Here is a 59,616-nt window from a genome sequence, read left to right as displayed (position 1 = left end):
ACTGGGGTGCAAAGGAGCAAAAGAAAGAATAATATGGGGATGAGGTAGTTGGGTGGGCTATTAACAGATTGGCTGTGTACAGGTGCAATGATCGGTAAGCTGCTCTGACAGCTGATGCTTAAAGTTAGTGAGGGAGATAAAAGACTCAAGCTTCAGTGATTTTTGCAATTCGTTCCAGTCATTGGCAGCAGAGAACTGTAAGGAAAGGCGGCCAAACGAGGAGTTGGCTTTGGGGATGACCAGTGAAATATACCTGCTGGAGGGCGTGCTACGGGTGGGTGCTGCTATGGTTACCAGTGAGCTGAGAAAAGGCGGGGCTTTATCTAGCAAAGACTTATAGATGACCTGGAGCCAGTGGGTTTGGCGATGAATATGAAGCGAGGGCCAGCCAACGAGAGTATACAGGTCGCATTGGTGGGTGGTATATGGGGCTTTGGTGACAAAACGGATGGCACCGTGATAGACTACATCCAATTTGCTGAGTAGAGTGCTGGAAGCTATTTTGTAAATGACATCGCCGAAGTTAAGGATCGGTAGGATAGTCAGTTTTATGAGGGTATGTTTGGCAACGTGAGTGAAAGAGGCTTTGTTGAGAAATACAAAGCTGATTCTAGATTTCATTTTGGATAGGAGATGCTTAATGTGAGTCTGGAAGGAGAGTTTACAGACTGGAAGGAGAGTCTAACCAGACACCTAGGTATTTGTAGTTGTCCACATATTCTAAGTCAGAACCATCCAGAATAGTGATGCTAGATGGGCGGACGGGGTCGGGCAGCGATCGGTTGAAGAACATGCATTTAGTTTTACTTGCATTTAAAAGCAGTTGGAGGCCACGGAAGGAGTGTTGTATGGCATTGAAGCTCGTCTGGAGGTTTGTTAACACAGTGTCCAAAGAAGGGCCAGAAGTATACAGAATGGTGTCGTCTGCGTAGAGGTGTATCAGAGAATCACCAGAAGCAAGAGTGACATCATTGATGTCTACAGAGAAAAGATATTGAGCTCAGGTGCATCCTTATTCCATTGATCATCCTTGAGATGTTTCTACAACTTGATTGGAGTCCACCTGTGGTAAATCCAATTGATTGGACATGATTTAGAAAGGCCTATCTACATAAGGTCCTAGAGTTGACCGTGCATGTCTGAGCAAAATCCAAGCCATGAGGTCAAACAAATTGTCCGTAGAGCTCAGAGACAGGATTGCGTCGAGGCACAGATCTGGGGAAGGGTACCAAAAATGTCTGCAGCATTGAAGGTCCCCAAGAACAGAGTGGCCTCCATCATTCCTAAGTGGAAGAAGTTTGGAACCACCAAGACTCTTCCTAGAGCTGGCTGCCCAGCCAAACTGAGCAATCGGGGGAGAAGAGCCTTAGTCAGGGAGGTGACCAGGAACCCGATGGTCACTCTGACAGTCTCAATGTCCTTGAGTGGCCCAGCCCAAACCCCGACTTGAACCCAATCGAACATCTTTGGAGAGACCCATCCAACCTGACAGAGCTTGATCTGCAGAGAAGAATGGGAGAAACTCCCCAAATACAGGTGTGCTAAACTTGTAGCATCACACCCAATAAGATTCAAGGCTGTAATCGCTGTAACAAAGTACTGAGCAAAGGGTCTGAATACATACGTAAATGTGATATTGTAGTTTATTTTATTTTATACATTTGCAAAAATGTCTAAACCTGTTTTTGATATTGTCTTTATGGGGTATTGTGTGTAGATTGAGGGGGGGACTATTGAATACATTTTAGAATAAGGCTGTAACGTAACAAAATGTGGAAAAAGTAAAGAGTTCTGAATACTTTCCGAATGCACTGTATCTTACATTAGTTATCTTTTGTTGGTCTTTCGTGCCAGCCTTCAGCTACCCTCAATGCATCCCATCTATATCTGAAGACCATCCAGTCACATCTACAGTTGAAGTCGGAGGTTTACATACACTTAGGTTGGAGTCATTAAAACTCGTTTTTCAACCACTCCACAAATTTCTTGTTAACAAACTATAGTTTTGGCAAGTCGGTTAGGACATCTACTTTGTGCATGACACAAGTCATTTTCCCAACAATTCAGATGATTTCACTTATAATTCACTGTTTCACAATTCCAGTGGGTCAGAAGTTTACATACAGTAAGTTGACTGTGTCTTTAAACAGCTTGGAAAATTCCAAAAAATTATGTCAAGGCTTTAGAAGCTTCTGATAGGCTAATTGACATCATTTGAGTCAATTGGAGGTGTACCTGTGGATGTATTGCAATGCCTACATTCAAATTCAGTGCCTCTTTGCTTGACATCATGGGAAAATCAAAAGAAATCAGCCAAGACCTCAGAAAAAAATAATTGTAGACCTCCACAAGTCTGGTTCATCCTTGGGAGCAATTTCTAAACGCCTGAAGGTACCACGTTCATCTGTACAAACAATAGTACGCAACTATAAACACCATGGGTCCATGCGGCCGTCATACCAATCAGGAAGGAGGCGCGTTCTGTCTCCTAGAGATGAATGTACTTTGGTGCGAAAAGTGAAAATCAATCGCAGAACAGCAGCAAAGGACATTGTGAAGATGCTGGGGGAAACGGGTACAAAATTATGTATATCCACAGTAAAATGAGTCCTATATCGACATAACCTGAAAGGCCACTCAGCAAGGAAGAAGCCACTGCTCCAAAACCGCCATAAAAAAATCAAGATTACGGTTTGCAACTGCACATGGGGACAAAGATTGTACTTTTTGGAGAAATGTCCTCTGGTCTGATGAAACAAAAATAGAACTGTTTGGCCATAATGACCATTATTATGTTTGGAGGAAAAAAGGGGAGGCTTGCAACTCGAAGAACCCCATACCAACCGTGAAGCACGGGGGTGGCAGCATCATGTTGTGGGGGTGCTTTGCTGCAGGAGGGACTGGTGCACTTCACAAAATTGATGGCTTCATGAGAAAGGAAAATTATGTGGATATATTGAAGCAACATCTCAAGACATCAGTCAGGAAGTTAAAGCTTGGTTGCAAATGGGTCTTCCAAATGGACAATTACCCCAAGCACACTTCCAAAGTTGTGGCAAAATGGCTTAAGGCCAACAAAGTCAAGGTATTGGAGTGGCCATCACAAAGCCCTGACCTCAATCCAACAGCCCCAAAACATCACTGCTCTAGAGGAGATCTGCATGGAGGAATGGGCCAAAATACCAGCAACAGTGTGTGAAAACCTTGTGAAGACTTACAGAAAACGTTTGACCTCTGTCATTGCCAACAAAGGGTATATAACAAAGTATTGAGATAAACTTTTGTTATTGACCAAATACTTATTTTCCACCATAATTTGCAAATACATTCGTTAAATCCTACAATGTGATTTTCTGGAAAAAAAAAGCTCATTTTGTCTGTCATAGTTGAAGTGTACCTATGATGAAAATTACAAGCCTCTCTCATCTTTTTAAGTGGGAGAACTTGCACAATTGGTGGCTGACTAAATACTTTTTTGCCCCACTGTATATAACTCAGCAAAAAAAGAAACTTCTTCTCACTGTCAACTATGTTTATTTACAGCAAACTGAACATGTGTAAATATGTGTATGAACATAAGATTCAACAACAGACACAAACTGAACAAGTTCCACATGTGACTAACAGCAATTTAATAATATGTCACTGAACAAAGGGAGGGGGTCAAAATCAAAAGTAACAGTCTGTGGCCACCAGCTGCATTAAGTACTGCAGTGCATCTCCTCCTCATGGACTGCACCAGATTTGCCAGTTCTTGCTGTGAGATGTTACCCCACTCTCCTACCAAGGCACCTGCAAGTTCTGGGGGGGAATGGCCCTAGCCCTCACCCTCCGATCCAACAGGTCAAAGACGTGTTCAATGAGATTGAGATCCGGCCTCTGCGCTGGCCATGGCAGAACACAGACTGTCTTGCAGAAAATCAAGCACAGAATGATCAGTATGGTTGGTAGCATTGTCATGCTGGAGGGTAATGTCAGGATGAGCCTGCAGGAAGGGAGGAGGATGTCTTCCCCGTAACACACAACTTTTCTTAAATATATACAGTACCAGTCAAAAGTTTGGACACACCTACTCATTCAAGGGTTTTACTTTATTTCTACTATTTTCTACATTATTGAAAAATAGTGAAGAAATCAAAACTATGAAATAACACAAATGGAATAATGTAGTAAACAAAACTAAGTGTTTAAACAAATCAAAATATATTTTATATGTTACTTTTTTCAAAGTAGCCACCCTTTGCCTGAACGACAGTCCATCATTACTTTAAGCCATGAAGGTCAGTCAATACGGAACATTTCAAGAACTTTGAAAGTTTCTTTAAGCGCAGTCGCAAAAACCATCAAGCGCTATGATGAAACTGTCTCTCGTGAGGACCACCACAGGAAAGGAAGACGCAGAGTTACCTCTGCTGCAGAGGAAAAGTTCATTAGAGTTACCAACCTCAGAAATTGCAGGCCAAATAAATGCTTCACCGAGTTCACCGACACCGACACCAATAAAAAGAGACTTGCCAAGAAACACGAGCAACGGACATTAGACCGGTGGAAATCTGTCCAAATGTGAGATTTTTGGTTTCATCTGCTGTGCCTTTGTGAGATTTAGATTAGGTATACGGATGACCTCCGCATATGTAGTTCCCACCATGAAGCATGGAGGAGGAGGTGTGATGGTGCTTTGCTGGTGACACTGTCAGTGATTTATTTAGAATTCAAGGCACACAACCAGCATGTATACCACAGAACTCTGCAGCAAAATGCCATCCCATCTGGTTTGCACTGAGTAGAACAATAATTTATTTCTCAACAGTACAATGACCCAACACACCTTCAGGTTGTGTAAGGGTTATATGACCAAGGAGAGTGATGGAGTGCTGCATCAGATGACCTGTCCTCCACAATCATCTGACCTCAACCCAATTGAGATGGTTTGGGATGAGTTGGACCCCAGAATTAAGGAAAAGCAGCCAACAAGTGCTCAGGATATGTGAGGACTCCTTTAAGATTGTTGTTAAAGCATTCCAGGTGAAGCTGGTTGAGAGAATGCCAAGAGTGTGCAGAGCTGTCATAAAGGGTGACTACTTTGAAGAATCTAAAATATATTTTGATTTGTTTAACAATTACTACATGATTCCATATGTGCTATATAGTTTTGATGTCTTCGCTATTATTCTACAATGTAGAAAATAGTAAAAATAAAGAAAAACCCTGGAATGAGTGGGTGTGTCCAAACTTCTGACTGGTACTGTATATCTTGAAACTTCTCAGCTACACTGGTGTTTTAAAAACATTTTTTTTTTTTTACAATTGTGTAACACTTACAGAAACCAAGAGGTCTCATCTCAGCGTTCTGTGTGTACACCTGAGAGATGTAACCCATCCTCTTACACAGCATATCCACTGGGATCTCATAACCGTACTTGTACTTGCAGTTGGCTGCCTCGTAACGAGCCCTCTGGACTTGGGACTTGCTGTCAGCTGAACACAAATGAATCGGTCACGATTAGTCATTATTACATACATTAACTAATACCTTTCATAAGGTTCATATTTAGTGTGTAGTGGATATTTCAACATTAACACGTTTCTTACCCGTCATTCCAAAATGACACAGCCAATGTTTTCTGTGATTCTGAATAAGTGTGTGACTGTGGATGGCATCAACAAGCTTGTCCTATGGGAGAGATTGAAGAGTACATCTGATGACTGCATATAACATCACATAGGCATATTGATAACTGAGTACTGAAATAGTCATAAGGGTGTTCTTACTGGAATTCTGTGTGATGACAACTGCACAGTCTTGCCCTCTGATAGCTACTATGGTAAGGCCACCTTGGTTGATAGCCTTGAATGCATATTCTGGGAAAATAAACAGAACAGGGGAAAATGATGCATCACTCCAGACTTTTGTTAAGGTGAGAGATCAACAGCATGTCATGATGAAGGCTATTCACCACATTGACGGGCTCAGACCATGAACGCATCTGTGCCAAGACACTCAACAAATGACAACTCATTACTGGACAGCTAGTTGCTACTAAGTTAGCCTCCTATGGCCATGGTGTAACGGTCTACTTCTGTCAAATAACTTGACAGGAATTGCTAGTTGTAAAAGTTAGCTTACTATAGTAACTGTTTCAAACTCAGCATGAAGGCTGGCAGATTTGAATTTGATCAGCTTGCAAAGTTAGCTAGGTTAACTAGCCAACTTGGTTAATTGCTTAACTGCTGTAGTTAGCAAACATAATCAATAAACTAGCTGTTAGAAATCTGACAATATTAACATACTTTATCCATTCACTGACATTATAAAGCAGCTAGTTAGCTTTAATATTTTTTAACTGAGCTAACGTTAGCTATGGCCAGGTTAGATAACATTAACGTTAGCTACCTACTATAGTTGGCTACAATAATGACTGGGCAAGTTGGTATTTTAATTTCTTCATAACTATCCCATACTAACCGACTTTGTTAGTCTGCTCTCCGGAGAGAAGATGGTAATATATCGGTCAAATCCTGCACTCGACCCTTGGGACATTGTGTTGGCAAACAAGTACATTTGTATAAAAGTTGTAAACTGAAAAAATAACTGGCTGAGGAAAAAAAACCATGAAAGATAATGACCCCGGAATTGGTTAAGGAACAGTAGTTGATGTCCGGGTCAATCCAACAAACGTTGTTTTAAGACACCTCTTGGTTTACTGAATGCATTTTGAAAAAAAATATTCTAGGACTACAAGAAAAGTACAAAACTTTTTTTCAGTCCTTTATTCTTTTTCACATGCTATAGTTTCATTGACGAACACTGTATTGACAGGTTTGTGAAGATCAACCAGTTCTAAGTGGGTCCTTATTTTGCCTTGGTGAGACACAGCCACTTCTGTGGAACTTCATAAGTGCATCTCTCTGCCCCATTCTCATCATAGGGGATGTGCCAGGAGCCTCCATTTGTCTGGACAATGGTGTCATAACTTAATATCCTCTGGAAAAAAATGTACAGAACACAAGAATTGTAATAAACATACACAGGCCATATTTTTTTTAAATCAATGTGCCTATTAGGTCCTCATGTAGACAACAGATACTATGCATTGATGTGTAATAAATAAGAAAGCTCTATCTCCCTGTTACTCTCACCTGGAATCGTACTCTCTTTCCCGGGGTGTAGCTGCTCAGCACCAGCTGGTGGCCTCTCTGCCACTTGAAGAAGAGGCGTCGGGTGGCACCGTCTGGCAGGCAGGCCTTGTGGTCCCTCATCAGGTCCCGGCTAACAAAGTTGCAGTGGTTCCCAGAGTGCAGTGTGGCATAGAGCAGGAAAGGGTCATCCTCAGAACTGACAAACAACCAGAGGTGTCAACATCCAAACAAACCAAAAGAATACACATTGGTTACTTTACCCAATGTATTGCACAAAAACATATATTTTCTTTCAGCCTTTAGTATTCTCAATGAGATAAAGTCTCTTTTGCAAGAGTGACCTGTACTCTTATAATATGGATATGAATGATCTACCAGAAAGATATGGTTTGCAAGACACATACAGTGCCTTGCGAAAGTATTCGGCCCCCTTGAACTTTGCGACCTTTTGCCACATTTCAGGCTTCAAACATAAAGATATAAAACTGTATTTTTTTGTGAAGAATCAACAACAAGTGGGACACAATCATGAAGTGGAACGACATTTATTGGATATTTCAAACTTTTTTAACAAATCAAAAACTGAAAAATTGGGCGTGCAAAATTATTCAGCCCCTTTACTTTCAGTGCAGCAAACTCTCTCCAGAAGTTCAGTGAGGATCTCTGAATGATCCAATGTTGACCTAAATGACTAATGATGATAAATACAATCCACCTGTGTGTAATCAAGTCTCCGTATAAATGCACCTGCACTGTGATAGTCTCAGAGGTCCGTTAAAAGCGCAGAGAGCATCATGAAGAACAAGGAACACACCAGGCAGGTCCGAGATACTGTTGTGAAGAAGTTTAAAGCCGGATTTGGATACAAAAAGATTTCCCAAGCTTTAAACATCCCAAGGAGCACTGTGCAAGCGATAATATTGAAATGGAAGGATTATCAGATCACTGCAAATCTACCAAGACCTGGCCGTCCCTCTAAACTTTCAGCTCATACAAGGAGAAGACTGATCAGAGATGCAGCCAAGAGGCCCATGATCACTCTGGATGAACTGCAGAGATCTACAGCTGAGGTGGGAGACTCTGTCCATAGGACAACAATCAGTCGTATATTGCACAAATCTGGCCTTTATGGAAGAGTGGCAAGAAGAAAGCCATTTCTTAAAGATATCCATAAAAAGTGTTGGTTAAAGTTTGCCACAAGCCACCTGGGAGACACACCAAACATGTGGAAGAAGGTGCTCTGGTCAGATGAAACCAAATTTGAACTTTTTGGCAACAATGCAAAATGTTATGTTTGGCGTAAAAACAACACAGCTGAACACACCATCCACACTGTCAAACATGGTGGTGGCAGCATCATGGTTTGGGCCTGCTTTTCTTCAGCAGGGAAAGGGAAGATGGTTAAAATTGATGGGAAGATGGATGGAGCCAAATACAGGACCATTCTGGAAGAAAACCTGATGGAGTCTGCAAAAGACCTGAGACTGGGACGGAGATTTGTCTTCCAACAAGACAATGATCCAAAACATAAAGCAACATCTACAATGGAATGGTTCAAAAATAAACATATCCAGGTGTTAGAATGGCCAAGTCAAAGTCCAGACCTGAATCCAATCGAGAATCTGTGGAAAGAACTGAAAACTGCTGTTCACAAATGCTCTCCATCCAACCTCACTGAGCTCGAGCTGTTTTGCAAGGAGGAATGGGAAAAAATGTCAGTCTCTCGATGTGCAAAACTGATAGAGACATACCCCAAGCGACTTACAGCTGTAATCGCAGCAAAAGGTGGCGCTACAAAGTATTAACTTAAGGGGGCTGAATAATTTTGCACTCCCAATTTTTCAGTTTTTGATTTGTTAAAAAAGTTTGAAATATCCAATAAATGTCGTTCCACTTCATGATTGTGTCCCACTTGTTGTTGATTCTTCACAAAAAAATACAGTTTTATATCTTTATGTTTGAAGCCTGAAATGTGGCAAAAGGTCGCAAAGTTCAAGGGGGCCGAATACTTTCGCAAGGCACTGTAGGGCTGAACTCACATGTTGTCAGTGAAGAAGCAGTGGGCCTTCTGCTGGACCAAGCTCATGTCATGTCTGTCCCAGCTACGTGAGGGCCGCTGCATATGCTTCCTCCCCAGGACCAGGATGACCAGGCCCTGGCGCTCAAGCTCCGACACCACCTCCAGGAGCTGCATAGAAACACCAACACGATTAGTCATCATCACATACAGTGCATTCGGAAAGTATTCAGATGCCTTGACTTTATCCACATTTTGTTACGTTACAGCCTTTTTCTAAAATGAATTAAATAGATGTCTCCCCCTCATCAATCTACACACAATACTCCATAATGACAAATTCAAAACAGGTTTTTAGACATTTTTTGAAAATGTATTAAAACTAAAATATAGAAATACCGTACTTACATAAGTATTCAGACCCTTTGCGATTACACTTGAAAAATAGCTCAGGTGCATCCTGTCTCCATTGATCATCCTTGAGGATGTTTCTACACCTTAATTTGAGTCCAGAAAATCACATTGTATGATTTTTTATGAATTTATTTGCAAATTATGGTGGAAAATAAGTATTTGGTCAATAACAAAAGTTTCTCAATACTTTGTTATATACCCTTTGTTTGCAATGACAGAGGTCAAGCGTTTTCTGTAAGTCTTCACAAAGTTTTCACACACTGTTGCTGGTATTTTGGCCCATTCCTCCATGCAGATCTCCTCTAGAGCAGTGATGTTTTGGGGCTGTTGCTGGGCAACACGGATTTTCAACTCCCTCCATTTTCTATGGGGTTGAGATATGGAGACTGGCTAGGCCACTCCAGGACCTTGAAATGCTTCTTACGAAGCCACTCCTTCATTGCCCGGGCGGTGTGTTTGGGATCATTGTCATGCTGAAAGACCCAGCCACGTTTCATCTTCAATGCCCTTGCTGATGGAAGGAGGTTTTCACTCAAAATCTCATGATACATGGCCCCATTCATTCTTTCCTTTACACGGATCAGTCGTCCTGGTCCCTTTGCAGAAAAACAGCCCCAAAGCATGATGTTTCCACCCCCATGCTTCACAGTAGGTATGGTGTTCTTTGGATGCAACTCAGCATTTTTTGTCCTCCAAACATGATGAGTTGAGTTTTTACCAAAACGTTATATTTTGGTTTCACCTGACCATATGACATTCTCTCAATATACTTCTGGATCATCCAAATGCTCTCTAGCAAATTTCAGACGGGCCTGGACATATACTGGCTTAAGCAGGGGGACACGTCTGGCACTGCAGGATTTGAGTCCCTGGCGGCGTAGCGTGTTCCTGATGGTAGGCTTTGTTACTTTGGTCCCAGCTCTCTGCAGGTCATTCACTAGGTCCCCCCGTGTGGTTCTGGGATTTTTGCTCACCGTTCTTGTGATCATTTAGACCCCACGGGGTGAGATCTTGCGCGGAGCCCCAGATGGAGGGAGATTATCAGTGGTCTTCTATATCTCCTAATAATTGCTCCCACAGTTGATTTCTTCAAACCAAGCTGCTTACCTATTGCAGATTCAGTCTTCCCAGTCTGGTGCAGGTCTACAATTTTGTTTCTGGTGTCCTTTGACAGCTCTTTGTTCTTGGCCATAGTGGAGTTTGGAGTGTGACTGTTTGAGGTTGTGGACAGGTGTCTTTTATACTGATAACAAGTGCCAGTTGCCATTAATACAGGTAACGAGTGGAGGACAGAGGAGCCTCTTAAAGAACAGGTCTGTGAGACCCAGAAATCTTGCTTGTTTGTAGGTGACTAAATACTTATTTTCCACCATAATTTGCAAATAAATTCACTAAAAATCCTACAATGTGATTTTCTGGATTTTATTTCTCATTTTGTCTGTCATAGTTGAAGTGTACCTATGATGAAAATTACAGGCCTCTCTCATCATTTTAAGTGGGAGAACTTGCACAATTGGTGGCTGACTAAATACTTTTTTGCCCCAATGTATATATTATCTGCTGAAATTGTTGCAACCCCTATTACTAGCCTGTTCAACCTCTCTTTCGTATTGTCTGAGATTCCCAAAGATTGGAAAGTTGCCGCGGTCAACCCCCTCTTCAAAGGGGGTGACACTCTAGACCCAAACTGCTACAGACCTATATCTATCCTACCCTGTCTTTCTAAGGTCTTCGAAAGCCAAGTTAACAAACAGATTACTGACCATTTCGAATCCCACCATACCTTCTCTGCTATGCAATCTGGTTTCAGAGCTGGTCATGTGTGCACCTCAGCCACGCTCAAGGTTCTAAACGACATCATAACCACCATCGATAAGAGACATTACTGTGCAGCCGTATTCATCGACCTGGCCAAGGCTTTCGACTCTGTCAATCACAACATTCTTATTGGCAGACTCAACAGCCTTGGTTTCTCAAATGATTGCCTCGCCTGGTTTACCAACTACTTCTCTGATAGAGTTCAGTGTGTCAAATCGGAGGGCCTGTTGTCCGGACCTCTGACAGTCTATGGGTGTGCCACAGGGTTCAATTCTCGGGCCAACTCTCTTTTCTGTATACATAAATGATGTTGCTCTTGCTGCTGGTGATTCTCTGATCCACCTCTACGCAGACGACACCATTCTGTATACTTCTGTATACTTCTGGCCCCTCCTTGGACACTGTGTTAACTAACCTCCAGACGAGCTTCAATGCCATACACCTCTCCTTCCGTGGCCTCCAACAGCTCTTAAACGCAAGTAAAACTAAATGCATGCTATTCAATCGATCACTGCCCGCACCTGCTCTCCCGTCCAGCATCACTACTCTGGACGGCTCTGACTTAGAATACGTGGACAACTACAAATACCTGGGTGTCTGGTTAGACTGTAAACTCTCCTTCCAGACTCACATTAAGCATCTCCAGTCCAAAATGAAATCTAGAATCGGCTTCCTATATCACAAAAAAGCATCCTTCACTCATGCTGCCAAACATACCCTCTTAAAACTGACCATCCTACCGATCCTTAACTTCGGTAATGTCATCTATAAAATAGCCTCCAACACTCTACTCAGCAAACTGGATGCAGTCTATCACAGTGCCATCCGTTTTGTCACCAAAGCCCCATACACTACCCACCATTGCGACCTGTACTCTCTCGTTGGTTGGCCCTCGCTTCATACTCGTCGCCAAACCCACTGGCTACAGGTTATCTACAAGTCTCTGCTAGGTAAAGCCCCGCCTTATCTCAGCTCACTGGTCACCATAACAGCACCCACTCGTAGCACGCGCTCCAGCAGATATATCTCACTGGTCATCCCCAAAGCCAATTCTTCCTTTTGTCGTCTTTCCTTCCAGTTCTCTGCTGCCCATGACTGGAACGAATTGCAAAAATCTCTGAAGCTGGAGACACATCTCCCTCACTAGCTTTAAGCACCAGCTGTCAGAGCAGCTTACAGATCACTGCACCTGTACATAGCCCATCTGTAAACAGCCCATCTATCTACCTACCTTATCCCCATACTGGTATTTATTTATTTAGCTCCTTTGCACCCCAGTATCTACCTGCACATTCATCTTCTGCTGATCTACCATTCCAGTGTTTAATTGCTATATTGTAATTACTTTGCCACCATGGCCTATTTATTTTTTTAACTTACCTCATTTGCACTCACTGTATATAGACTTTTTGTTTTCTTTTGTTCTACTGTATTATTGACTGTATGTTTTGTTTATTTCATGTGTATTTGTATGTTTCGAATTGCTACGCTTTATCTTGGCCAGGTTGCAGTTGCAAATGAGAACTTGTCCTCAACTAGCCTACCTGGTTAAATAAAGGTGAAATAAATCACATATAAAATAAATGATGATGTGACACATAGCTTGTTTCTTATATCCCATACATAACTTTAGTGCAGAAATACAATTTGGCAGTTGCTATCATTGTTTCTATGTTGAGTGCATGCTCCATAGTTTACGTGGTTGTTACAACATTGTTACAACATTTAAGAGGCGCACAGCGATGCGGTAGAGAGCTCGATTTGGCCTCTGCGTGCCTTCCGAGGCTCCGCAATTGCGTCACACCATCCACACGGTCTCCGACCACATTTTTGGATCAAACATAAATAGGCTTTTACAGCCTCATGTCTCCAGCATGGGATGCTGCGGTGTTCTGGTAAAGGAGGCCCAAACAGAATCCCAGGCTTAAAATAGGGTTCAGGCGGGGCGTTGGGAAATGCCAACGGTCTGTTCACTCCGGGGACCCCCCCCCGAAGAGTTTAAAATAGTGAAGTACAGTTATACATTGATATCGTGTACTGTTATTGTTAAAATAATTATTGTATTTAAAAACATGATCTAAACGTTATATCATTCTTGTTATAATGTAAACTTGATGGTTTGCAGACTCCCCTTGGACCAGGGAATGGAACTGGCCACTCTCCTTATAGTCTGCCTTCAGGTAGTTGATTTTTGGTTTGTGTACGTTCTGTTCGTGTACGTTCTGTTCGTGTACGTTCTGTTCCTGCACGTTGGATCAAAGTTATTTTTTAAGTTAAGACTGTATAGGACAGTCCGTTTTTCATTTCAAATAACGTATCCCTTTGTATATTTTAAAGCACTTTGGTTTATTTCCTTGACATAATTTGTATTTTCTGTTTTGAGAAATAAAACCTTTGTCAGTGGTATGTATTAATGGATGCCAAGGGAAGCCAGGCTTCCCTAAAAAATGTGCCAATAAAAAAAACATACAATAATTTATCTTTCATCTCTATGTATTTCATAATTTTTCTTCAATTCGCAAGAGGCTTAATGTATCTCACCGGAGAAAGCATCCGAGCGAGCCAAACAGCGCCCCACTGTCTCTATGTGTAGGCCATCTATCTGATGCGGTCTGGTCCAAATTAGTATAACCTTGTTGCTCCCAGTAGCACTGAATGGGATGCAAGGGAAGCCAGCGAGCATTTGTCCTCCCTGGTTAAAAAAAGTATAAAAAATGATCCAATCAGCATTGAGCTAAACTGAGCGAGCTCAACTGTGAATGGTCCTGGCACACCAAAAAAAAGTGACAAGGGAAGCCAGCTTGGATTTTGGCATCACTCCTATCAAATCGCATTGAGAGCATACGTCTTTGAAATAAACAATTTGAATTGTTGCATCATGTTGTGTTGTTGTCCTCCGGTGACTAGCTAGCTAGCTAAAATTGGCCCTTTCCTAAATTAGCCATGGATGTTGATAGGGATTTGGACTTGTGATTTTACTTAATTCTCCAAACTGGCCAATGATTATAACGGCTATTCTGATCCAACCATTAATTCATACATTGTTGTGCCCCTGGCCTGAGAGGATGGAAGTTCAATATGTAGCTAGATGTAGAAGGCTAATGTTAACTAGCTAACATTGCTCATGAATGTAAGTTAGGCTAGCGAGCAAGCATTTTAGCCAGGTAGCCTAGGACAACAAAAATAAAAGCGTGTACCTAATGACCGTTTCGTCAACGTTAAAATACGCACACACATGTTCACACACAGAAATCAGAACCATGGGCAGCCACATCATATTTAGCTTACTTTGATTGGACTAAATTGTTTTTGGTACCTTTTAGTTATCACTGTATTAGATGAAGCAGAGGTGATTTGATGATGTTGAAATGTTGTACAACATTGTTACAACATTTAAGAGGCGCACAGCGATGCGGTAGAGAGCTCGATTTGGCCTCTGCGTGCCTTCCGAGGCTCCGCAATTGCGTCACACCATCCACACGGTCTCCGACCACATTTTTGGATCAAACATAAATAGGCTTTTACAGCCTCATGTCTCCAGCATGGGATGCTGCGGTGTTCTGGTAAAGGAGGCCCAAACAGAATCCCAGGCTTAAAATAGGGTTCAGGCGGGGCGTTGGGAAATGCCAACGGTCTGTTCACTCCGGGGACCCCCCCCCGAAGAGTTTAAAATAGTGAAGTACAGTTATACATTGATATCGTGTACTGTTATTGTTAAAATAATTATTGTATTTAAAAACATGATCTAAACGTTATATCATTCTTGTTATAATGTAAACTTGATGGTTTGCAGACTCCCCTTGGACCAGGGAATGGAACTGGCCACTCTCCTTATAGTCTGCCTTCAGGTAGTTGATTTTTGGTTTGTGTACGTTCTGTTCGTGTACGTTCTGTTCGTGTACGTTCTGTTCCTGCACGTTGGATCAAAGTTATTTTTTAAGTTAAGACTGTATAGGACAGTCCGTTTTTCATTTCAAATAACGTATCCCTTTGTATATTTTAAAGCACTTTGGTTTATTTCCTTGACATAATTTGTATTTTCTGTTTTGAGAAATAAAACCTTTGTCAGTGGTATGTATTAATGGATGCCAAGGGAAGCCAGGCTTCCCTAAAAAATGTGCCAATAAAAAAAACATACAATAATTTATCTTTCATCTCTATGTATTTCATAATTTTTCTTCAATTCGCAAGAGGCTTAATGTATCTCACCGGAGAAAGCATCCGAGCGAGCCAAACAGCGCCCCACTGTCTCTATGTGTAGGCCATCTATCTGATGCGGTCTGGTCCAAATTAGTATAACCTTGTTGCTCCCAGTAGCACTGAATGGGATGCAAGGGAAGCCAGCGAGCATTTGTCCTCCCTGGTTAAAAAAAGTATAAAAAATGATCCAATCAGCATTGAGCTAAACTGAGCGAGCTCAACTGTGAATGGTCCTGGCACACCAAAAAAAAGTGACAAGGGAAGCCAGCTTGGATTTTGGCATCACTCCTATCAAATCGCATTGAGAGCATACGTCTTTGAAATAAACAATTTGAATTGTTGCATCATGTTGTGTTGTTGTCCTCCGGTGACTAGCTAGCTAGCTAAAATTGGCCCTTTCCTAAATTAGCCATGGATGTTGATAGGGATTTGGACTTGTGATTTTACTTAATTCTCCAAACTGGCCAATGATTATAACGGCTATTCTGATCCAACCATTAATTCATACATTGTTGTGCCCCTGGCCTGAGAGGATGGAAGTTCAATATGTAGCTAGATGTAGAAGGCTAATGTTAACTAGCTAACATTGCTCATGAATGTAAGTTAGGCTAGCGAGCAAGCATTTTAGCCAGGTAGCCTAGGACAACAAAAATAAAAGCGTGTACCTAATGACCGTTTCGTCAACGTTAAAATACGCACACACATGTTCACACACAGAAATCAGAACCATGGGCAGCCACATCATATTTAGCTTACTTTGATTGGACTAAATTGTTTTTGGTACCTTTTAGTTATCACTGTATTAGATGAAGCAGAGGTGATTTGATGATGTTGAAATGTTGTACAACATTGTTACAACATTTAAGAGGCGCACAGCGATGCGGTAGAGAGCTCGATTTGGCCTCTGCGTGCCTTCCGAGGCTCCGCAATTGCGTCACACCATCCACACGGTCTCCGACCACATTTTTGGATCAAACATAAATAGGCTTTTACAGCCTCATGTCTCCAGCATGGGATGCTGCGGTGTTCTGGTAAAGGAGGCCCAAACAGAATCCCAGGCTTAAAATAGGGTTCAGGCGGGGCGTTGGGAAATGCCAACGGTCTGTTCACTCCGGGGACCCCCCCCCGAAGAGTTTAAAATAGTGAAGTACAGTTATACATTGATATCGTGTACTGTTATTGTTAAAATAATTATTGTATTTAAAAACATGATCTAAACGTTATATCATTCTTGTTATAATGTAAACTTGATGGTTTGCAGACTCCCCTTGGACCAGGGAATGGAACTGGCCACTCTCCTTATAGTCTGCCTTCAGGTAGTTGATTTTTGGTTTGTGTACGTTCTGTTCGTGTACGTTCTGTTCGTGTACGTTCTGTTCCTGCACGTTGGATCAAAGTTATTTTTTAAGTTAAGACTGTATAGGACAGTCCGTTTTTCATTTCAAATAACGTATCCCTTTGTATATTTTAAAGCACTTTGGTTTATTTCCTTGACATAATTTGTATTTTCTGTTTTGAGAAATAAAACCTTTGTCAGTGGTATGTATTAATGGATGCCAAGGGAAGCCAGGCTTCCCTAAAAAATGTGCCAATAAAAAAAACATACAATAATTTATCTTTCATCTCTATGTATTTCATAATTTTTCTTCAATTCGCAAGAGGCTTAATGTATCTCACCGGAGAAAGCATCCGAGCGAGCCAAACAGCGCCCCACTGTCTCTATGTGTAGGCCATCTATCTGATGCGGTCTGGTCCAAATTAGTATAACCTTGTTGCTCCCAGTAGCACTGAATGGGATGCAAGGGAAGCCAGCGAGCATTTGTCCTCCCTGGTTAAAAAAAGTATAAAAAATGATCCAATCAGCATTGAGCTAAACTGAGCGAGCTCAACTGTGAATGGTCCTGGCACACCAAAAAAAAGTGACAAGGGAAGCCAGCTTGGATTTTGGCATCACTCCTATCAAATCGCATTGAGAGCATACGTCTTTGAAATAAACAATTTGAATTGTTGCATCATGTTGTGTTGTTGTCCTCCGGTGACTAGCTAGCTAGCTAAAATTGGCCCTTTCCTAAATTAGCCATGGATGTTGATAGGGATTTGGACTTGTGATTTTACTTAATTCTCCAAACTGGCCAATGATTATAACGGCTATTCTGATCCAACCATTAATTCATACATTGTTGTGCCCCTGGCCTGAGAGGATGGAAGTTCAATATGTAGCTAGATGTAGAAGGCTAATGTTAACTAGCTAACATTGCTCATGAATGTAAGTTAGGCTAGCGAGCAAGCATTTTAGCCAGGTAGCCTAGGACAACAAAAATAAAAGCGTGTACCTAATGACCGTTTCGTCAACGTTAAAATACGCACACACATGTTCACACACAGAAATCAGAACCATGGGCAGCCACATCATATTTAGCTTACTTTGATTGGACTAAATTGTTTTTGGTACCTTTTAGTTATCACTGTATTAGATGAAGCAGAGGTGATTTGATGATGTTGAAATGTTGTACAACATTGTTACAACATTTAAGAGGCGCACAGCGATGCGGTAGAGAGCTCGATTTGGCCTCTGCGTGCCTTCCGAGGCTCCGCAATTGCGTCACACCATCCACACGGTCTCCGACCACATTTTTGGATCAAACATAAATAGGCTTTTACAGCCTCATGTCTCCAGCATGGGATGCTGCGGTGTTCTGGTAAAGGAGGCCCAAACAGAATCCCAGGCTTAAAATAGGGTTCAGGCGGGGCGTTGGGAAATGCCAACGGTCTGTTCACTCCGGGGACCCCCCCCCGAAGAGTTTAAAATAGTGAAGTACAGTTATACATTGATATCGTGTACTGTTATTGTTAAAATAATTATTGTATTTAAAAACATGATCTAAACGTTATATCATTCTTGTTATAATGTAAACTTGATGGTTTGCAGACTCCCCTTGGACCAGGGAATGGAACTGGCCACTCTCCTTATAGTCTGCCTTCAGGTAGTTGATTTTTGGTTTGTGTACGTTCTGTTCGTGTACGTTCTGTTCGTGTACGTTCTGTTCCTGCACGTTGGATCAAAGTTATTTTTTAAGTTAAGACTGTATAGGACAGTCCGTTTTTCATTTCAAATAACGTATCCCTTTGTATATTTTAAAGCACTTTGGTTTATTTCCTTGACATAATTTGTATTTTCTGTTTTGAGAAATAAAACCTTTGTCAGTGGTATGTATTAATGGATGCCAAGGGAAGCCAGGCTTCCCTAAAAAATGTGCCAATAAAAAAAACATACAATAATTTATCTTTCATCTCTATGTATTTCATAATTTTTCTTCAATTCGCAAGAGGCTTAATGTATCTCACCGGAGAAAGCATCCGAGCGAGCCAAACAGCGCCCCACTGTCTCTATGTGTAGGCCATCTATCTGATGCGGTCTGGTCCAAATTAGTATAACCTTGTTGCTCCCAGTAGCACTGAATGGGATGCAAGGGAAGCCAGCGAGCATTTGTCCTCCCTGGTTAAAAAAAGTATAAAAAATGATCCAATCAGCATTGAGCTAAACTGAGCGAGCTCAACTGTGAATGGTCCTGGCACACCAAAAAAAAGTGACAAGGGAAGCCAGCTTGGATTTTGGCATCACTCCTATCAAATCGCATTGAGAGCATACGTCTTTGAAATAAACAATTTGAATTGTTGCATCATGTTGTGTTGTTGTCCTCCGGTGACTAGCTAGCTAGCTAAAATTGGCCCTTTCCTAAATTAGCCATGGATGTTGATAGGGATTTGGACTTGTGATTTTACTTAATTCTCCAAACTGGCCAATGATTATAACGGCTATTCTGATCCAACCATTAATTCATACATTGTTGTGCCCCTGGCCTGAGAGGATGGAAGTTCAATATGTAGCTAGATGTAGAAGGCTAATGTTAACTAGCTAACATTGCTCATGAATGTAAGTTAGGCTAGCGAGCAAGCATTTTAGCCAGGTAGCCTAGGACAACAAAAATAAAAGCGTGTACCTAATGACCGTTTCGTCAACGTTAAAATACACACACACATGTTCACACACAGAAATCAGAACCATGGGCAGCCACATCATATTTAGCTTACTTTGATTGGACTAAATTGTTTTTGGTACCTTTTAGTTATCACTGTATTAGATGAAGCAGAGGTGATTTGATGATGTTGAAATGTTGTACAACATTGTTACAACATTTAAGAGGCGCACAGCGATGCGGTAGAGAGCTCGATTTGGCCTCTGCGTGCCTTCCGAGGCTCCGCAATTGCGTCACACCATCCACACGGTCTCCGACCACATTTTTGGATCAAACATAAATAGGCTTTTACAGCCTCATGTCTCCAGCATGGGATGCTGCGGTGTTCTGGTAAAGGAGGCCCAAACAGAATCCCAGGCTTAAAATAGGGTTCAGGCGGGGCGTTGGGAAATGCCAACGGTCTGTTCACTCCGGGGACCCCCCCCCGAAGAGTTTAAAATAGTGAAGTACAGTTATACATTGATATCGTGTACTGTTATTGTTAAAATAATTATTGTATTTAAAAACATGATCTAAACGTTATATCATTCTTGTTATAATGTAAACTTGATGGTTTGCAGACTCCCCTTGGACCAGGGAATGGAACTGGCCACTCTCCTTATAGTCTGCCTTCAGGTAGTTGATTTTTGGTTTGTGTACGTTCTGTTCGTGTACGTTCTGTTCCTGCACGTTGGATCAAAGTTATTTTTTAAGTTAAGACTGTATAGGACAGTCCGTTTTTCATTTCAAATAACGTATCCCTTTGTATATTTTAAAGCACTTTGGTTTATTTCCTTGACATAATTTGTATTTTCTGTTTTGAGAAATAAAACCTTTGTCAGTGGTATGTATTAATGGATGCCAAGGGAAGCCAGGCTTCCCTAAAAAATGTGCCAATAAAAAAAACATACAATAATTTATCTTTCATCTCTATGTATTTCATAATTTTTCTTCAATTCGCAAGAGGCTTAATGTATCTCACCGGAGAAAGCATCCGAGCGAGCCAAACAGCGCCCCACTGTCTCTATGTGTAGGCCATCTATCTGATGCGGTCTGGTCCAAATTAGTATAACCTTGTTGCTCCCAGTAGCACTGAATGGGATGCAAGGGAAGCCAGCGAGCATTTGTCCTCCCTGGTTAAAAAAAGTATAAAAAATGATCCAATCAGCATTGAGCTAAACTGAGCGAGCTCAACTGTGAATGGTCCTGGCACACCAAAAAAAAGTGACAAGGGAAGCCAGCTTGGATTTTGGCATCACTCCTATCAAATCGCATTGAGAGCATACGTCTTTGAAATAAACAATTTGAATTGTTGCATCATGTTGTGTTGTTGTCCTCCGGTGACTAGCTAGCTAGCTAAAATTGGCCCTTTCCTAAATTAGCCATGGATGTTGATAGGGATTTGGACTTGTGATTTTACTTAATTCTCCAAACTGGCCAATGATTATAACGGCTATTCTGATCCAACCATTAATTCATACATTGTTGTGCCCCTGGCCTGAGAGGATGGAAGTTCAATATGTAGCTAGATGTAGAAGGCTAATGTTAACTAGCTAACATTGCTCATGAATGTAAGTTAGGCTAGCGAGCAAGCATTTTAGCCAGGTAGCCTAGGACAACAAAAATAAAAGCGTGTACCTAATGACCGTTTCGTCAACGTTAAAATACGCACACACATGTTCACACACAGAAATCAGAACCATGGGCAGCCACATCATATTTAGCTTACTTTGATTGGACTAAATTGTTTTTGGTACCTTTTAGTTATCACTGTATTAGATGAAGCAGAGGTGATTTGATGATGTTGAAATGTTGTACAACATTGTTACAACATTTAAGAGGCGCACAGCGATGCGGTAGAGAGCTCGATTTGGCCTCTGCATGCCTTCCGAGGCTCCGCAATTGCGTCACACCATCCACACGGTCTCCGACCACATTTTTGGATCAAACATAAATAGGCTTTTACAGCCTCATGTCTCCAGCATGGGATGCTGCGGTGTTCTGGTAAAGGAGGCCCAAACAGAATCCCAGGCTTAAAATAGGGTTCAGGCGGGGCGTTGGGAAATGCCAACGGTCTGTTCACTCCGGGGACCCCCCCCCGAAGAGTTTAAAATAGTGAAGTACAGTTATACATTGATATCGTGTACTGTTATTGTTAAAATAATTATTGTATTTAAAAACATGATCTAAACGTTATATCATTCTTGTTATAATGTAAACTTGATGGTTTGCAGACTCCCCTTGGACCAGGGAATGGAACTGGCCACTCTCCTTATAGTCTGCCTTCAGGTAGTTGATTTTTGGTTTGTGTACGTTCTGTTCGTGTACGTTCTGTTCGTGTACGTTCTGTTCCTGCACGTTGGATCAAAGTTATTTTTTAAGTTAAGACTGTATAGGACAGTCCGTTTTTCATTTCAAATAACGTATCCCTTTGTATATTTTAAAGCACTTTGGTTTATTTCCTTGACATAATTTGTATTTTCTGTTTTGAGAAATAAAACCTTTGTCAGTGGTATGTATTAATGGATGCCAAGGGAAGCCAGGCTTCCCTAAAAAATGTGCCAATAAAAAAAACATACAATAATTTATCTTTCATCTCTATGTATTTCATAATTTTTCTTCAATTCGCAAGAGGCTTAATGTATCTCACCGGAGAAAGCATCCGAGCGAGCCAAACAGCGCCCCACTGTCTCTATGTGTAGGCCATCTATCTGATGCGGTCTGGTCCAAATTAGTATAACCTTGTTGCTCCCAGTAGCACTGAATGGGATGCAAGGGAAGCCAGCGAGCATTTGTCCTCCCTGGTTAAAAAAAGTATAAAAAATGATCCAATCAGCATTGAGCTAAACTGAGCGAGCTCAACTGTGAATGGTCCTGGCACACCAAAAAAAAGTGACAAGGGAAGCCAGCTTGGATTTTGGCATCACTCCTATCAAATCGCATTGAGAGCATACGTCTTTGAAATAAACAATTTGAATTGTTGCATCATGTTGTGTTGTTGTCCTCCGGTGACTAGCTAGCTAGCTAAAATTGGCCCTTTCCTAAATTAGCCATGGATGTTGATAGGGATTTGGACTTGTGATTTTACTTAATTCTCCAAACTGGCCAATGATTATAACGGCTATTCTGATCCAACCATTAATTCATACATTGTTGTGCCCCTGGCCTGAGAGGATGGAAGTTCAATATGTAGCTAGATGTAGAAGGCTAATGTTAACTAGCTAACATTGCTCATGAATGTAAGTTAGGCTAGCGAGCAAGCATTTTAGCCAGGTAGCCTAGGACAACAAAAATAAAAGCGTGTACCTAATGACCGTTTCGTCAACGTTAAAATACGCACACACATGTTCACACACAGAAATCAGAACCATGGGCAGCCACATCATATTTAGCTTACTTTGATTGGACTAAATTGTTTTTGGTACCTTTTAGTTATCACTGTATTAGATGAAGCAGAGGTGATTTGATGATGTTGAAATGTTGAAGTTGAAATGGTTCCGGAATAGTGGAAGCAGCTCCTGTTTTCTTTGAGACTTGAGGTAACTCCCTGTGGTTCTAAATCAATAGTTGTTTAGTGGTCCAAAAATGTCAGAAACATTAACTTGCTTGACCAAGCTGTAGGTCTGTTACATGCAATATGCTTTGAGGACTAAACCAGACAGAGGTTGCTATCCGGTTTTGTGACAAAATAAAAGGTATGGTTGAATTTATTCTGCCACTGTGTCTTCTTATTGTCTGCCTTTAGACATATTAATTAACAGGTTATAGAGCAAACAACGCAATTATCACAACACATATGTTATAATATGGCATTTTTTCTGGCTTCCCCAGTGAATTTACCCACACACCGCTACTGACCCTAATATTGTTTGCACCCTAATTAGTTGTCTCTCGTTGCCTGCTTGGTCATCCCAGACAGCCCTTTCCTTTTTTAAGGTATCTGTGGCCAATGATGCATATCTGTATTCGCAGTCATGTGAAATACTGATTTCCTTATACGACCTGTACCTCAGTAAAATCTTTGAAATTGTTGCATGTTGCATTTATATTTTTGTTCAGTATAATAATAGTTTCACACACATGCAAAAACTCTGACATGTCCGATTGTATGTCTGTCTGATGTGGTTGAGAATGCAGACGAGTGGGTTGGGGAGATGTGACCTTTAGCTGATAACTAGGACAGAAGTCAGCACCACAAATACACAAATACTGATTTTAGTCATATTAGAATGGAAGAGAAATCCCCTCAATAAGGCATCAGAGTCTGTAGGTGTGCTGAAACAAAGCTACATGTGCTGCATTTATAGAAATACAGAACTGCTGTATTTGAAAGCTGGAAGCAGGTTATTCATATCTACTCTATGCAGTAAGTGCCCTGAGGCCACAGTCCCCCCCCCTGCTCCTCACTAATGCTCAGCTCACCTGTCAGAGAAACAAGAAGCTAAACAGCTGTGGGGAGGTGGAGGGATTATTCACACTGTGTGTGTGTTTGTGTATGCATGGCAGACTGCTGGCCAGACTGTGGTGACTGAGGGTTCTGCTTACAGAGCACAGATATAATACTCTGTGGGTTTCTTCGGCTATGAGCCCATGGTTAAATAAATATACACAGCACTAAAAATATACCCATCTTTCCCACATGAAAAAGTGTTGTCATTTATTAACAGCCTCCCATAGCCCCATGCAGCCGTGACAATGCCATCTCCTCTGTGTCTCAAGTGGGGGAAGCACATGGGTAACTTATGTGGGCTGGCATTACAACTTATTCACTTCATTGGAATTCAAGATGGATATTTGTATTTGGCTCTTTTCGAGGGGTCTATACATGCTGGCGTGGCTGTGCTGTGCACTATATCATCCCCTAGTAGCAACCGGAGAGAGGGAGCAGACATACCGTACATCCTGTCCAGAATGACTTAATTGTACTGAGTTACAAATACAAGATAGGCACCCTTTATATTCCGTTACTAGGAATTCGTAATATTGACAGTGATTCCAGCCTTAGTCATCAGTGGGGGAAAAATTAATTTTCTCCCACTGATTCAACCCAAGTCTGAGACGTTCGAGAGTATTTGCTTTCATGATGATGACTGATGCTCGACCACTCAAGTAGTAAAAAAGTTCAGATTTAGGAAACATCCCCTGCATTGGAATATTGCTTTTGATTGACGCTGACTGTGGTTTGGTTAGTGTGGAAGACTGAGTAAGACTAACAGTGAGTCAGTATGAACCTAAACACACTGAAATGGAAGTGGTAACACCAGCTGTGCATGTGCACTATGTTCTAATAGTTACTGTTTATAGGTTGCAGTCTAATTGCACTGCAGAAGGCACATCACTAGTAGTGCTGGGAAATTGCCAGTGACCTCACGATATTATCACTTTACTTACATGCCGATACGATATGTATTGGGATTCTCACAATGCTATATAAACTCAGCAAAAAAAGAAACGTCCTCTCACTGTCAACTGCGTTAATTTTCAGCAAACTTAACATGTGTAAATATTTGTATGAACATAAGACTCAACAACTGAGACATAAACTGAACAAGTTCCACAGACATGTGACTGACATAAATTGAATAATGTGTCCCTGAACAAAGGGGGGGTCAAATTCAAAAGTAACAGTCAGTATCTGGTGTGGCCACCAGCTGCATTAAGTATTGCAGTGCATCTCCTCCTCATGGACTGCACCAGATTTGACAGTTCTTGCTGTGAGATGTTACCCCACTCTTCCACCAAGGCACCGGCAAGTTCCTGGGCATTTCTTGGGGGAATGGCCCTAGCCCTCACCCTCCGATCCAACAGGTCCCAGATGTGCACAATGGGATTGAGATCCGGGCTCTTTGCTGGCCATGGCAGAACATTGACATTCTTGTCTTGCAGGAAATCACACACAGAACGAGCAGTATGGCTGGTGGCATTGTCATGCTGGAGGGTCATGTCAAGAAGAGCCTGCAAGAAGGGTACCACATGAGGGAGGAGGATGTGTTCCCTGTAACACACAGCGTTGAGATTGCGTACAATGACAACAAGCTCAGTCCGATGATGCTGTGACACACCGCCCCAGACCATGACGGACCCTTCACCTCCAAATTGATCCCGCTCCAGAGTACAGGCCTCGATGTAACGCTCATTCCTTCGACGATAAAAGCAAATCCGACCATCATCCCTGGTGAGACAAAACCGCGACTCATCAGTGAAGAGAACTTTTTGCCAGTCCTGTCTGGTCCAGCGACAGTGGGTTTGTGCCCATAGGTGACGTTGTTGCCGGTGATGTCTGGTGAGGACCTGCCTTACAACAGGCCTACAAGCCCTCAGTCCAGCCTCTCTCAGCCTATTGCGGACAGTCTGAGCACTGATGGAGGGATTGTGTGTTCCTGGTGTAACTCGGGCAGTTGTTGTTGCCATCCAGTACCTGTCCTGTAGGTGTGATGTTCGGCTGTACCGATCCTGTGCAGGTGTTGTTACACGTGGTCTGCCACTGCAAGGACGATCAGCTGTTCGTCCTGTCTCCCTGTAGCGCTGTCTTAGGCATCTCAGAGTATGGACATTAAAATGTATTGCCCTGGCCATATCTGCAGTCCTCATGCCTCCTTGCAGCATGCCTAAGGCACGTTCACGCAGATGAGCAGGGACCCTGGGCATCTTTCTTTTGGTGTTTTTCAGAGTCAGTAGAAAGGCCTCTTTAGTGTCCTAAGTTTCCATAACTCTGACCTTAATTGCCTACCGTCTGTAAGCTGTAAGTGTCTTGACGACCGTTCCACAGGTGCATGTTCATTCATTGTTTATGGTTCACTGAACAAGCACGGGAAACTGTTTTTAAACCCTTCACAATGAAGATCTGTGAAGTTATTTGGATTTTTATGAATTATCTTTGAAAGACAGGGTCCTGAAAAAGGGACGTTTTTTTCTTCTTCTGATATATATATATATATATATATATACACTGTATATCACAAAAGTGAGTACAGTACACCCCTCACATTTTTGTAAATATTTAAGTATATCTTTTCATGTGACAACACTGAAGAAATGACACTTTGCTACAATGTAAAGTAGTGAGTGTATAGCTTGTATAACAGTGTAAATTTGCTGTCCCCTCAAAATAACTCAACACACAGACATTAATGTCTAATCCGCTGGCAACAAAAGTGAGTACACCCCTAAGTGAAAATGTCCAAATTGGGCCCAATTAGCCATTTTCCCTCCCCGGTGTCATGTGACTCATTAGTGTTACAAGGTCTCAGGTATGAATGGGGAGCAGGTGTGTTAAATTTGGTGTCATCGCTCTCACACTCCCTTATACTGACTGGTTACTGGAAGTTCAACATGGCACCTCATGGCAAAGAACTCTCTGAGGATCTGAAAAAAAGAATTGTTGCTCATGAGTGCTGCCAGCATTGCTGCAGAGGTTGAAGAGGTGGGGGGTCAGCCTGTCAGTGCTCAGACCATACGCCGTACACTGCATCAAATTGGTCTGCATGGCTGTCGTCCCAGAAGGAAGCCTCTTCTAAGGATAATGCACAAGAAAGCCCACAAACAGTTTGCTGAAGACAAGCAGACTAAGGACATGGATTACTGGAACCATGTCCTGTGGTCTGATGAGACCAAGATAAACTCATTTGGTTCAGATGGTGTCAAGCGTGTGTGGCGGCAACCAGGTGAGGAGTACAAAGACAAGTGTGTCTTGCCTACAGTCAAGCATGGTGGTGGGAGTGTCATGGTCTGGGGCTGCATGAGTGCTGCCGGCACTGGGGAGCTACAGTTCATTGAGGGAACCATGAATGCCAACATGTACTGTGACATACTGAAGCAGAGCATGATCCCCTCCCTTCGGAGACTGGGCCGCAGGGCAGTATTCCAACATGATAACGACCCCAAACACACCCCCAAGACGACCACTGTCTTGCTAAAGAAGCTGAGGGTAAAGGTGATGGACTGGCCAAGCATGTCTCCAGACCTAAACCCTATTGAGCATCTGTGGGGCATCCTCAAACGGAAGGTGGAGGAGTGCAAGGTCTCTAACATCCACCTGCTCCGTGATGTCGTCATGGAGGAGTGGAAGAGGACTCCAGTGGCAACCTGTGAAGCTCTGATGAACTCCATGCCCAAGAGGGTTAAGGCAGTGCTGGAAAATGATGGTGGCCACACAAAATATTGACACTTTGGGCCCAATTTGGACATTTTCACTTAGGGGTGTACTCACTTTTGTTGCTAGCGGTTTAGACATGAATGGCTGTGTGTTGAGTTATTTTGAGGGGACAGCAAATTTACACTGTTATACAAGCTGTACACTCACTACTTTACATTGTAGCCAAGTGTCATTTCTTCAGTGTTGTCACATGAAAAGATATACTTAAATATTTACAAAAATGTGAGGGGTGTACTCACTTTTGTGATATACTGTGATAGATAGATAGATAGATAGTGATTCGGGACAGTGATTTTATTGTGATTTGATGTTCAAAACATATTGCTCACCATATGTCTGCTGCAGAGGGACAATAGAGAGCCATGATAAACGGAATTTTGATCAGTCAATAAAATAAAAGTGCTGAAAACGAATTGGCTCCCTATTTAAAAAGAAGATGGAAAATAAGCTATGAAGGAAAAAAATACTGGCGTTTTGGTGCAGATACAGCCAACTTCCGCTAAAATTATATTGCGATATTGTCAGAACAGTACAATATATCGTCAAAAATAATATCCCCGTCGGCCTCCCGAGTGGCGCAGTGGTCTAAGGCACTGCATCGCAGTTGCTGGCTGTGCCACTAGAGATCCTGGTTTGAGTCCAGGCTCTGTCGCAGCAGGCCACGACCGGGAGACCCATGGGGTGGCACACAATTGGCCCAGCGTTGTCCGGGAGGGTTTGACTGGCAGAAATGTCCTTGTTCCACCGCGCTCTAGCGACTCCTGCGGCGAGCCAGGCGCATGCACGCTGACACGGTCGCCAGGTTTACGGTGTTTCCTCCGACACATTGGTGTGGCTGGCTTAAGCGGGCATTTTGTCAAGAAGCAGTGCGGCTGAGTTGGGTCGTGTTTCAGCAATCAGACAAGACTAACTACCAACTGGATACCACGAAATTGGGGGGAAAAAGGGGTAAAAATAAGTAAAATATTATCCCAAAATGTAACTATCGTCCCCCCCGTCCCATCACTAATCAATAGCACAACACCACATCCTTAAATGTCAGATCAATGGTGCCAACTCAGAACATTTCATACCCTGTGATTGTTGTTCTGGACTCACATTCGCAGAGAACTCACCGTCTGCGACTGGTTCCCTTTGATGCCAATGTTGGCCACATTGAGTCCATCTATGACCACGTCAAAGGCCGGCTTCCGCTTGACAAAGTTCTTGAAGCTCTCCAGCTCCTAGGAGAGGGAGAAACACTTGGTTACCAAAGCTTCCGGTTTACATATGTGGTTAAATGTTTTATGCTTCCATTTGAAATGTTTGTGCATGTCAAGTCCATATTATATTTAATATTTTTTAAATTAAATGTCTCACAGCTATCAGGTGATCTATGAGGGGGTGGGAAATTCACATACTTATTCACAAAAAAAATACTTGAAAGTCTTGAGCACCAGCTCATGATGCATGCTGGTCTGTACACAACAAGGATGAACTTCAGTAGCAGGGCAAGATAAATCAAACATGGCATGGTCAATATTTACTTAACTCGACAGCCAGGACTTCCTTCTCGCTCTTGTTTTTCTTTCATTGTTTCCGTTTCAATGGGAAACTGGACTGGGTCCAGATATAAATCTGGCAGTACACAGTACAGCGCAGAATTTCTGGATAGGCCACATGTCAACCCAGGCCACACCTCCACCTGTCTGTCTGTCTATCATGTACATTCTACACTGCAGGTATGCATGCATAGGTCTCTCATGTTGCTGTCACTGCTGCTTAGTACATAGGAAATAGAGATCCACTGACACATGAAATACTTTTTTTAGATTGCGACATACATGGTCAGTCTTGTTGCATTCTCAGGAAACATGGTGTATATATTAGCATCTATTTGTGATGAAAGAAATGGAAAAAAAAATTGATTGCGACATACATAAAAATATATTTTTAAATTCATTTCATCACATATAGATGCTAATATTTCACCATGTTTCCTGAGAATGCAACAAGACAGACCAACTACAGCCTACAAACCAACACATAATGTGGTATAAGTGTCCATTATACAATACTGTAGCCCATGGAACAGGCCAGTACTTTCACTTCTTTGTCTCTGCTAGCAAAGAGCCTGAAAAATCCCCTGACACACCCCCAATACAATCCTAAAGTCCACCAGAACAACAGTAAAGTACTGTATACCCCTGAGAAAAACTATACAAAAAAAACTATAGCAAATTTAGCAAAAGCTTTTGACTTTGTAAGCAACAGCATCGCAATGAGACATCTGTATGGGACGGAAAGAGGAATAATATTTGGGGAATCCCTGTGTTGCAGAAGGGAGAACGAGTTCTGCAACTAAAGGACATGAAGTATTGAAGAAACATTCAGGCCCTGTTTCAGGCCATAGACATTCTAATATATCATTAGGCCTCTGGGATAAAGGCAGGACGTTAACATCTCGTTAACCAATAGCCTGGGGAAGAGCTTACTTTCCCTTTACTTCACCTCTACCTTTTAAACACAGCTTGTTGTGTTGCTATCTGCTCCCCTGCAGCACTAGCAGTTGTCATGGCGAGTTGGGACTGGAAGAACTGGGAATTCCCAGAGGTTGTAGGGTCACGTGACTTGTGCTTAGATGTTGTTTTTGATGGAGTCAGAGACAATGGATCTCCACTCTAGTTCCATTGTGGAGGGAATGGGTTTAGCTGAGCATAGCATGGCAACCACCCAGTTACACTTGATAGGAGGCACCTTTGCATCTCTCCAGAGTTTCTCCCTGGTAGGGAGAGAATATTTCACATTTGATGGCTCTTCTTCATTGTTCTTGCATAACTGAGTTTTCCACATGGAAAAAGGAGACAATGCTGAGAAACAATTTTATCAACTACGTATCTGCAATACTGTCTGGAACCAATAAAATGTCTAAATCACCAAGGAACCTACACTCCCATTCAAAAGTTTGGGGTCACTTAGAAATGTCCTTGTTTTTGAAAGAAAGCAATTTTTTTGTATATTAAAACAACATCAAATTGATCAGAAATACAGTGTAGACATTGTTGATGTTGTAAATGACTATTGTAGCTGGAAACAGCTGATTTTTTATGGGGCTCCCGGTCACGGGATCCAACCCCAGGCTGTAGTGTCGCCTCAGTACTGACTTCACAGACATTTTCAATCTCTCACTGTCCTAGTCTGTAATCTCAACATGCTTCAAACTGATCACCATTGTCCCAGTTCCCAAGAATTCCAAGGTAACCTGCCTAAAATACTGTAATCATCCTGGCACTCACATCTGTAATTATGAAGTGCTTTGAAAGGCTGGTCATGACACACATCAACACCATCATCCCAGGCACCATGGACCCAGTCCAATTCGCATACCACCCCAAAAGATTGACAGATGACGCAAAATGTAAATTCACACTGCCCTCTCCCACCTGGACAAGAGGGGAAAAAACTATGTGAGAATGTTGTTCAGACGACAGCTCAGCATTTAACACCATAGTCCCCTCCAAACTCATCACCAAGTTGGGGACCTTGGGACTGAACACCTTCCTCGGCAACTGGGTCATGGACTGCCTAACGGGCCGGCCCAAGGTAGTGAGAGTAGGCAACAACACTTCTGCCATGCTGACTCTCAACATGGGGGGCCCTCAGGGGTGTGTGCTTAGTCCACTCCTGTACTCCCTGTTCACCCAAGACTGTGTGGCCACGCACAACTACAACATCATCAATTTTGCTGGCAACACAACGGTGGTCGGCCTGATCACCGACGGCGATGAGACATCCTACAGGGAGGTCAGAGACATAGCAGTGTGGTGCCAGGACACCAACCTCTCCCTCAACGCTAGTAAGACCAAGGAGCTGATCGAGGACTACAGGAGAAAGAGGGGAGAGCACGCCCCCATCCACATCGATCGGGCTGTAGCGGAGCAGGTCGTGAGCTTCACGTATCTTGGCTTCCACATCATTAAGGACATAACATGGCCCACTCACACCTGCACAGTAGGGTGACCACATGTCCCAGATTGTGCAGGACAGTCTTACATTTTCGTCCTTGGTCCCGTGTCCTGTGTCCCACAAGCAAACAATCCTCTCCCACATTTAATCAACAAATTCAAACACTACTAATTTAGAAAAAAAAGATTGAGGGGGGATCACACAGACATACTACATTGTCCAGCAAAATCATCCTGTTGTCCCGCATTTGGGTATTTTAAATGTGGTCAGCTTCTACCCCACGCCATAAGACTGCTAAATAGTTCATCAAATAGTTACCCGGACTATCTGCCCGGACCCTACTGTCTCTATGCAAACTCACAAGACTATATATATATACACACTACATACACACACTACACTGACACTTTCATACAAAACGCAAACACATACACTACATAAGCACACAAACCGACACAAAACAAACACACAAACATATACATACAAGAGTTCAATCTTGGTTTCATCAGACCAGAGAATCTTGTTTTTCATGGTCTGAGAGTCCTTTAGGTGCCTTTTGGCAAACTCCAAGCAGGCTGTCATGTTCCTTTTACTGAGGAGAGGCTTCAGGCTGGCCACTCTATCAAAAAGGCCTGATTGGTGGAGTGCTGCAGAGATGATTGTCCTTCTGGTAGATTCTTGGGGACCTTCAATGCTGCAGAAATGTTTAAGTACCCTTCCCCAGATCTGTTCCTCAACACAAACCTGTCTCGGAGCGCTAAGGACAATTCCTTTGATCTCATGGCTTGGTTTTTGCTCTGACATGCACTGTTTTAAAAACCTGTTTTCGTTTTGTCATTATGTGATATTGTGTGTAGATTGATGAGGAAAAACGGTATTTAATCCATTTTAGAATAAGGTTATAACGTAACAAAATGTGGAAAAGGGGAAGGGGTCTGAATACTTCCGAATGCACTGTATCTATCTGAAATACCTCATACAAGCAATAATTTCATGGTAAATTCTATACCCGTTGTATGTAGCACGTGGCCAATAACATTTGCATTGATATCTTAATAGCATTAGGCTATACAGTGACATTCCACATAACTGTATTCAATCCAACCACCCAAAACAACAATTGTAGATAAAAATACATGTGGCTGTTCCACCGGTCTGTCATCTCCCTCTAGTCTAAAGCGCGAGGAACAGGTTGTTATGTTGTGTTCTATGGCTGGTTCTACATTCTAAAACCCTGCAAGCCAGGGTGTTCCCTGTCAACCTGCGGCAAAATGTTGCCCTTTACATCCTGGTTAGTTACAGAACAACAATAATATCTTACTTCTCAGTGCAAGACTATGTTATGCTTATTCTAGGAATTCACCTCTGAAAGTATTAATTGGGACAGACAGAGAAATAGGCTAATATAAAGCAGTGCTGCACCGCAGACAAACCATAACAAGTGGGTTCTAATTTTAATCTGTGAATCATAGACAAAATGATTTAATTAAAAAATGGTACCGTTGCTTTTCAATTTATTCTAAATGCATTTTTCTTGCACTCTTTCATGTGATAGACTTTACAATGAAGTTGAACCTTGCAAAGAAAACACTAATGCTGCATAGGAGCTCCAGCCCCAGCACCAGGACTGAGGGCGTTAGTTTTCAGTGCCTCACACTGGTTTCACATCATAAACTACTCACTCATGTAACCATGGGGGGTTAGAGTCCGCGCAAGCACAGACAAACGCACATACACACACAGGGACTTTCCAGGGTCACTCATGTGAGATCCTGTTGAGGGTTGAAATGTGAAACTCTTTTGTGCAGCTTATATGACTGCAGCAGGCCCAAAAAATGTCCACGCTATGCCCAGATATAAACAAAACTAATGTTACCTAAAGCAACAAAGAGGGATTACAGCTCAGAACAGGGACTTAATGTATTACAGTTCATCCTGACATGCAATCGAGTAATCAAAAGAAAATTGAATTTCCCAAATAAACTGCCATGAAATAGCCTATCACTTTATTATACAATATACACTGAGTGTACAAAACATTAGGAACACCTGCCCTTTCCATGACGTAGACAGACTGACCAGGTGAATCCAGAGGAAAGCTATATGATCCCTTATTGATGTCACCTGTTAAATCCACTTCAATCAGTGTAGATGAAGGGGGGAGACAGATTAAAGAAGGATTTTTAAGCCTCGAGACATGGATTGTGTGTGTGTTCCATACAGACGGTGAATGGACAAGACAAAATATTTAAGTGTCTTTGAACGGGGTATGGTAGTAGGTGCCAGGTGCTGCTGGGTTTTTCACACTCAACAGTTTCCTGTCTGCATCAAGAATGGTCCACTATCCAAAGGGACATCCAGCCAACTTGACACAACTGTGGGAAGTATTAGAGTCAACATGGGCCAGCATCCCTGTGGAACACTTGACACCTTGTAGAGTCCATGCCCCGACAAAGTAAATCTGTTCTGAGGGCAAAAGGGGGTGCAACTCAATATTAGGAAGGTGTTCCTAATGCTTTGTACATCTGTACAAAAATTATATTTCCCATGAAACAGTATCTATAAAGGATAGTTCCCATTGCTCTAACACTAGTTAGCATTGGCTTGTGAAACTACCTCTAACTTCCTTCCTACTCGACAGAGACACAAAACATTAATCCATGAGTTTATTTGACTCTGGGAAAGTAGATACAGGGCCACATTGCCAAAATCCCAAAGTATCCCTTTAAGACAAAACAGATTTAACACAGTAGTTCTCAGTGGTGGAAAAAGTACCCAATTGTCATACTTGAGCAAAAGTAAAGATATCTCAATAGAAAATGACTCAAGTAGAAGTGAGTCACCCAGTAAAATACTACTTGAGGAAAAGTCTAAAAGTACTGCCCAACAACAACAACACTTTCTGTGGCAAACAGAAGCAGAAGGATCTCTGCACCCCATTTAATGAGAGTGCAACAGAGGTGGTTTGGTGATCCATGCATGTGATGAGCAACCTTGCCTGAGACCGGTATCAGCTTGACTGATGCGCTTTCTAACCCAGGTATCCTGTATCCTGACAATGCAACTTTTCAGGTCTCAGACAAGTTACTCATCACACAAACATGGTCACTGATCCGCCTGTGTTACACTTCAACCCCTTTTGACCTACTCTTTGAAGAGACCCATCCAAGCCACAGGACCAATGCCTAAGTCAGAAACATGTTAACCTTATAATGACTACCCTTGCCGGAGACTTAAAACGTACACATCTAACACAAGCTAACACATGTCAAACTAACACGTCTTCAGGTCACAGGCAAGGTTCTCATCACATAAGCATGGATCACCAAACCACGCTCTTTTGATGAGTAACCTTGCTGGATCTAGTGTAGCAGATAGGGATCTGTGAAACTCACTCCTCAGTCTGCACAATTAAAGAAGGCCTCTCCATATGAGCTGAATCAGGGGGAAGCAGTCAACGTGATGTCCTTTACAATGGTGCCACTGGACTTGGATCTACAGATGCGCTGGTTCAACAACTGGGGTCGCTGTGGAGTGAGTTTAGTGGGTGAATGTAGCAGATCGGGATCTGTGAAACACACTCATAAGCCTGAATTGTCGCACCTTGTGCAATTGAAGAAGGCCTTTTTAAATATCTTGGTGGGTTGGAACACTTCAGGAGGGCGGTCAAGTATGTTTGCAAGGCAGACGTCCTGTGTTCGAGTCTCAGTATAAGCTGAATCAGGGGGATGCGGTACTCGTTAGGCAAGCAATGTGTCATCCTTTACATTAAACTCCTGAACGGATGCCTATAGGGTTTAGCTAAGTGGGCTAACACATAGAGCAGGGTAATATGGGTATAAAACCATATTGTGATAAACTGCCTGAATTGATGCAATAACGATAAATTGAACAATATGTTCATAACAATGTGCAACTGTTTTGTTTGTTATTATCCTTTAAACTACTACTACTAGTTTGATGGTTGTGGTCATCAATTGTCCAGTTAAGAATCAACCATATCAGCAAACTTATTTAATTTCAAACTTTACATTTCTATGGTATAGGCTACTTACCGTAATGAACGGTATCAGCTAAATGCATGCAATAAGTGAAAGATATGGACGGTGTCCCAGCTCTACTAACAAAGTCTTGTGACATGCAAGAGCCCTGGTTCAAACCCAGTCAGTCACAAGAACAAGATTACATAGGGAGTGGAACAGCTATCCTTAGAAGGGCTATGACAGGGCTATTCAACTATATTCTACTGTGGGCCAAATTGTTGACACTCCTAACACGGCCTGTGATCATCATAGCAGGAAACAGAAGGCACGTCCACGTTCCAGAAAGTCTTAACTTTCAGGAATGGGGTCATAATAGCTTAGAGCCAAAACAGTTAAAATGCTAGAGCCAAATTCATAGAAAGAAAATGCATTAAACATGCCACGTTGGCTTTAGAAACCACCAGAAACTTCTGTTGACCACAGTGAGCGTTTGATTCTATCTGTTCTCCTCTACCTTTCCTGGCTGGCAAAGTACCAGGATGTTGTCTCTGTTTTTGAATCTGAAAACTGAATCTGAATGCATTTGAGAAGTCGAATATACAAACTTTGATCAACTTGAAATTATAGTTTGTAAACTTGATCCACAATGAATGCAATATCTACCATATTGAAAACAACAATATAAATATTGCATTTGAATATTCAATTAAATTGAATTATAATAACTGAATGCAATACTCACTCAATTGTGTTTCAAATCATGAAATACAAGTTCAATTTATGAATACAATGATTCAATTTGTGCATTACAAATAAAAAAAATGCTATATCCAAATACAAATGTAAAATGATGGAATTCAAATAGAATTTATGTTGGCACTGAAGTCGCTCCATAGATTTGGTTCAAAACATTCTCGAAGACGAAGACCTAAACCTCAACTGGAGTTGTGTAGAAAGGGTGTGACCATTGGGTATGACCATTGAGCAAGTTGAGGAAGCTCCTAGGTATAACATTGGATGGTCAATTACAATGGTCAAGTCATACTGAAAAAGTTGTGAAGATGTAGAGGGGTTTGTCTGTTATTAAAAGATGTTCTGCCTTTAAAAAAACATGTTTTTACATACAAATCAACTGCACAAGTTGTTCAGGCTCTGGTCTTGTCCCATCTAGATCATTGTCTGGTAATATGGTCAAGTGCAGCAAAGAAAGACCTAGCAGAGCAGCAGCTGGCTCAAAATAGAGCAGCATGTCTTGCCCTTAACTGCACATACAGAACTAACATCAACAACATGCATGCTGGCCTTTCCTGGTTGAGGGTTGATGAGAGATAAAATGCTTCTCTTCTAGTTTTTATGAGAAGTATTACCATAATGAAAATTCCTGATTGTCTGCATAATTAAATAACATTCAGCTCAAACACCCATACCCAATAAGACATGGCACCAGAGGTCTCTTCACAGCCCACAAGTCCAAAACAAATTCACAACAAAGCACAGTATTATACAGAGCCAAGATCGCATGAAACTCCCTTCCATCTACAATTACTCAAGCAAACACTTTTTGCTGGGACTGTGAGGGGACACACACTCACACACAAACAAATACATGCACACACACACGTTTTTGTTGTTGTTGTATTGTTGTGGTTGTATTGTTTGTATATAGCTGTATTTTACATTTATGTGACTGTCCTTTGTTACTTGTCATGTTTCCTGTTTTTTGTGGACCCCAGGAAGAATAGCTGCTGCCTCTGCAAAAGCTAGTGGGGATTCAAATAAACAAATACTTGTATGTTTCCTACCATGCATCTGAAGAGTTCTTATTGATGAAACATAAATGACCACATATAGGACAATGACAAATGGAGGTAAGCTAGTTACAGTACACTTATTTTGACCTGAGAAGAGCCTACAAGCAGCTATCATCAAATATCCTTACAATGTAAAGGGTCAAATGTATTTTGTCACTTACATATTGACCAGCCTTTACCAATGTTTGAAATGTGTGGCTGTGCTGACTGACTCTAAGAGCGGGCTCAGTGCAGATGCAAAGAGAGAGACAGGGAGATAGATACATGTTCTGCAACTGGAAATCCCCATCATCTCATCTAATTGTGGGACAGGCCTGATCCCTTGGAGGACGACTTTCTATTTTAAGCAGTAGACCCCCAAGCTCATACAACTGGCCCTCATGCAGCAAAATATCTTGTTTAATTCAGGAGATAAACCCCTAAACAACAGCAAACCCTAAGAGTAAAGCAAGATCAGCCCTGAACAACACTGAATCATGAAACACTGCATTTAATGGCTGAAAAGTTTGACCAATACTTAAAACATGTAGCCCCAAAACATCCAGAACCAAAGGAATAGTTAAATCCAAAATAAAACTTTGCCATAGGTTTTTCATATTTCTTGTGCAATTCTCAATGTGTGCATGTGGAGAAACCTGCAGTGCTTGTCGTTGAATTCACATGTGCAGATTTGGTTTGATTCGACACTAGCACTGTCTAGTGGCCATTGTACGCAACTATTTTCTGCTGTCGAACTACACAACTTCACAAATATAAACGCAACATGTAAAGTGTCGGTCCCATGTTTCATGAGCTGAAATAAAAGATCCCAGAAATGTTCCATAAGCACAAAAAGCTTATTTATCTCAAATTTTGTTCACAAATTTGTTAACATCCCTGTTATTGAGCCTCCAACATAATTTTAGAGAATTTGGCAGTATGTCCAACTGGCTTCACAACCGCAGACCGTGTGTATGGTATCGAGTGGGCAAGCGGTTTGCTGATGTCAAAGTTGTGTCAGCAGAGTGCCCATGGTGGTGGTGGGGTTATGGTATGGGCAGATATGAACTACGGACAACGAACACAATTGCATTTTATCGATGGCAATTTGAATTCAGAGATACCGTGACGAGATCCTGAGGCCCATTGTCATGCCATTCATTCGCAGCCATCACCTCATGTTTCAGCATGATAATGCACGGCTCAATAGTTTCGCACAGCCATTGAGGAGGAGTGGGACAACATTCCACAGGCCACAATCAACAGCCTGATCAACTCTATGTGAAGGAGATATATTGCACTGCATGAGGCAAATGGAGGTCACACCAGATACTGACTGGTTATCTGATCCACACCCTCACCTTTTTTTAAGGTAGCTGTGACCAACAGATGCATATCTTTATTCCCAGTCAAATCCATAGATTCGGGCCAAATTTATTTATTTCAATTGACTGATTTCCTTATATGAACTGTAACTCAGTAAAATCTTTGAAATTGCTGCATGTTGCGTATATATTACAACCAACTGTACTCAAAAGGATTGGCTGACCAATTACATAAAGCTGACCTGTAGTGTAGACAATTTGCATAATGTGTGTGGACACTATCAATGCAGAGATAGAGGACAAGAGGGAGACAAACTAAGAGAAAGAGGTTCCCAAACCTCTGGAGTGGTCTTATTGAAGACGTCTCTGCCTTGGATCACGTCCCCCATCACCCTGTCTTTGAGCTGGGCGTACTCCTCCCGACTCAGCTGGATAGACTCCAGCTCTGCCTGGCAGCTCCGACACACTCCCCTGGTTAAAAAGGCAAAGGTAACAGGGTCAGAGGTTAATAAAGAATTTCCATTTTCCAGCCATCTAGGTTTCGAATAGAAGTAGAATAAGTATAGAAGAAGTAGTGTATGAAGTGCTGATTCAAACTCTGAATTCATTAGGTCTAATGGTTTAATGAAGAAAATTAAAATAATGTTTATGTTGTTACCTGGGGTCTACGGTGGACCAGCTTCCAATCCACTTCTGTTCTGGAAGACTGGCAGGAGAAGATATCATAATCAAACCAAAATAGGCACAGCCCATGCTTTGTCCCAATAACATTGTGTGATTGTAGGCCTATTCAGTAACCTATATTCAGGACTTACCTCTCAAACCAAGCTTTGATATCTTTAGCCAGAGTCTCCTCGGGATAGATTTGGTTGTCCCTCATATGGAGCAGGATGGATTGCAGCCCGTCCTCGTGGCCCTGATGAGAGAGACCACACTGGAACAGGGCCTGCCATGTCTCCTGGTTGGGAATGAGGCCCTTCTCCATCAGCTCAGCATACAGGGCCCAGGCAGTGTCACCATCACCATGCAGCACCGCCCCAGCGATGGTATCGCCGTAGTTACGCGGTGATGGCGTGATGGCCCTCTTGATGTTCTCCAGGATGGTCAGCGCCTCCTTCCAGCGTTCTGTCCTGCTGAAGCCCTTTATGAACAGGCTGGAGGCTCCAGTGTCTAATGTCCTGAACCGGCTTCTCATGATATCATACATGTCAAACACCTCAGAGTGATGGCCGCTGCCGACACACAGGGTGAGGTACCGCAGTAGCAGCTCGTAAGACAGCGTACCGGTATCCATGGCAACATAGGCCAGCAGGGACTTGGCCACGTTGATGTCTGTCCCATCGGCCAGCATTGATGACATCATCCGGACGTCAAAGCGATCAGGATTCGGTGAAGTCAATTTTAGGCTCTTCCATTCTGAGGCAGTGAGAGGGTGGTCTGGGGGTTTCACTCTCTTGTTCTTTCTGGGGAAGTCTGGTTCCTCCTCAGCCCTCTTCTTTTGGTATTCAGCAGTTCTCTTGGCTGTCCCAGAAGCAAACACTGACTTGGGAAAAGGGAGCCTCTCTCTGATATTGAATTCTCTCTGTCTGTCCTCTTTCCTGTTGTTACCTGCATGTCTACTCCCTCCTTTAGTGCATAAAAGCCTGGAACTAACTGATAGCTTGCTAATCACATTATTCAGGGGAGTAAAGCCAGCAGTGCTTGGATTAAAGAGTGGGCTAATGTATTTCAGACATATTCTTGTTTTTAATATCAGGAGGGAGCTCATAGTAACAATATACTACTACTGTACACTGTCAGATGTGATGTCTCATGTCTGTGTTAAACAAAAAAAACTGTCAAGTGAAGTCAGGGATACTTTAAGAAATGAGGTTCAAAATAATTAGCTAGCTAGAGACTTTAATTGACATTGCCTATAAACAAACAACCAGCATGCCAGTTTTATTATTTTGATAAGGAGTCAGGAGACCCAATATCTACATGCACTTGTTTTGGATGATAATTTGGCTAAATAAATGTAGCTAAATAACACTTTACGGAGTATTCACCTGCAGAAGAAGGCATGTCTGTGATCAGAAAGTCGCATATGATGACGCCACAATCGTGTGACATTGGAGTTCAGAGGTCACGTCGAAGCCGACCAATCCCAAGCGAGCTACGATTGTTTAGAAATTTTAGACGCTGGAGTTAGAAGTTATCATAACTTTGGTTAGCTAGTTTTCATGTTATTACGAATAAACAGAAGTAAAATGTCAAACGATAAGGTAGTGCACTGGAAAGGGCTTTTGAAAATAAGATTGGCATCCTCCATTAATGGTTTGCTGCATCCATATATTGGTTGTGTTTATTTAACTAGCTAGCTAGGCAAATTTCATAGAAACCTGAATAGCTAGTTAACGTAACGTTCTTTATTTTTGAGTAAGAAGTCCAGCTAGATAACTAACTACCGGTAGCCACACTAGCCAACTACCCACGTATTTCAATGATTGAACATTCACACAGCCTTATTGTCAACATGTTACGTTGACTTATCAATTTCTGTTCACATGAGAGGACTGAGGAAAAGAAAGTAGACGAGACAATACTTTTCACTAAATACTACTACACAGAGTAGAGGGGAGGAAGCAGCACAGAGAACTACAAGAACATTCCACTCTTCTACTACAGAGCAAGCAATTGCATTTTCTGACAATCTCTAACATTCTAACCTAACATTTTAACTCATCAACCATTTTTAACAGCCTACAATAATTATGATATTATTGACGTGTGTCAACGGATGCACTTTTGTATCATTAGCCTGCTTCTGTTTTACTTTTTTGAGGGGCTGAAAGGATCATGTTTAATGAAGTATTTTATCTTGTGACCCATATAGCTTCCTGCAGAGGATGAAGTTCTGCAGAAACTGCGAGAGGAGTCCAGAGCCATCTTTCTGCAGAGGAAGAGCTTGGAGCTTCTGAACAAATGAGGAGTTACAGGTGAGACTAACATCTGGCAGAATCAAACAAATGTTTATTAAAATAGAAAGCTTTACAAGCACCGGAAAAGTGCATAAGTCTATTCAAGTAATCAAACCTAATTATTTTACCTAAATCTTCTTTCTGTTATATAGATCATGTGGTTTCTGCTCGACAAACACCAAGTGTCACCCATGACAGGAGAGGAGGCAATGATAAGCTATGACTGTTTTCTGAAGTTTGGAGACAAAGCAGGAGTAAAGTGCAAGTGAGTACTCTGCATATTAGTCATTTTGGAGCCACAATGTTTTGTGCTAATCTTGAGCAGAATTACCTATGTGTACATTCACATTAGCCCAAAAGCATGTTTTTAGCTGGTGTTAAAAGGCAACATGAATACAGTGATGATGAGACATAGTGTATTTGTAAGCTAGGGGTTTATTCAACATGATGTAAAGGCTGTTGACTATCATTTCATTCTTAATCAGAAGATGTAGTTCATAGGCTTCAAAATAATTAACTACAACTAAAGGGAATTCAACAGCTTTTACTTCACGTTGCAGAGCGTTTAGAGCAGGCCTGGGCAATTCCAGTCCTCGGGGGCCTGATTGGTGTCACACTTTTCCCCCATCCCTAGCAAACACAGCTAGGGCTGAGTCTCCATGACATGGCCGGACAGGGTTACCTCTGCGAGTCTGTAAGCACTCTCACTAGTACTATACTTTCAGACCAAAAGCTTGTGTTGGTGGCTCCTTACTGAAATAGGGATATCCTTTCCCTCCTTACTTTCTCATGATTCCAATTGAGGTTGCCCATTTGCGCCTTTCAGAGTTGTGAAAGATGATATGTACTATGACCTTGAGGCAGGAACCACCCTCTTGTGAAGCATCTCTGGTTACAGTAAATGTTTTTCTTCACTGTGACATCATGTTTTTCTCAGTGACCCTTTTACCTTTTGGATAACCTTTCTGTATTGCTGTCTTTTCCAGCAAAGAGACAAATGTTATGACTTTTGGGGTGTAAATTGTCCAAGTAGCCCCAGATTCGTGCACCTCCATCACTTGGTTGCGTAGTTGCCATTGTTATCAACATTTTACAGACACTGCAGCCATGTTGATGCCCAAAAGTAGAATGGGAGCTAATTAATATTTGCCTAGAATACATTAGTGATTTAGAAATAAGATGAGATGACATTGCTAAAGTAGGAAAACACTTTGTCACCATCATCATGTTGTTAAATGTACTTTAGACAGATGGCAATGTTGTCATTAACTAGCAAAGTTTCTCAAAAATAGCTTGCAATGCTAACGGTAGTGCGCAAAAAATTTGGTGGTCTCCCCGCAATCCTAGCTAGCTAGCTAACGTTATACTGCAAATAAAGTCAATCTGGCGACATCAAAATGATGACCAAAGGTTTTCCTAGTAATAATTTGCCTTATTTTAGAAATGTCATTGTGTTTTCAAGGTTTAGTAATGCATTAGACCAAATCTTTACCATCGCCCATTGAGGATGCATTGAGTAGAATGTTCAGTTGGCCATCAGTCCTAAAACAAATGTTCAAAACGATATTGTGACAATGTGCAACCCATAAATAGGTTGAACACCAGACTGTTTGGAATTTAGGTTGGATTGAGTTAGTATGTGTCTTGTTATGTGACAGGAAGTGGAGAACTACATTTTAAAATGGATCCCCACACTCCCTCAGCTGTATGGCCTGGAGACGTCCTTCTATTCCTTCTATGTCTGCACCGCTGTCCGCAAGTTCTTCTTCTTCCTGGATTCTTTACGGACTGGTTAGTTAACGATAACTAACCAGAAACACTAGTCAAATGTGCAGACTTGTACATGTATAAGAGACGCTGAGGTTTTGAATTCCTATCTGTAAGATTCCGATGATTGATCTTCATGCCTACAACTTGTTTACCTGTGCCCACTCTTAAAAACAAACATCTTGCTCCATTTATTTATGTTAATTTCCAGGGGAAATTAAGATTCAAGACATCTTGGCCTGCAGTTTTTTTGGATGTTCTACTTATGCTGAGAGATGAGGAGCTTTCCAAGGTGAGCCAGGAATCCAACTGGTTCTCTGCACCCTCTGCTCTTCGAGTTTATTGTAAGCAGCAGCTATTTGATTTCAACATTTTGCCTAATAGACATCGGACTAATCTGAAGCCGGTAATACCTGAATGTTAAAATAAAAAAAAGGTACTCTACATGTCTTTGTTCTGTCTTGGTAAGATGGTCGATCTTTCCTCTTGCAGGTCAATACCTGAATTTGGACAAGGACCACAACGGCATGCTCAGTAAGGAGGAGCTGTCTCGCTACGGCACTGGCACTCTGACCAGCGTCTTTCTGGACTGCGTGTACCTGGAGTGCCTCACCTACGACGGAGAAATTGTAAAAACCTTATCTGCTTGGGGTCTTCCCTTGGGAGTTTTTTTTGTTAAACTACCGCTGACTTTTTTAAAGGACATTCTACTCAAATTCATGAGTAGAATTCCTTTGAAACGCATCTCAAAATTGAGGACCGTTGAATTTTATGTCTTGATCTCAATGACATCATAGCCAATGTATAAAAATACTCCAAAAAGTTTTTTGCTAATGTAACATTACTGTATTTTAGCTAACAATTATTACATACAGTACATCTACTAATAGGGATGGCTACACTTCCAGGATTACAAGCTAGCTAGCTAGTTAATTTGGAGATTTCTGACAATCATGAGAATCTGAGGAAGATGTGTAACTTGTCACTCTTACCTTAAAATTATTATTTATTTTTATACATTTTTTGGAGTGGTGGCAACGATATAGCAGCCGCTGCTAAATGAATATAGGGGAACCACTGGACCTGATTTAATACTAAATCTGGTCTTGACTTTGTGTGTATCTCTCCCAGGACTATAAGACGTACGTGGACTTTGTTCTGGCTCTGGAGAACAGGAAGAAACCTGCAGCGCTGCAGTACATCTTCAAGCTGCTGGACATGGGGAACAAGGGCTACCTCAATGTCTTCGCTCTCAATTACTTCTTCAGGGTGAGATGGACATCTGACAGAACATGCCACATTGGGCCAGAGATAATAGAAGTCAATGGAGACGGCAGACAGCGGGACCTTGCTATCCTGCTCACTGTATGAAAAGTGTTGTCATCTATTATGTAAAAAATAAAAAAATCCACCGGGCCATTCAGGAGTTGATGAAAATCCATGGGCAGGAGACGATATTCTTCCAGGATGTCAAGGTAAATAGACTTTGCCCCCTGTTACCATATTCACCATGGATGAAGTAACTGAAGTGTACTACTGGTTACTGTAAAATCAGCTGGAAGTATCCATAAATAAGTCTCATCCAGAAATGTTGGGGAGAGATTAGGTTGTGGGTGTCAAGGATTTGTATGGAGTTAACCATAAGCCATGGTGCTCAGTAGGTGTTCAGTGCTGCTGCTTTTGTTTCCCCAAGATCTAATCTGAGTTTGCTGATACAATATTTAATGCTAGCTAGGTTTCCTTCCAATTGGTGACAGATTTTCATGCGAATATACAAAAATGTGCATAAAGAAAATGTTTATTTTCCTACCAGTGGTGTGTTTCCACCAAACAGACTTCAGTGCATGAGATAGAGTAAAAAATTTACTTTTTGTGTAAATTTTCATGTACTGAATACAAATCTAAAGTTCAATGTGTTTCCATCGCACTTTCAACTCTACCAACAGTTTTGTTACAGAAATTGTAGCAAATGTGCATACTCTAGTCTTGACATATGCACTCTAGATAAAAGCTCGCAGACACAGTGTCGGTAGGCTGTGTGTGTCGGCATGTTTAATGCTGTGGGAGGAAGCACATGGTCATTCAGACAACTTTGGGATGAGGATATTTTTTTGGTCCTGCAAATAATTTGGAAACTGTCTGCTTTGTAGGCATTATCCTACCTATTGTATTAAAAGCACCTCTTTGCGGCATTATTCACACACTCAGAAATTGCCGCTTAAATTTCAGTAGCCTACCTCTCCTCTCCTAGTTGGTTGTGCGAGATCAAGAGTGCCTGGTATGTGTGGTCTAAATAGAGTACCACAGTATGAGTCATAATACCCATAAAACCTAGCAGTCAAACAGGGAAATGGTTCCAATTGTTTTTCCATCATTCATTTTCCCATAGGGGATTTTAGAAATTCTTGAAATAAGGGCTGTGTTTCCTGTCGTGACGTTTTGATAACTGTAAATCTCTCTAGGACAAGGTGACTTTTATCAATATATTCACCTGTATTTACAATTCTGTGAACTGTCTTGTGCAAGTTTCAAATTGACACTACCTATTAGCAAAGGTGCCAGCTTGACATAACATACTGGAGCTTGCAGGGATTTGTGGTCTTGCATGATGTCCACTTTGATGCTAATTAGCATTTTCAAATCTGAGATTAAATAGAGCCTAATATATTATATTGTATTGAGAGTTACACGGTTATCAAAACTTCACACCAGCCCTTAATTTAAGTCTTTCTAAAATACCCAATGGGAAAAGTGAATGGTGGAAAAATGATTGGAAACATTTCTCTGTTTGACCGCAAGGCTTTATGGGTATTATAACACCTCCACTGTGGGGCTCTATGAAATAAGTAAATTCACTTAAATATGAGTAGGCTATAGTGTCTGTAAATTAATATTAATATTGATAATGGAAAGAAGTGGAGGGCGCTCAACTAACTTGAGTCGAGGTGCAATCAAAAAATTTGGTCGCTATTGAAAAGGTCAACACAGTTATTGGCTACCATGGTGAGCGAGCATTGCACCTTTTTTTATTTTCAATAAATATTGATTACCCATTTAATTGTCTTTGCATGCAAATTGTCCTCCTAAAAGGTAGGCTATATCCCATATGCAAAACGACTGTAGCTCAAGAGAAAGATCAAGTGTTCACTCTCATCAATCTTGCTGCTTCAAGTTCAGTAGATAGGTAGGTGCAAGATCAGGTGCATGTGTGGTTAAAATAGTAGGCTAGCCTATGCATGGGCTGAGAAGCATGGGGCAGTTATCTAAATTAACTTCTTAAATATAGTTTACACTATACTATGTTGTATACTATACTATAGTTTACAACATTGCCTAGAAATACACATTGATCACCCATATTTGTTTGTCTGAAAATCGTCCCACTCTTAAAAAGCAGGCTATCAAACGTAGCTCAAGAGAAAGTGCAAGTGTCTGTTCTCGCTCCAAACTATGCTCTCTTCAAACTACATCCAGCCTATTGGCTGATATAGCCCATGAATGCCAGATGTCCACCAGATACATATGCATTTTGTTTTGCCGAATGTCTAGGTTTCAAGTAGCTAAAAGCTAGCTACACTGAACAAAAATATAAACGCAACTTTAAATGATTTTACAGAGTTACAGTTCATATAAAGAAGTCAGTTAATTGACTTAAATTCATTAGGCTCTAATCTATGGATTTCACATGACTGGGCAGGGGCACAGCCATGGGTGGGCCTGGGAAGGCATAGACCCACCCACTTGGGCCAATTAGAATGAGATTTTCGCCACAAAAGGGCATTATTACAGACAGAAATACTCACAATTACCGCGGTTGGGTTCGGGACCAGTTCTTGTGGTAGTGGGTGGGAGTTGGACAGCAAGCAAGTGGGTGAGGATTGAAGAAATCAGTCTCGTGCAGACCTCTACATCAAGGTCATCACTGTTCACTTTCACCACCCTGTGAAGTTTGTATGAATTTACTCACATTACTGTGGATGAAAACGTAGCTAGGTTTCCATCCAGTTGGCGACAGATTTTCATGCGAATGGCCTATTCTACATCTGCATAAAAACAATATGTGCATTTTCCCACCAGAAGCTATCCAATTGGTGACAGATTTTCATGCAACTATTGTTTTTAAATGAGCATAAAAACAATATGCACATTTTCCCACCGGAGTTTCCATCAAATTGACATGTTGCGGATAAAAGACAGTGTGTGACAGTGCACATAAAAATAATTTTGGGGTTAAATTCCCAGGTATCAAATAGAAAATACAAGCTAAATGGGTTTCCATCGCATTTAACTCAACTGATGGTTTTGTCAACAACATAAAATTGCGTTGTACAGCGAATGTGCCCACTCTGGTCTTGGCACGTGGGCTCTAGCCAACAGCTCAGATACAGTGCAGGTAGCCTAATACATGATGATATTATTATGGACAAAAATATTTGCATTTGTCAAACAGCAGCCAAGCATCGATGATCACCAGAATAAGACCCACAATATTTGGAAAGGATCATCACATCTCTTCACCATGCACTTTCACCACCCTGTGAAGTTCATCATTTTTTAAATGCAGTGATATTGATGCTCAGTTCCAATAAATATCGAGGGTCATGGTCTGGTGACATGATGATTGATGCTTGACTGCCGTTTGACAAATAGAAATATTCTCGCTCTTATCCATAATAGTCTCATGTAGACTAGCCTGCCAGCACAGTATCTGCGAACTGTTGGCTAGAGTGCAAGTGTCAAGATGAGAATAGTCATATTTGCTTGTTTGTGACAACTATCGATAGAGCTGAAAATGCGATGGAAACACATTTACTTTAGTTTTTTATTCGGTACATGAAAACTTAAGCAAAAACATTTATTTTTTTTGCACTACATCATCACACACATGTTTATCTTCAAGTCAGTTTGGTGAAAACACCACTGGTGGGAAAATGTGCATATTTTCTTTATGCTGATTTTAGAATATTCCCATGTAAATCTGTAGCTAATTGGATGGAAAGATGGCTACTGATGTGTCATGCCATTAAATCTTATGGTTCCCTGACAACTTTTTACAGACCCAACCTGCATTCTCATTTGTACTCGTTGGGATTTAAATGTTTTTAATAATGATTTGAATAATTAATTCAATAATAAGTCATTTTAAAACAATTTGCAATGTTGTGCCTTCAGGATGATATCTTTGACATGGTGAAGCCAAAGGATCCGTGCAGGATCTAGTGAACAGCAGCCAATGAGACACAGAAACCAGCATCTTCATTGATTTCAATGGCTTCTGGACTTTTGAAAACAGAAAAGTTCTGGTTGCTAATGACAGCGACAACGCTGACCTTGAAAATACATGAATCTTCTGTCAAACTGGGAAGGACTGCAAGACCAACATTAAAAGGATATACAATGCATTCGGAAAGTATTCCTACCCCTTGCTTTTTCCACGTTTTGTTGCGTTACAGCCTTATTCTAAAATGTATTAAACAAACATGTTTCATCAATCTACACACAATACCCCATAATTACAAAGCAAAAACAGTTTTTTAGACATTTTAGAAAATGTATTAAAAATAAAATAAGTATTCAGACCCTTTCCTATTTGACTCGAAATTGAGCTCAGGTGCATCCTGCTTCTATTGATCATCCTTGAGCTGTTTCTACTACTTGATTAGAGTCCACCTGTGGTAAATTCAATTGATTGGACATGATTTGGAAAGACACACACCTGTCTATAAAGTTCTACAGTGGACCATGTATGTCAGAGCAAAAACCAAGCCATGAGGTCAAAGGAATTGTCCGTAGAGCTCCGAGACAGGATTGTGCCGAGGCACAGATCTGAGGAAGGGTACATTTCTACAGCATTGAAGCTCCCCAAGAACACGTTGCCCTCCAACATTCTTAAGTGGAAGAAGTTTGGAACCACCAAGACTCTTCCTAGAGCAGGCCGCCCGGCCAAACTGAGCAATTGGGGGAGAAGGGCCTTGGTCAGGGAGGTGATCAAGAACCCAATGGCCACACTGACAGAGCTTCAGAGATCCTCTGTGGAGATGGGAGAACCTTCCAGAAGGACAACCATCTGCAGCACTCAACCAATCTGGCCTTTATGGTAGAGTGGCCAGATGGAAGCCACTCCTCAGTAAAAGGCACATGGCCGCTTGCATTGAGTTTGCCAAAAGGCACCAAGATTGAACTCTTTGGCCTGAATGCCAAGCGTCACATCTGGAGGAAACCTGGCACAATCCCTATGGTGAAGTGTGGTGGCAGCATCATGCTGTGGGGAAGTTTTTCAGCTGCAGGGACTGGGAGACTAATCAGGATCGAGAGAAAGCTGAACGGAGCAAAGTATAGAGCTCCTTAATGAAAACCTGCTCCAGAGCACTCAGGACCTCTGACTGAGGTGAAGGTTCACCTTCCAACAGGACAACGACCCTAAGCACACAGCCGAGTCAATGTAGGAGGGGCTTTGGGACAAGTCTCTGAATGTCCTTGAGTGGTCCAGCCAGAGCCCGATCTAACATCTCTGGAGAGACCTGAAAATAGTTGTGCAGCGATGCTCCCCATCCAACCTGTCAGAGCTTGAGAGGATCTGCAGAGAAAAATGGGAGGAACTCCCCAAATAAAGGTGCGCTAAGCTTGTAGCGTCATACCCAAGACTGCAATCGCTGCCAAAGGTGCTTTAACAAAGTGCTGAGTAAAGTTGTTTTTGTTTCTTTTTTTCATTTGATACATTTGTAAACATTTCTAAAGATCTGTTTTTGCTTTGTTATTATGGGGTATTGTGTGTAGATTGAGGAATGTAAAATTTTTTAAAAAATTCAGAATAAGGTAACGTAAAAAAAAAAAAGTGGGAAAGTCAAGGGGCCTGAATACTTCCCGACTGTACTGTATGTTAGTTGATTCTTGACACACACTCCTGTGGACTTGGCAAGACAGTTAAATGTTTAATGTACAGTTCATATAGAAAAAGAAAATACTATATTTTACTAAAATTATTATATAAAAGCTTTCAAATGAAACCGGTTTCCATTAAATTAGAAAATATTTGTTTTTCAGTATGTTGGACTCCTAAGATTTCCTTTCCTTGTGTGTACATAGTACATTAGAGTGGAAAAATAAATAGTTTAGCATCTGTCTTAATAAAGTGTCTCTTGGCATTTCAAACTCTTTGGGCAATTTTACACACGGTAAAAAGTAGTTATCTTGACAATACTGCGTTCCAAAAGAGAGTAGCCAATTTTAACATGTTTGGCTTTACCTTAGGCATCCCTCACAAGCCCTGTAAACTGAGAAGGGACAATAGCAGATAAGGTCAGCTCTAGCAGAGATACAGTGAGCTCCAAAAGTATTGGGACAGTGACACGTTTTTGTTTTGGCTATGTACTCCAGCACTTTTGATGCAGACTGTCAGCTTTAATTTGAAGGTATTTTCATCCATATGAGCAGTTTAGAAATGACAGCACTTTTTGTAGATGGTCTCCCCCCCCATTTCAGGAGCCCAAAAGTATTGTGACAAATACACTTGTGTATCCAAGTTGTCAAAAGTTTATTTGGTCCCATATTCTTAGCACACAATGATTACATCAAGCGTATGACTCTACAAACTCGTTGGAGTCATTTGCTGTTTTGTTTGTGTTTCAGATTATTTTGTGCCCAATTTGTGTTAGGAATATTGGACCAAATACATTGAATTTGTTCCAGTACTTTTAGTTCCCCCATTTTAGGGGACCATGTACAAAAAGTCAGTCATTGTATCATTTCAAATTCAAAGTGCTGGAGTAGAGCCAAAACAACAAATGGTCACTGTCCCAATACTTTTGGAGCTCACTGTATTTCTAAATATATAGCCCTGGATAACAGTAATGTCTAAAGTCTTTGCACAGATGCCAATGAGCAACGTGTGAAGTTATTACATTAAAGGCCTGGGGACAGATTCTAACAGTAACATGTTTGTGGGCATTCTGAAATGAAAATAGATTTTCCATTCAAATAAATCTGTACTATTCCATAACATTGTGCACATCTGGAATGGTTTTAGAAAAAGGTAACTTATCTTGCTGAAAATAACTTATTGTATAACAATGTTATTATGTACCTGAAAAAATAAATCAAAGACATTTCTTAAACCTGGAAATAGCTAACCAGCATCAGATATCATCCGTGTGCTCATTCATTGTCACTGACACAGCACAGCAATGTTCATTGCACACAAAAGTTCATGCATATTTACAACGCAGCAACTAAAAAAATGTATATATGTATATATATATATTTTTTGTTTTAAATCTGTGACTTACATAGAACATGATCATTTAGGCAAAGATAAGAAAACTACACTATAGAAAAATCAATATTAAATCAATATGATAAAAATAAGAATTCTATGCTATAGCAACAAAAAAACAGTCTGAGGAGGCTACATCGTGAAATGAGAAAAATGGAAACACCTATTTAATTGAACTGTTAGGTGGGGATGGGGGCAGGACATCTGTTGGGTTCAGGTGTGGGATCTTGATCCAGCTCGAAGCTGACGTTGACAAAGGAAGCTTTGCCCTCCGGCTGCTCCATGGCTGGCTGCTGGATCTCCTGGTTGTGCTCCTCTTCAAAATGACGTTCTGCCTCCTCAGACAGCCGGTTCTCCTCCTCCTCCTCATCCTCCTGTCAGTCACATCATGAATGAGAAGCAAGAATATTACAAACTACATCATGGAGTAGTAGTAATGAAGCATTCCAAGGTCTGTAAATAGATGCTTTCCACAAAGACAAGACAACAACGTACCTCCTTTTTCATTCTGTAGTACTCGTCAATAGCATACTGGTACTTGGGTGAGGTAATTCCGAACAATGAGGCCATTCTCTCCCCAAGATAGTCACAAACTGAAAGTAAAAAGCCCAAGGCACAGTATTACTAACACACAGAATATTCAATACATGTTTATCTTTAGAGTGTAGTATACAAAATCCCACATTTACCTGAAATAGTGGAGGTTGCCACTCTCCACATGTAAAACCAAAAGTATGGACCCCAATTCAACTTGGACTGTATCAAAAACATGACACAGTAAGAAAACAAAGTTAACAAAATGTGGGAATTATTAATTATATTCAAGTGCATGTCATGGAGTAAAGTCCAGAGAAACCAACCGGGTCAGCTGAGGTCTTAACAGCGATAGAAACTTGCACTTCCTCATCTTCATCTGTGCTGTATTCCTCCATGGTCTCGCCACTGGCAAAGTAGATCGTTCTACGGGGCACCTTCTGCTTTTTCATCCGCATGTCTCCCAGCTCCACACTCTCAAACTCCTTCACCATATTGGAGCTCTGTCAATCATCATAACAACAGTTCATTCTCCAGACATGTGTGGTTACATACAGCTAGTAGAAACATAATTTTACTATCATAATTTAACTATTAGAAAGAATAGCAGCTACATTATGGTTGTTGACATTTGTCACACATTTGAATGAAAACATTCCAACGCAGCATGTTTATTCAAGCAGTTTCTGTGAGTGTTTAATTCGTACGGCAGCTAATGACAGAGTGCTAGTGGTTGTTACTATGGTAGCTAGCTACGCATGTCGTATAAGTGTACAATTGTGAACGAATTCCTGTTCGAGACAGCTTGCTACTAGCTAGATAGCTACTAGCCAGCTGCTGAGGCTAACGTTACAGTACAATGAAGTAGCTAGCTAGCTAAAACAAAAAAACACACACACACAATCGTTTTTTTGTTGGCTAAGCTCACGAGAACAGGTATAACATTTGAATAATCACACCATTTCAGTGTCCATAGCTTGCCCCAAAGAGATGATGACATTAGAGAGATACAGCGACGCCGTTCTTATGCCGCGTTCAAATCAACTCGGTAGTGTCCTACTTCCAACATCAGTTTGTTCAAGACAACTGAACTTGGAAAAAAACGAACTCCGACTGGAAAACATATTTTGAACGGTAATCCAACTCTAAATTCACATGTGGACTCGGGCCTCTTCCTAGAGCTCCCACTTCCCGACCTGAAGATCACAGATGTCATGATATATCCTCGTATTTTTTTTTCGAGGTCCCAGTTATTTTGAACGCACCATTATAAACTCAGAGATCACACTTCACTGCTTCTCTCCTCTGCGGGGCTATCAGGAGTTGCCACAAAATCAGAAGGCTCGCCTATTCGACCAATCAGTTTAGGGAATGTGATGACGCATTTGCGGGCTCAGACAGATCACTGTAATTCAAGGGTTTTTAAACTTTGTTAGCCTGGGACCCAAATGAGAAATTCTGTGTTTTCCTGTGACCCAAGCTTAGTTATGTATAGCTGCATTTTTTCCTATTTGCCTAAAAAAAATGCAATATAGACAAAAACAAATAACTATGAAATACCCATAAATATATTTTCATGTTTATTTTCCCCCATTAAAAACACTTATGTACCCATCTAGGTTGAAACTGTTACTGTTAAAATACAATAAATAATTTCATTCTGAACTTGAATAAACAGATTGATCACATCCCACAGATGTATAACAGAACACACACACACAGGCTTTTTGATCGTGCATCCCTAAGTAACAGCACAGATGGAAAAATTCTGGCCTACTGTACATCTTACTGTATAAATTATTGTTGATAGAAAGTCTAGGTTGGAACTGTTGCTGTTAAAATACATTTGTTTTATTCTGAACTGGAATAAATTGATTGATCACATCACACAGATGTAGACCAGAAAACACACAATCCTAATGAGAGGTCCTAAGTTTTCAACAAGCAGGTCTATTCTGGGTCATGCTCAGGTCATGCTCAGCATTGACACTGTTTCTGTACTTGAGAACCCTGAATTGCATAGGTATGTGTTGCCAAACTGGATCAGAACATCTACTGCTTTCTCAGTCAGTCAGGAGACTGCTTCCTGCTGCAGATGAGCAACCCAGAAATATGTGAGTATTTGCCTCAAAAAGCATATTGCTTCAATCAGTTTATTCCATTTCAGAATAAAAATTATTACTTGTATTTTAACAGCAACAGTTCCAATCTAGACTTGTTTCCAACAATTATTTCTACAGTAAAATGTACAGTATGCCTGATTTAAAAAAAAATCTTCATCTATACCGTTTCTTTGGGTTGCACTATCAGTCGCTAGTTAGCTTGCTTTGGCTAACGTTAGCTATTAGCTGTGTAAAGTTACAAGGCCATGGGGATTGTTTGAAAGAGAAACTCACATCTTCTACTATGAGATAGTACTCCCCATCACCTGTTATAAAATGACAACAATGCCTTGCTAGTTGACTTACTTTCCAATTTCGAAGCACTGTTTCCTGAAGCATTCTGCCCTGTTCTGAAATAACTCACTGGGTTTACCATCGTGTCGTTTTATTAACTTGTTCGTTATGAGAGACTCATTTCTAAGCACTTCCCCACACAAAACACATTGTGGGCGCTCCTCGTTATTTCTCAAAGTTTGTATGAAAGAGACAAAAGTAATCACTGTATTTGCGTTTCATGACGATTAAGCTCAGTCAGAACTTGTGGCTAGCATGAGTCCATTTCGTGATGGCGAGTGGGAATAACAAGTCAGTGGCTTGAACGACAGCGCTGCAGCGTGTGGGTCGCAGTGATCTTCAACAATACAGCAGAAAAATATCCGGTAAACCGCGAAGCACACGGGCATCTCCCTCTAACTCTCGCGCAGCTGCCAAACTGAGCAGACACCGCTGCTAAACGCCTGAATAATTACAGTATGTAAATAAGGTATTTAGGTTTTTGCTTTGTCATTATGCGGTATTGTGTAGATAGATGAGAAACATTTTTATTAAAATGTTTAGAATAAGCCTGTAATGTAAAAGGTGACATCATTCCAAAAAAATAGAACCGAATGTTCTTCCATCCACCATGCGGGTCAAGTGACGGGCACTAACTACACCTGGGATTCTTGTCGCAAAGGATTCCTTTCGCAAGGTTTTCCTCAATTTCCATTGACAACCCAGAGATAACTCCCTTAAAACAGGTGCCCTACCCCTACTCCAGTGTTTGAAGCATGATACTTCGGGTGACTCGATTCTTGTGAGGCCCACTGCCTTGTTCCTTAAACATAATCAGGGACAAGCCCACGCCTGGTCACTCTGATTTGATTGAACTTTTCCTAACAGGCTATGATTTACCGTCTTCGAGACGCCAAACTGATTTCCCAGATAATCACCCTTTTCAAAAAATCGCATCCCAACAAGAAACGAATCATTGTCTGATATACTATCATCCCCTTCAATTATCGACACTTATTTTTCATTACTTTTGTCCATTCTTCTTCAGTATTGGGTTGGCGGATCGCAACCAACTTTTACAGGAATACACTGCCACCTACTGTACTGGAGTGTGAGGCCAGTCACGGCCTACCTACATTAACTTCCGGTAATACAAAATTGGGGAAAAAGGAACATTACCCTGCCAAATATTAACCCTCACTAAAAAACTCACCACCCAGCGCAGTGGTTAAGAGCGCTGTACTGCAGCGCCAGCTGTGACATCAGAGTCCCTGGGTTCGCGCCCAGGTTCTGTCGTAACCGGCCGCGACCGGGAGGTCCGTGGGGCGACGCACAATTGGCCTAGCGTCGCCCGGGTTAGGGAGGGCTTGGTCGGTAGGGGTGTCCTTGTCTCATCGCGCACCAGCGACTCCTGTGGCGGGCTGGGCGCAGTGTGCGCTAAGGTGGCCAGGTGCACGGTGTGTCCTCCGGCGCATTGGTGCGGCTGGCTTCCGGGTTGGATGCGTGCTGTGTTAAGAAGCAGTGCGGCTTGGTTGGGTTGTGTATCGGAGGACGCATGACTTTCGTGACCTTCGACCTTCGATGACCTTCGTCTCGTACGGGAGTTGTAGCGATGAGACAAGATAGTAGCTACTACAACAATTGGATACCACGAAATTGGGGAGAAAAAGGGGTAAAATATAAAATAAAAAAAACTCACCACCCCATTCCAATGGTCTGGGAGGACAGAGCAAATCTTCTGTAGTACAACCTCACAATCCTAAGTACTTCTCTGCAGCTGCCATCACCACCTTTATTTTCTGTACATTTCTACAGTACAGTTGACAACCATGGCTATGAATGCTAAGAAACACACACTGTGAGTGTTTCTTAGCATTCATAGCCATGGTTGTCAACTGTACACTCACAGGAATCCCCTCAGGATCTCTCACCCTGCACCCATCTACAACTTTCTTCACTGCTTCAGCATATGACACTTTCTGTACTACTCTGACGCCTGGAAACCTCAACCTGCCTTTCTCTCACCGGACACCTCCGATCTCCAGCGCCATGGGCACCCCCACAGTTTACACACACAACTTTCTCCACTGATACTACACATTCCTTAATCTCATGCCCTCCTGCACACTTCTAACATCTAGGAATCTCCCTCCTACACACTGCTGCGACCATAAGCTTGGCACCTATAACACTGTAGTATTTTCGGGGACAAAAACTCTCACGGGATAACTAACACATCCTAACTTGATCTTGTGCAAAGACTCTGCATCAAAACTCAGCAGAACAGCCAATGTCTTCTCCATTTCACCACGCTCTCCACCGGGTCTGCATCGCACCAAACGGCGGGCCTCACAGACACCAGGAATCTTCAATTTCAGCTGATCTTCCGCAATACTTAATGCTACCCCCATTATCACGGCGTTCAACAGCGCCCTGCTCCGAAGAGCAAAGCAAGACAGTTCTTGTCCCTAATCGCATGGTCCGGAGCGCCCTCTCCCTCTGGATGGAAGAAACACAATAAATCACTGTTGAGTTACTTTCACCAACTCAACAGTCCCAAACCTCTTTTTCCATCCAACCTGAAACCACATATGGATCAGCCAGAATACAAGTATCCATTCTCTCCACAAATCTCACTCCCACTGGGCCAGAATCATCCTTGTCATCATCGGGACGAGGCTCCAACTCGGCGGTCTTCACCGCAGGTACTTCATCCTCACTCTCGTCACATTCAATTTCCTTCTGTAGCTCTTCCAAAAGTTCTGCATGATCCTCTTTTCCATATTCACTCAAAACATGTTCCACTTTTCTCCTTTTTTCCTTGTCCACCATTTTCTCCCTCATCAGATCCTAACTTGATCTTGTGCAAAGACTCTGCATCAAAACTCAGCAGAACAGCCAATGTCTTCTCCATTTCACCGCACTCTTTCTCTACATGCAAGCTTGTGCAATCCCCCACTCCATATTTACTCATATGTTCAACTTTCCTCATTTTTTTTGTCCGGTCCTCTATCTCACAGGCAATCCAGCCCAAAAATGCAATTTTTCTCTCTCTTTCTCTACATGATCCACTTCTCATTTCAAACTTGGCATTCAATAACACCATGATTCCTGCCTCGACTTGATTGGTTATTTTTTCGCATTCCATCAGTTTACAGATAAGAAATTGTTGGATGCAACCAAATACAGTGGGGCAAAAAAGTATTTAGTCATCCACCAATTGTGCAAGTTCTCCCACTTATAAAGATGACAGAGGCCTGTAATTTTCATCATAGCTACACTTCAACTATGACACACAAAATGAGGAGAAAAAAATCCAGAAAATCACATTGTAGGATTTTTAATTAATTAATTTGCAAATTATGGTGGAAAATAAGTATTTGGTCACCTACAAACAAGCAAGATTTCTGGCTCTCACAGACCTCTTTAAGAGGCCCCTCTGTCCTCCACTCGTTACCTGTATTAATGGCACCTGTTTGAACTTGTTATCGGTATAAAAGACACCTGTCCACAACCTCAAACAGTCACACTCCAAACTCCACTATGGCCAAGACCAAAGAACCACCAGAAACAAAATTGTAGACCTGCACCAGGCTGGGAAGACTGAATCTGCAATAGGTAAGCAGCTTGGTTTGAAGAAATCAACTGTGGGAGCAATTATTAGGAAATGGAAGACATACAAGACCACTGATAATCTCCCTTGATCTGGGGCTCCACGCAAGATCTCACCCCGTGAGGTCAAAATGATCACAAGAACGGTGAGCAAAAATCCCAGAACCACACGGGGCGACCTAGTGAATGACCTGCAGAGAGCTGGGACAAAAGTAACAAAGCCTACCATCAGTAACACACTACGACGCTAGGGACTCATATCCTGCAGTGCCAGACGTGTCCCACTGCTTAAGCCAGTACATGTCCAGGCCCGTCTGAAGTTTGCTAGAGAGCATTTGGATGATCCAGAAGAAGATTGGGAGAATGTCAAATGGTCAGATGAAACTAAAATATAACTTTTTGGTAAAAACTCAACTCATCATGTTTGGAGGACAAAGAATGCTGAGTTGCATCCAAAGAACACCATACCTACTGTGAAGCATGGGGGTGGAAACATCATGCTTTGGGGCTGTTTTTCTGCAAAGGGACCAGGACGACTGATCCGTGTAAAGGAAAGAATGAATGGGGCCATGTATCGTGAGATTTTGAGTGAAAACCTCCTTCCATCAGCAAGATCTTTGAAGATGAAACGTGGCTGGGTCGTTCAGCATGACAAAGATCCCAAACACGCCGCCCGGGCAACGAAGGAGTGGCTTCGTAAGAAGCATTTCAAGGTACTGGAGTGGCCTAGCCAGTCTCCAGATCTCAACCCCATAGAAAATCTTTGGAGGGAGTTGAAAGTCCGTGTTGCCCAGCAACAGCCCCAAAACATCACTGCTCTAGAGGAGATCTGCATGGAGGAATGGGCCAAAATACCAGCAACAGTGTGTGAAAACCTTGTGAAGACTTACAGAAAACGTTTGACCTCTGTCATTGCCAACAAAGGGTATATAACAAAGTATTGAGATAAACTTTTGTTATTGACCAAATACTTATTTTCCACCATAATTTGCAAATTAATTAATTAAAAATCCTACAATGTGATTTTCTGGATTTTTTTTCTCATTTTGTCTGTCAAAGTTGAAGTGTACCTATGATGAAAATTACAGGCTTCTCTCATCTTTTTAAGTGGGAGAAATGGCACAATTGGTGGCTGACTAAATACTTTTTTGCCCCACTGTATGTGTATATGGCATTCAATCAAATACCCCTGAATGTGATGAAGGTATCTGCTATTGGATATTGTTCTTGAAA

At 41.7% G+C, this 59,616-nt stretch overlaps 2 protein-coding genes and 1 pseudogene across 6 annotated transcripts; 1 reads left to right on the top strand and 2 right to left on the bottom strand.

Annotated features, from left to right (window-relative positions):
* Positions 1–3,517: 3,517 nt before the first annotated feature.
* Positions 3,518–40,918, bottom strand: LOC110497728 (mitochondrial ribonuclease P catalytic subunit). 2 transcript variants are annotated; one of them, XR_005037704.1, is made up of 11 exons: positions 39,619–40,914; positions 39,462–39,509; positions 39,142–39,274; positions 28,876–28,983; positions 9,180–9,328; positions 7,141–7,336; positions 6,467–6,985; positions 5,773–5,862; positions 5,593–5,674; positions 5,323–5,478; positions 3,518–3,985 (listed from the first exon to the last, which is right to left on the bottom strand). XR_005037704.1 is itself a non-coding variant. In XM_021574048.2 (8 exons), the coding sequence occupies exons 2-8, from the start codon at positions 40,569–40,571 to the stop codon at positions 6,854–6,856; spliced, it is 1,719 nt and encodes a 572-aa protein (XP_021429723.2). In that variant the 5' UTR covers positions 40,572–40,619; positions 40,852–40,918; the 3' UTR covers positions 6,757–6,853. The 2 variants fall into 2 exon arrangements, 1 of the variants encoding a protein (XP_021429723.2); XM_021574048.2 differs by lacking the exons at positions 3,518–3,985; positions 5,323–5,478; positions 5,593–5,674; positions 5,773–5,862 and having other exon boundaries at positions 6,757–6,985; positions 39,619–40,619; positions 40,852–40,918.
* A 1,509-nt stretch (positions 40,919–42,427) lies between these two features.
* On the top strand, positions 42,428–45,336 carry LOC110498336 (annotated as a pseudogene).
* A 5,113-nt stretch (positions 45,337–50,449) lies between these two features.
* Positions 50,450–56,118, bottom strand: LOC110497726 (protein FAM177A1). 4 transcript variants are annotated; one of them, XM_021574047.2, is made up of 5 exons: positions 55,985–56,118; positions 52,663–52,839; positions 52,492–52,558; positions 52,298–52,395; positions 50,450–52,176 (listed from the first exon to the last, which is right to left on the bottom strand). In XM_021574047.2, exons 2-5 carry the CDS (start codon positions 52,828–52,830, stop codon positions 51,982–51,984), a joined length of 528 nt encoding a protein of 175 aa, XP_021429722.1. In that variant the 5' UTR covers positions 52,831–52,839; positions 55,985–56,118; the 3' UTR covers positions 50,450–51,981. The 4 variants fall into 4 exon arrangements, with proteins under 4 accessions (XP_021429722.1, XP_021429719.1, XP_021429721.1 ...); XM_021574044.2 differs by lacking the exon at positions 55,985–56,118 and adding an exon at positions 54,805–55,812; XM_021574046.2 differs by lacking the exon at positions 55,985–56,118 and adding an exon at positions 53,602–53,834.
* Positions 56,119–59,616: the final 3,498 nt, after the last annotated feature.

Source organism: Oncorhynchus mykiss, chromosome 19, assembly GCF_013265735.2.
Source record: "Oncorhynchus mykiss isolate Arlee chromosome 19, USDA_OmykA_1.1, whole genome shotgun sequence".
Taxonomy (NCBI): domain Eukaryota; kingdom Metazoa; phylum Chordata; class Actinopteri; order Salmoniformes; family Salmonidae; genus Oncorhynchus; species Oncorhynchus mykiss.
Note: the sequence above shows the minus strand (reverse complement) of the source record. Positions and strands in the feature narration are given on the sequence as shown.

Excerpts from the sequence above, each read along its gene's own strand:
- LOC110497728 (XM_021574048.2), bottom strand. The coding sequence starts at position 40,571 with ATGAGCTCCCTCCTGATATTAAAAACAAGAATATGTCTGAAATACATT. Across the intron at positions 28,984-39,141 it reads TCAATAAGACCACTCCAGAG|GAGCTGGAGAGCTTCAAGAA; the intron begins GTTTGGGAACCT and ends TCCCTCTCCTAG. Across the intron at positions 9,329-28,875 it reads AAGGGAACCAGTCGCAGACG|CTCCTGGAGGTGGTGTCGGA; the intron begins GTGAGTTCTCTG and ends GTTTCTATGCAG.
- LOC110497726 (XM_021574044.2), bottom strand. The coding sequence starts at position 54,837 with ATGCTTCAGGAAACAGTGCTTCGAAATTGGAAA. Across the intron at positions 52,559-52,662 it reads TTAAGACCTCAGCTGACCCG|TCCAAGTTGAATTGGGGTCC; the intron begins GTTGGTTTCTCT and ends TTTTTGATACAG. Across the intron at positions 52,177-52,297 it reads ACTACAGAATGAAAAAGGAG|GAGGATGAGGAGGAGGAGGA; the intron begins GTACGTTGTTGT and ends TGTGACTGACAG.